This window comes from Lipotes vexillifer, unplaced genomic scaffold (genome assembly GCF_000442215.2).
Source record: "Lipotes vexillifer unplaced genomic scaffold, Lipotes_vexillifer_v1.1 scaffold1112, whole genome shotgun sequence".
Taxonomy (NCBI): domain Eukaryota; kingdom Metazoa; phylum Chordata; class Mammalia; order Artiodactyla; family Lipotidae; genus Lipotes; species Lipotes vexillifer.
The window spans coordinates 865,413-937,501 of record NW_006789373.1 but is presented as its reverse complement, the minus strand read 5'-3'; the positions used below and the strand labels follow the sequence as shown (position 1 = coordinate 937,501).

Here is a 72,089-nt window from a genome sequence, read left to right as displayed (position 1 = left end):
TGCTGTCTTGATTACTGTAGCTTTGTAGTATAGTATGAAGTCCAGGAGCCTGATTCCTCCAGCTCTGTTCTTCTTTCTCAAGATTGCTTTGGCTGTTCGGGGTGTTCTGTGTTTCCATACAAACTGTGAAATTTTTGTTCTAGTTCTTGAAAAATGCCATTGGTAGCTTGATAGAGATTGCATTGAATCTGTAGATTGCTTTGGGTAGTATAGTCATTTTCACAATGTTGATTCTTCCAATCCAAAAACATGGTATATCTCTCCATCTATTTGTATCATCTTTAATTTCTTTCATCAGTGTCTTATAGTTTTCTGCATACAGGTCTTTTGTCTCCTTAGGTAGGTTTATTCCTAGGTAATTTATTCTTTTTGTTGAATGGTAAATGGTAGTGTTTCCTTAATTTTTCTTTCAGATTTTTGATCATTAGTGTATAGGAATGTAAGAGATTTCTGTGCATTAATTTTGTATCCTGCTACTTTACCAAATTCATTGATTACCTCTAGTAGTTTTCTGGTAGCAACTTTAGGATTCTTTATGTATAGTATCATGTCATCTGCAAACAGTGACAGTTTTACTTCTTCTTTTCTAATTTGGATTCCTTTTATTTCTTTTTCTTGTTTGATTGCTGTGCCTAAAACTTCCAAAACTATGTTCAATAATAGTGGAGAGAGTGGGCATCCTTCTCTTGTGCCTGGTATTAGAGGAAATGGTTTCAGTGTTTCACCATTGAGAATGATGTTGGCTGTGGGTTTGTCATATATGGCCTTTATTATGTTGAGGTAAGTTCCCTCTATGCCTACTTTCTGGACAGTTTTTATCATAAATGGGTGTTAAATTTTGTTGAAAGCTTTTTCTGCATCTATTGAGATTATCATACGGTTTTTATCCTTCAGCTTGTTAATTTAGTGTATCACATTGATTGATTTGTGTATATTGAAGAATCCTTGAATTCCTGGGATAAACCCCCCTTTATCATGGTGTATGATCCTTTTAATGTGCTGTTGGATTTTGTTTGCTAGTATTTTGTTGAGGATTTTTGCATCTATGTTCAACAGTGATATTGGTCTGTAGGTGTCTTTTCTTTTTACATCTTTGTCTGGTTTAGTATCAGGGTGATGGTGGCTTTGTGGAGTGAGTTTGGGAGTGTTCATTCCTCCCTCTGCTATATTTTGGAAGAGTTTGTGAGGGATAGATGTTAGCTCTCTCTAAATATTTGATAGAATTCACATGTAAAGCCATCTGGTCCTGGGCTTTTGTTTGTGGGAAGATTTCTAATCCCAGTTTCAATTTCAGTGCTTGTGATTGGTCTGTTCATATTTTCTATGTCTTCCTGGTTCAGTCTCAGAAGGTTGTGCTTTTCTAAGAATTTGTCCATTTCTTCCAGGTTGTCCATTTTATTGGCATAGAGTTGCTTGTAGTAATCTCTCATGATCCTTTGTATTTCTGCAGTGTCAGACGTTACTTCTCCTTTTTCATTTCTGATTCTGTTGATTTGAGTCTTCTCCTTTTTTATCTTGATCAGCCTGGCTAGTGGTTTATCAATTTTGTTTATCTTCTCAAAAAATCATCCTTTTAAAAAATTTTTTTAATTTATTTTTATTTCTTTATTTTTATTTCTTATATTCTTTTATTCTACATTGCATCCAAACATTGTGTTACTTTGATCATTATGTCCACAAAATTCTAATTGCTAAATAAAGCCTATTCCCTAGATATCAGTACTCCATACCTAACGAAAATGGCATTTTATAGAGCTCTTAGATACTATATCCCAGGAAGCATATGCAGCATGAAGGTGGCCAATATTCAGAAGCTAGATTTTCTTGTACTGCCCAAGTGATCAGGAAAAACCAAAACATTTTAAATGAATGAAAATTATTTATGGTCTAAAAAACACTTGAGGATAAATCTGAGGAATACAAAATATAGGAGAAAAAAATAAGCATGGAATGCATTCTGTATCATCCAGTAATTTTGCTACAGTGAGTCCGTTTTCAAGGCAGGTTCCTAGGTTTTTATGGCTTATAATGGAAACCTTTATGAGAAGACTCTGACTTTGAGAAATGACGTGTGGAATTATGCTGGTTTGTAAAATGAGTGTAATCCAAATCCTCGGCCTCTGTCATGGTAGGTGGTAGTGGCCGTGCTGGCCTGTCATTCTTAGAATGGTGAGGTTCATCACTGTCTTTTGACTTTGAGTGTGCTGATTTAGCTGTCTTGGGCTTCCACTCGGGGTCATGCTTTCTTTTGGCCAAACATGATTTCTCCTGTTCCCTGGCTTTCTTGTAAGCTTTCTTTTCTTCAGCCATTAGAAGTCTAGCAATTTCCTCATCCTGAGGTACCTGAGCTGCTCTCATGTCCACGTGGGTAGCCAAAATTTCTTCTTCTTGCAGTTTTCTGGCAATTTTAGCATCATACCATTCCTGACCCCTGTTGGTCATTCATGATGGAGTAGAGACCGCTTCCTTCATCACTCTGGGCTTCATTCCTCCATCTTCATAATAGTAACTATCACCATAAGCATTGGCTCCAGGGGACTCTGGAAAGTGTTTTTTTCGCTTTTTCTCTTCCTGTAACTCTTTTTCTTGCAAGAATCGAGCTATGTCCTCATCCTTCTCCTGAATGCGTCGTCTCTCGGCCTCAATAGCCAGCTTCTCCTGAATCTCCTGAGCAATTTCACAGTCTTGTTGTTCACTGAGCTTTTTGGAGACTGAGTAATGAACTTGCATGATTTTCCCATGCAATTCCACTTTACCTCTCCATTGCGCTAATTCGGGCTCCAAAGGCTCCGCTGCGCTCCCCTCCCTGCCCTCTCCTCCTGGTGGCCCTGGTGAGACACGCCAAAGCCCCCTGGGGGCCGCTTCCGCGAGAGCCGGGTCCCCGCCTACTTCTGGTCACCTTGGCCTCGCCGCCGCCCCGCCCCCACCCCGTGTGCCGGTGGGGAAGGGGCTCTGGCCGGGCCGAGGCTGGGCGGGGGGGTGGGGTGCAGGCTCATGGCCTGGGGGCGAGCGTGGCTCCCAAGAATCATCTTTCAGTTTTATTGATCTTTGCTATTGGTTCCTTCTTTTCTTTCTCATTTATTTCTGATGTGATATTTATGATTTCTTTCCTTCTGCTAACTTTGGGGGTGTTTTGTTTTTCTTTCTCTAACTGCTTTAGGTGTAGGGTTAGGTTGTTTATTTGTGATTTTTCTTCTTTCTTGAGATAAGATTGAATTGCTATAAACATCCCCCCCAGAACTGCTTTTGCTGCAACCCATAGGTTTTGGGTCATCATGTTTTCATTGTCATTTGTTTCTAGGTATTTTTTGATTTCCTCTTTGATTTCTTCGGTGATCTCTTGGTTATTTAGTAGTGTATAGTTTAGCCTCCATGTGTTTGTATATTTTACAATTTTTTCCTGTAACTGATATCTAGTCTCATAGCTCTATGGTCACAAAAGATACTTGATACGATTTCAATTTTCTTAAAATTTACCAAGGCATGATTTGTGACCCAAGATGTGATCTATCTTGGAGAATGTTCCATGAGCACTTGAGAAGAAAGTGTATTCTGTTGTTTTTGGATGGAATGTCCTATAAATATCAATTAAGTCCATCTTGTCTAATGTGTCATTTAAAGCTTGTGTTTCCTTATTTATTTTCATTTTGGATGATCTGTCTATTAGTGAAAGTGGGGTGTTAAAGTTCCCTACTATGTTTGTCGATTTCCCCTTTTATGGCTGTTAGCATTTGCCTTATGTATTGAGGTGCTCCTATGTTGGGTGCATAAATATTTACAATTGTTATATCTTCTTCTTGGATTGATCCCTAGGTCATTATGTAGTGTCCTTCACTGTCTCTTGTATTCATTTTAAAGTCTATTTTGTCTGATATGAGAATTGCTACTCCAGCTTTTTTTTGGTTTCCATTTGAATGGAATAGGTTTTTCCATCCCCTTACTTTCAGTCTGTATGTGTCCCTAGGTCTGAAGTGGGTCTCTTGTAGACAGCATATATATGGGTCTTGTTTTTGTATGCATTCAGCCAGTCTATGTCTTTTGGTTGGGGCATTTAATCCATTTACATTTAAGGCAGTTATTGATATATATGTTCCTATAACCATTTTGTTAATTGTTTTGGGGTTTTTTTGTAGGTCTTTTCCTTCTCTCGTGTTTCCTGCCTAGAGAAGTTCCTTTAGCATTTGTTGTAAAGCTGGTTTGGTAGTGTTGAATTCTCTTAACTTTTGCTTATCTGTAAATGTTTCAATTTCTCTCTCGAATCTGAATGAAATCCTTTTTCAGTAGAGTAATCTTGGTTGTAGGTTTTTCCCTTTCATCACTTTAAATATGTCCTATCACTACTTTCTGGCCTGCAGAGTTTCTGCTGAAAGTTCAGCTGTTAACCCTATGGGGATTCCCTTCTATGTTAATTTTTGCTTTTCCCTTGCTGCTTTTAATATTTTTTCTTTCTATTTAATTTTTGATAGTTTGATTAATATGTGTCTTGGTGTTTTTCTCCTTGGATTTATCCTGTATGGGACTCTCTGTGCTTCCTCGACTTGATTGACTATTTCCTTTCCTGTATTAGGGAAGTTTTCAACTATAATCTCTTCCAATATTTTCTCAGACCCTTCCTTTTTCTCTTCCTCTTCTTGGACCCCTATAATTTGAATGTTGGTGTGTTTAATGTTGTCCCAGAGGTCTCTGAGACTGTCCTCAGTTCTTTTCATTCTTTTTTCTTTATTCTGCTGTGCAGTAGTTATTTCCACTATTTTATCTTCCAGGTCTCTTATCCGTTTTCTGCCTCAGTTATTCTGCTATTGATTCCTTCTAGAGGATTTTTAGTTTCATTTATTGTGTTGTTCATCATTGTTTGTTTGCTCTTTAGTTCTTCTAGGTCCTTGTTAAACGTTTCTTGTATTTTCTCCATTCTTTTTCCAAGATTTTGGATATCTTTATTATTATTACTCTGAATTCTTTTTCAGGTAGACTGCCTATTTCATCTTCATTTGTTTGGTGTGGTGGGTTTTTACCTTGTTCCTTCATCTGCTGCATATTGCTCTATCTTCTCATTTTGCTTAACTTACTTACTGTGTTTGGGGTCTCCTTTTCGCAAGCTGCAGGTTTGTACTTCCTGTTGTTTTTGGTGTCTGCCCCCAGTGGGCAAGGTTGGTTCAGTGGCTTGTGCAGGCTTCTTGGTGGAGAGGACTGCTGCCTGTGTTCTGGTGGGTGGGGCTATATTTTGTCTTTCTGGTGGGCAGGGCTGCGTCCATTGGTGTGTTTTTGGGTGTCTGTGAACTTAGTATAATTTTAAGCAGCCTCTCTGCTAATGGGTGGGGTTGTGCTCCTGTCTTGCTAGTTGTTTGGCATAGGGCATTCAGCACTAGAGCTTGCTGGCCGTTAGGTGGAGCTGGGTCTTAGCATTGAGACAGAGATCTCTGGGAGAGCTCTCGCCGACTGATATTACATGGGGCCAGGAGGTCTCTGGTGGTCCAGTGTCCTGAACTCAGCTCTCCCACCTCAGAGGCTCAGGCCTGACACCAGGCCGGAGCACCAAGAACCTGTCAGTCACACAGCTGCCTTGAGTCATGTGTACTGTGTTTCGATGGTTTCAACACCACAGTGCTCTCTCAGGCCTGCCTACTTGAAGTAGCTCCCACTGTGGAAACTCCCTTCATAGAATTTTAATGGAGCAATTTGTGTAATTGTTTAAAAATTTGCTCTCCCACCAACCTGTATCCCATCTTCTTGCAAAATACTCTGTACAAAATGCCCTCAGTAGGGCTTCCCTGGTGGCACAGTGGTTAAGAATCCGCCTGCCAGTGCAGGGGACATGGGTTCGAGCCCTGGCCCAGGAAGATCCCACATGCCGTGGAGCAACTGAGCCTGTGCTTCACAAGTATTGAGCCTTTGTGCCACAACTACTGAAGCGTGTGCACCTAGAGCCCATGCTCTGCAACAAGCACTGTAATGCGAAGCCCAGGCACCACAGTGAAGAGTAGCCCCCGCTCACCACAGCTAGAGAAAGCCCACATGCAGCAACGAAGACCCAATGCAGCCAAAATAAATAAATAAATAAATAAATAAATTTATTTAAAGAAAAAAAAAAGCCCTCAATAAATATCTGTTGTATGGAAGAATGATTGTCAGTTCCCCTCCCTTTCTCTTGCAAGGCACTCAGTAAATGTTTAGTAAATGAATGAAATAATTTTAGAAAATAAAAATTGTAACATATCATTAATAATAATTATATGGCTGGCTCACCTGAGGAAAAAAGGAAACTCTATTGCAAAACAAAGTGGTATTAATGTAATTTAGAGATAGCACGCCTAGCCCACTGCCTGATTTTCTCTATAGAAGTATAAGCTCTCCCCACTGGAGACATATTTATTTTGAAAAGAAAAACTCAGAAAATTCTCTTTGAAATATTGCTTGTGGAAACTAGAATTCAAACTTAAGTTTAAAATCATGAACGTCCCAAGAAAAATAGGTCATCATCAATCTCCCAAATGTGAGTGTTACATTACTGTTTATTATAAAGTCAGGTTTATTCTAATTTAAGAGATCTTTAAAAACTAATAGATTTTTAAATAGACTTTATTTCTGTAGTTTAGTTTTAGGTTCACAGCAAGAGGAAGATGCAGAGATTTCCTGTATGCTCCCTCCCCACACACATGCACAGCCTCCCTCATTTAGCAACATTCCCCACGAGAGTGGTACATTTGTTACAGTTGGTGAACCTACATTGACATATCATTGTCACCCGAAAACCATAGTTTACATTAGGGTTTGCTTTTGGTGATACCCATTTTATGGGTTTGGACAAATGTATAATGACATGTGTCCACTATTATAGCATCATACAGAGTATTTTCATAGCCTTAAATATCCTTTGTGCTCCACCTATTCATCCCTCCCTCTAACCCCTGGCAACCACTGATCTTTTTACTGAACAAACTTATTTTTTAAAACAATTTAAAATGTACAGGAAAATTGGGTCAGTAGTATGAAGAGTGCCCATTTGTCCAACTGCTGCAGTTTCCCCTGTTATTAACATCTTATATTAGTATGGTATATTTATTACATTTAAAAAACCAGTAATGATATGTTATTATTAATTAAATTCCGTAGTTTTATTTTTATCTAATGTCCTTTTTCTGTTCCATGATCTTATCCAGGATACCTTATTACATTTAGTTATTATTTCTCCTTAGGCTCCCTTTGGCTGTGATAATTTCTCATATTTTCCTTGGTTTTGATGACCTTAAGAGTTTTGAGGAGTACTGGTCAGGTTTATTGAAGGATGCCCTTCTACTGAAATTTGTCAGATGTTTTTTCTCATGATTAGACTAAGGTTTTGGGTTCGGAGGAGGAAGATCACGGAGGTAAAGTACCATTTTCCTCACATCATATCAATGGTACATGCTATCATCCTGACTTCCACTGTTGATGTTGACCTAGATCACCTGACGGAAGTATTGTCAGGTTTCTTTAATGTAAAGTGTTTTGTTTTGTTTTGTTTTTGGCTTTTCCATACCATACTCTTTGGAGGGAAATCACTGTGTGCAGTGATTATTAGCTGATTGCATTTATTATAAAAGCTGTACATTTACTTCCAGTACTTTAGACATGGTATCTGTTTTAGTTTCATTACTTGTGAATGAGAAGGTTGAAATTCCAACTGTGTTGCAATAGTAACAGGAGAATGCTTACCAATTGAATCCTAATGAGACACGAATGGCAAGGAACTGAAGTTAGCAGTTAGAAAATTAAGAACCAAAAGAAGTGATCAAGAGAGAGACCAGCAGTTCTCAAAGCTCTTTGTCTGAGGATCGAAATTATTGAGGACCCCCAAAGAGCTTTTGCTAATTTATTACATTATTAAAAATTAAACCTGAGGAAACTACAAAATCCGGATGAAAGAAATCAACTATATAAATAAGTGGAGAGATATTTCATGTTCATCGAATGGAGCATTCAATTTTTTAAAGATGTTAGTTCTTCCCAACTTGATCTATAGAGTGAACACAATACAAATCAAAATTCCAGGAAGCTGTTTTGTAGGTATCAACACACTGATTCTAAAATTTATGTGGAGGGACTTCCCTGGTGGTCGAGTAGTTAAGATTCCGAGCTTCCATTGCAGGGGGCGTGTTCAATCCGTGGTCGGGGAACTAAGAACCCGCATGCCGTGCAGTTTGGCCAGATAAATAAATAATAAAAAAATTAAAGTTTATGTGGAAAGGCAAAAGATCCAGAATAGACAACACAACACTGAAAAAGAATAAAGTTGCTACACCTGATTTCAAAACTCACTATACAGCTATAGTAATCAAGAGAGTGTGGTACTGGTGAAAGAATAGACACAGCAATCAATGGAACAGAATATGGAGCCCAGAAATAGACCACACAAATATAGTCAACTGGCATTTGACAAAGAAGCAAAGGCAATTCAATGGAGAAAAGATAATCTTTTCAACAAATGTGCTGAAACAAGTGACACCCACATGCAAAAAAATAAGCCTAGACACAGACCTTACACCTTTCACAAAAGTTAACTCAAAACGGAGGATACATAAAAGTAAAGTGCAAAACTGTAAAACTACTAAAAGAAAACAGAAAATCTAGGTGAGCTTTCATTTGGTGTTGAGGTTTTAGGTATAGCACCAAAAGCATAACCCATGACAGAAAAAAATTGATGTTAGATTTTATTAAAATTAAAGTTTCTGCTGTGGGAAAGACACAGTTAAGGGAATCACAAGATAAGCCATAGACTTGCAGAAAATCTTTGCAAAACACATATCTGAAAAAGGACTTGTTTAAAACATGTTGGGTTGGCCAAAAGTTTTGTTCGTATTTTTCTGCAAGATGGCTCTAGTAGCACTTAGTTGTCTTGAACTTCATTAGAAACAATTTTGTTAGATTGTATTGTGACAGCTGTTATATCAGTGTGCATTTAAAAGAAAACTTATCAAAGTTGGTGAATTTTTGTGTAGTCATTTTAATATTGAAGATGGAAGAAAAAAGCAACATTTTTGGCATATTATGCCTTTTGAAAAAGGTAAAAAAGCAACTGAAACACAAAAAAGATTTGTTCAGTGTATGGATAAGGTGCTGTAACTGATCGAACATGTCAAAAGTGGTTTGTGAAGTTTCATGCTGGAGATTTCTCGCTGGACGATGCTCCAGGCTCGGTTAGAACAGTTGAAGTTGATAGTGATCAAATTGAGACATTCACTGAGAACAATCAATGTTATACCATGCGGGAGATAGCCGTTATACCCAAAATATCGAAATCAAGTGTAAAAAATCATTTGCACCAGCTTGGTTATGTTCATTGCTTTGATGTTTGGGTTCCACATAAGTTAAGAAAAAAACCTTCTTGACCATATTTCCACATGCAAGTCTCTACTGAAACATAACGAAAACGTTCCGTTTTTAAAACAAAATGCGACGGATGATGAAAAGTGGATACTGTACAATAATGTGGAATGGAAAAGATCGTGGGGCAAGCGAAATGAACCACCACCAACCACACCAAAAGCCGGTCTTCATCCAAAGAAGGTGATGTTGTGTATATGGTGGGATTGGAAGGGAGTCCTCTATTATGAGCTCCTTCCGGAAAACCAAATGATTAATTCCAATAAGTACTGCTCCCAGTTAGACCAACTGAAAGCAGCCCTTGACAAAAAGCCTCCAGAATTAGTCAACAGAAAATGCATAATCTTCCATCAGGATAATGGAAGACAGCATATTTCTTTGATGACCAGGCAAAAATTGTTACAGCTTGGCTGGGAAGTTCTGATTCATCTTCTGTATTAACCAGACATTGCACCTTTGGATTTCCATTTATTTAGGTCTTTACAAAATTCTCTTAATGCAAAAAAGTTCAATTCCCTGGAAGACTGTAAAAGGTACCTGGAACAGTTCTTTGCTCAAAAAGATAAAAAATTTTGGGAAGATGGAATTATGAAGTTGCCAGAAAAATGGCAGAAGGTAGTGGAACAAAAGGGTGACTATTGTTGTTCAATAAAGTTCTTGGTGAAAATGATAAATGTGTCTTTTGTTTTTACCTAAAAACCGAAGGAACATTTTGGCCAAGCCAATACAGCGAACTCTCAAGAAAACAAGTGACCCAATTAAAAAATGGGCAAAAGACTGGATAGACACCTTACCAAAGAAGATATACAGATGGCAAATAAACATATGAAAAGATCCTCAATATCATTTATCATTAGGGAATCACAAATTAAAACAACAGTAAGATACTATTGCACACATATTAGAATGACAAAAATTCAAAACAAATGCTGCATCAAATGCTGGTGGGAATGCAGAGCACAGGAACTCTTATTCATTGCTTGTGGGACTGTAAAACGGTACAGCCTGCTTTGGAAGACAGATTGACAGTTTCTTATAAAGTTAAACATATTCTTACAAGATGATCCAGCAATTACACTCCAAGATATTTACCCAATTGATTTGAAAATATGACCTCACCAAAATTTGCACACAAATATTTGTATTATCTTTATTCATAACTACAAAAATTGGAAGAACCAAGATGTCCTTCAATAGGTGAGTGAATAAAAAAACTGTGTTACACCCATACAATGGGATACTATTCATCAACGAAAAAAAATCAAGCCATGAAAACACAGGAATGAATCTTAAGTGCTTATTACTAAGTGAAAGAAGCCAGTCTGAAAAGGTCACATACTTTATGATTTTAATTATATGACATTCTGGAAAAGACAGTATTATAGCAACAGTAAAAATCAGTGGTTGCCAGAGGCTTGGAGAAGAGGAAAGAGGGGTGAATAGGTGAAGCATTGGGGATTTTTTAGAATGGTGAAATAATTCTATATGATATTGTAATTGTGGATACTTGACTCTGTGCATTTATCAGTACTCGTAGAACCTTATAGAACGTAGAATGAACCGTAATGTATGCAAATTTAAAAAATCAATTAGAAGGTCAGAGGACACCAGGTTGGAACACAGAATGTGACAAAGTAACTGTATTACAATGTATGCAACAGCTTCACTGAGGAAGGTAGGGAAAACATACTCATTTGAAAATGAGAGGAACCTGTAAGACTGAAGACTAAAGAAAATGTACATAGACACTGTACTCTAGTTGACTAAGTTTTTACCCCCATTGGGGGTATGGCTTAAGAGTTTTGATACTGGTATACATGTATATTGGAATTAAATAATTATGTAAGTGGATGGCCGATGGCAGGACTCAAGCTTCTTCTTGTTGGAGTGGGAATTTTTCAGATAAGCCCAGGGAGGAGGGTAGAATCATCCATGTGGCAGTGGATGTGAGTTGGAGACATCATCAGAACTCATGTTTAGCTTAATATAGATAGTTACATATAGAAATATTTATAGACAGGAATATAGATGGATTAGTAAACGCATTTATATTTCCTTGCTCATCAGCTGAGAGGGCTTAGAAGCAATGACACCCTAGTAGCAGCAAGCACACCTAACACCCAGATGCTGGTTTTTTTTAGTACCATTTTCCAATTAAAAAAAAAGAAAAAACAAGGCTCTTTGGAATAATGTATGGTTCTAGGCCTGGAGCAGATTCTAGGTCTCATATACAAGATGAGCCTGGAACATTTTGTAGTGACAGAAATAAGGAAATGCTACACACACACACATACACACACACACACACACGCACAAATTATAGGAGTACATCAACTGAAAGAGCACCTAATGGTCAAAGTTGAGATAATGTGAACAACAAAATAAATAAAGTAGTATTAGATTATAACACAAAATATAAAATAAACTTCCATGAGTCCATACTGATATAAATAATGACTGAATAAAAAATAAATGAGGGAGAAGAGACAAATCTCCCATGCAAAAAGAATTCCAAAGAATTTATGTAGATACCCAAGGAGATGGAGAATAACTCCCTACTTCTTAGGTGTGGTCTGCACATAACGAGTTTCTTCCAAAGAGTACAGTATGGAAGGGGCAGGGGGAGTAACTTTACAGTGGAGAAAGGGGAATTTTTTTTAAAAACTCTATTGCACTCTTATTCATTTATTTATTTATTTGGCTGCCCAGGGTCTTATTTGCGGCACGCGGGATCTTCATTGTGGCACATGGGATGTTTTTAATTGCAGCATGCAGGATCCTTTTTCTTTTTTTTAGTCGCGGCATGCGGGATCTAGTTCCTGGACCAGCGATCAAACCTGGGCCCCCTGCATCGGGAGTGCGGAGTCTTAACCGCTGGACCACCAGGGAAGTCCCAAAATGGGGAATATTTTAATATTTTTTTTTCAGATAATTGTGGTCACTATGCTAAAGCTAACCTAAACTAAAACTCAACGATTGGTACTTTCTTAAAGATTAGTTGTAATGTGGATTATGAAAGCATATCGGTAAACTTTTTGTATTCTTTCCATTAAAATCTTGCACTTTAAATGGATCTTTTACCCATGTATAATTTTGTAACATTATACATTTGCCATTTGGAAAATAATTGTTCACTGATATACAGATATTCCAAATGTTAATACATTTCATTAAACAATATGAGTATTTAAAAAAGCATATACATCAGAAAATCCTTTAAGTATTAAAAGGTTGTCATGATCACTATGGTAAATAAAAGTTTTCCAAATTCCTAATTATCATTTGGAAGCTTGAATTTTATCTTTCATAACAAATACTGTCACTTGTTTTACTAAAAGTGACAGGCTCACTTTGTTTATTTGATTTTTTGTGAAAATATTTGCCAGATAACCAAGTCTGAATAACTAGTTTGTCAGCTCTTTCAAGTAAAAATGCCATTCCTTGAATCAAATTGCTAGGTTAGCTCACAACTCAATCGCACAAGTGCTTTTCCTGAAGACCACCATTGTACTTCAGTATGTAGGTTTTGCCACAGAAAATATTAAAAAGATGTACTCAGTGCCTGGGATCTCATAAAGAGTAATTTTTCCTGCTTCATCAAGGACATTCATAAGTGAAACTGGCAATGAAGAATACAATGAATATTAGTATGGTTTGGTACCACTGCCTTCATGCTATTGTGCCAACCATTTTACCTATCATTGCTTTTGCATCATCGGTTCCAATGTCAAAACATTTTGTAATTTCTTTCTGTTTAATTTCACAGATTATGATTGAATTTTTAGAGAAAACAGGTAACATTCACATACAAGTCAAGAAGCATTAGAAGAACTAGGAATGTAATACACAACGTGATAAATATAATTAACCCTGCTGTATGTTATGTATGAAAGTTGAGTGTAAATTCTAAAGAGTTCTCATCGCAAGGAAAAATATATTTTTCTATTTCTTTAATTTTCTACCTATATGAGATGATGGATGTTCCCTAAACTTATTGTGATAATCACTTCTTGTAAATCAAATCATTATGATGTATACCTTAAACTTTTGCAGTGTTGTCAAGTATATCTCAATGAAACTGAAGAAAAAAAGAAGGCCTGGAAGAAATTTTGTGATTGGTTAAGGACAGAGAGCACTGAAAATAATACACAGCGAGTATAGAACTTCTTAAGTGAAATATATTTTTCGTGAGATTTGTTGACGCAAAGGCTGCTGACATTTATTAGCATAAGGAAATAAATCGAATTCAAAGAGAAGGGAGATAAATAAACTATGTTGTATATCCTCTTTCTCATGCCCCATATTTAATCCATTATTAAGTTTTGTTGATTTTTATCTCCCACTATCTCAAATTTGTCCATTTCTTTTCTCCACACAGCCTCTACTCCTGTCTAAGCCACCATTATCTTACCTCAACATCTGATTGACTTATTCCTTTCCCTTGTTCCTATCCAGTCCATTTTCCAAAGAGCAACCAGTGATCTGATCTTAAATTAATGTAATCTTACCACTAGTCTAATCGTATAATCCCTTCTTACAAACTTTTTTTTCTAAAGATCTGATCTTAAATTAATGTAATCTTACCACTACTCTAATCGTATAATCCCGTCCTATAAACTTCCTAAGGGCAACCCACTGCATTTAGGATCAAAAATAAATAAAAATCATATATCCTTACTGTAATCTACCAGGCCCTGTGAGATGTGGCCTTTCCCTAACTTACCAACCTCACCTTGTACCCCTTTCACCCTTATATGCTGACTGTCCATAGTGATCTCTTAATTCCTCAAACATGAACACGAGAAAGCTCTTTTCTACATCAGGACTTTTACATATGCTGTTCCCTCAGTTTATAATATTCCTCCTTCCCTCCCTTCTAGATGGGCTAATTCCAACCTATCTCTCAGGTATTAGCTGAAATATTACTACTTTGGAGAGGTCTTACCTGACACCCACTCCTACAGGTCTCTGTGTTATACTCTCATAACACCAGCAGAGAGCACACCTTAATTTGTATAGTTAACTTTTTAATATTTATCTTTTTACTTTTCTCTAAGCTCTGTAAAAGCAGAGGCTGTATCTGTTTTGTTCATTGATGAGTCTCTTGAAACCACAGTACCTGACATATAATATACATTCAATAAATATTATAATTAATATATAAGTGAATATGAGAGGGGACTTTTGACAAGAATAGATAAGAAATTATGATGGGACATTTAAAAATATTTTATTCACTGCTTCCTTTTAAAAAACACACACATTTTAAAGACAATAAAATTAACTGTCTGTTGTAGTCAGAACTCTTTCAACCAAAAGTAACAAATAACCAATCAAAACCTCTTCAATAAGAAGAGGAATTCAGGGACTTCCCTGGAGGTCCAATGGTTAAGACTCAACAAAGAAAAGGAATTCATTGGTTCATGTAGCTGAAAGTCTAAGGATTGACATTGAACACACGTGGATGCAGGTGCTTAAATAATGTCATCAGGAATCTTCTATTTTAGCTTTGTTTTTCCTTTCTGTTGGTTCCCATGCCTGCCTCCCTGTTTCCCCCAGTCATATATGGAGGGCGAAATGGCCCTAGTAAAGTAAATGGCCCTATAGGCTCATAGTCTTAACGGAACTTTTAATTTCAAAAGATGGAAACTTCTTCCTGATAGAGCCAATAAAAGTTCTGGCAATGCCCATCATGGCCTAGGTTGGACCACATCTCCATCCCTGAACCAGGAGAATATAATATTCTTATTGGTCACCTGAACCATATGGGATGAATGGAGCAGAGGGGGCTCTCGAAGGGAAAATCAGGGAGCTATTGCTTCAAAAAGGGGATAGATACTGAGGAGGATAAAAGATACCCACTTTAACTATACAGAAAAATTATCTAAAGAGGAAAAATACACATTAAAAATAAAACTGCATATAAAATACTTGTCCTTGAGGAAAATCTTAAAAGGAAAATTTCTCTACTAAAAAACAAAAAATGAGGGCTTCCCTGGTGGTGCAGTGGTTGAGAGTCCGCCTGCTGATGCAGGGGACAAGGGTTCGTGCCCCGGTCCAGGAAGATCCCACATGCCGCGGAGTGGCTGGGCCCGTGGGCCATGGCCGCTGAGTCTGCGCGTCCGGAGCACAGGCTCTGCAACGGGGGAGGCCACAACAGTGAGAGGCCCGCGTACCGGAAAAAAAAAAAAAAAAAAAAAGATATTGACTACAGAAAAGCACATGATAATTTGAGCTATGAGATAGTGGAATAATAATAATAATATAAATATGCTAATAGGAATGTTATCAAATTTATAGTTGAACTAATCCAAGAACTAATTTCTGCAAAGAGACAATTAATACAAGGTTGGGCCCTGTACCAGTCAACAGGCTATTTCAAGCACCTTTAGATGGTTTCGTTCTTAAGCAATTGAAATCATGGTCTCATATCATTGATAATAAATTGGTCTCATTTACTTGTCAATGTAGATCTCTAAAGACCTAGATTTAGTTTGAATGATTAAAATGTTTACGCTGATTTGAATATTAGCCATTAGTCGCTGCCTCTGGTCTCCTGCGTTTGTTTTTCAAGTTATCAGCATCTGGCCTGGGTCAATCAGCAGCAAGGTTTGTGGCTGTATAGCTGATGTCTCAGCTCCACCACGTGGTAGTGGTTGAAATTAAGTTTGCTTCCCTTTAGGGGCAGGATCTGCTGACTAAAAACAAGTAAGCACAAGGAATATAATGAGTGTAAATCAGAGTAAAAAATGGGCATATAGCTTCCTTCCTACATCTACTTTATTCCAGACAAAGATGAAATTGAAAATTATATACACAGAAATTTTAATCTTTTCTTCCTCTCCCCTAGGATATACTCCCTGGATTCACATGCCCCACTTTGGAAACCACTGACCTAGAGAAATCCTCACACACATGCCCCAAAAGATAAATACAAGAATATTCATTGAGGCAACTGTTTTTAATAATGAAAAAATTGGAAGCAACCTAACTGTCCATTAACAGGTAAGTGAGTAAAGTTTTTAATATTCATTCAATGGAATATATGTACTCAAGGGACTACCTTAGAGTTGGGTAAAATAACTGGATTTAGAGGTACCTGTATCATAATAGATACATCTCAAAAACATTGCTGAGGGACTGGTGGTCCAGTAGTTAAGACTCCACGCTCCCAACGCAGGGGGCCCGGATTCGACCCCTGGTCAGGGAACTAGATACTGCATGCCGCAACTAAAGATCCTGCATGCTGCAACTAAGACCCAGTGCAGCCAAATAAATAAATAAATACATATTAAAAAATTGTTGAGGAAAAAGGAAGTTGTAGCATGATATGTAGTGTATGAGACTACTTTAAAACATGTCAGACAATCCTTTCTATTATTTATGGATACATAATATACAAAAATGGTATGTACACATGCACGGCAATCAAAAACACTGAAGTCAAAATAATGGTTACTCTGGAGAGGGAAGGAGAAAACTGGGACTGAAGAGGGGTCTGGAGCAAATGTGGTAAAATTCTAAGATTTGACAAAGCTTAGAGAGCAATACTGTGTTATATATATATAATATTCTGAATACCTTTCTATGTGTTTAAATTATCATGTAATATTAAAATATTTAATAAGACAGATTGAAAAAAAGTTACCCCAAAGAAGGTATGGCAGGAAAACTAGAAAGAAAAAGCCAGAATTATTTTATGTCTACTCTGTACCAGAGCAAACTGAGTAGGAAATGGAGTGGTATAGGATTATTTACATGAATAATAAAATGACCAAGGATTATGATAGGCATACCATGGGAGAGAATGAACCAAGAGCTAAAATCTTCAAAAAATGAGGGGGAATGAGTCTGGGCAGTATGTACATGACAGCCACAAGTAGAGATACTATGTGGTATATGCTGATGACAAGCTGGGGTATTTTTTGGGGGGAATGATCATCTAGAAGGAACAAGGGGGACATGGAACATACCTACCCCATGACAAGGCTCAGTGGGAGTAGGGGTGCAAAGGAAGCAGAGTCCTAGGGCAGAGCAATGTTTCCTTTAGAACAAGAAAGTTAAGGGAACATTTCAGAGAAGAGGTGATGATATAGTAGATTTTGCTGATGACCGACCATGAGTTTTAGAAGGCTTTCAATAAATGAGTGTGTATGAATGTATTAATGAAAAGTGAGATTTAAAATGTATCTAATGATTGTGTAAGCCCTACATGAAATATAAAGTGCTACATAAATGGAAGGCATCATTCCTATCTATTAATATGACTCGATTGAGGAAACTTCATTCTGTGTTCATGGTTTTCTTCACATTAATTTGTACTTTCTAAATTGACAATATTCTTTTCCAGCCTTATTCATTTTTTTCCCCTTATGGTTCCTCTTACACTCCCTAGGCATCTTTTCTAAAATCTATTTGGGGAGAGGAGAGAGAAATTACCCTTTTAAGCAAAACACCATCATGCAACTCTAATTGTATAATCTCCCATTATTTTGTCTGCCTTAAACATAAATATAATGATGACAGGAATTTTAGAGCTGGAAGATAACTTATTATTTTATTTATTTATTTATTTATATATTTATGGCTGCATTGGGTCTTCGTTGCTGCATGTGGGCTTTCTTTAGTTGAGGCGAGTGGGGGTTACTCTTTGTTGCGGTACGCGGGCTTCTCATTGCGGTGGCTTCCCTTGCTGTGGAGCACGGGCTCTAGGCATGCGGGCTTCAGTAGTTGTGGCTTGCAGTCTCAGTAGTTGCAGCATGCAGGCCCTAGAGCAGGTGGGCTTCAGTAGTTGTGGCGTGTGGGCTCAGTATTTGTGGCGCACAGGCTTAGTTGCTCCAAGGCATGTGGGATCTTCCCAGACCAGGGCTAGAACCTGTGTCCCCTGAATTGGCAGGCGGATTCTTAACCACTGCGCCACCAGAGAAGCCCCAGAAGAGAACTTAAAGATAACGTTAATACAAACTTCTCATTTTACAAGTGACCAGAGATCGTGTGATTTGCCAAATTGAATTGTCTGATTACTAGCAGAACCAGGGCTAGAATCTATGCCTCCTCTCCAACTTCCTTCTGTTTTCCTTTAAACAGCAGAAACATAGAAAGCACCTGTTACAGGGGCACTGTATACTGGTAGTTGAGTACAGGCTCTGATGTCAGACTACTCAAATTCAAATCTTAAATCTGCTATTTATTAGCTGTGTGGCCTTGGCCAAGTAACCTAACTGCTCTGAGCTTCAGTTTCCACATCTACAAAATAGAAGGCATAATTTTATATCTACTTCATAGAGTTGTTATAAGGATTAAATGAATTAATGTACTTAAAGCATGTAACAGTGCTTGGCACATAGTGACCAGAAATCTAAGCGATTGTTACTATTTAGCACATACTCTGCTAGCTGCTGATAAAACAGAGATTAACAGAGGCCAGGGATTTTATCCACAGCTGTTTTTGTTTGGTCTGGAGTTTAATAAACCAAACCAAACCAAAACAACAGCCAAAAAAAATGCACTTGAGATAATGTTTACAAATCTGGTTATTTCACATAGAGATCTAAATTTCCAGTTTCTCTTGAAAACTGGAAGATCTGACATCTAGGCCAGAATTCTGATGTAGCAACGATTGGCTGGAGCTAAAAGCAGCTGCCCTGCTTTAGTCCACACCACTCACATAATGTACATGCATGTACTCACATGCTTGCCTCCGAAATTGCATCCCAGACAAGACAGTCCCTGTTCTCAAGGAATTCACAATCCAATAGGTGAGATGCATCTGCTAAACAATTCACAATACAGTCTGACAGAAACAAGTACAAAGTTGCAAAGTACAAAGTATAGTAGCAGCCTGAAGGAACAGCAGTGTGTACTGAATGGTGGAGGTGCTGCTGGTGATGAACGTTGTCAGGAAAGTGGCTTTGTAAAAAAGGAGTGGAAGAGGGTTGCAGAGAGAATAGGATATGCAAAAACATTGAAATGGGAAACAATTTGTGTGTTTATCAATTGAGGAGTTCAGTTTTGGAGACTACAGTAAGAAGAGTAGGCTGACAAGTAGGCTGACACTAGATAATAAAAGCCCCATAATTTGGACCTAAGCCAAGAGATGGATAGCCCTTGAAATGTTTTCTGTCATTAAATTCCAAATCTAACTTTAATGCCTTTATGCTTGGATACTCTTATCATTCTCTGTCAAATGTCTTTGGGCCTTGTGTTTGAGAAATGCTGTACAACCCACAATATTCTATGAAATCTCTGTCAATAGCAAATTGCCACTTCAGGAAGAAGCCCTGTCTTTATAATTGATAAAATACCGTTTTTAGGTTTGTTTGAAAGTAAAGTTTCCTCATCTGTAAAATGGGTATAATAATAGCAACTACCTCAGGGCTATTAAATTGAGAATGTAACTCAATATAACTCATTTAAAGAACTTACCAGGGTACCTGATATAGAGCAAAAGTGGTCAATTAGTATGTTATTATGATTATATTTAATGAGTTTTCCTTGTCTATCATCCCTACCATTGATAAAATATAACATTTCATTAAGTCAAATATGTATATTTCTTTGAAAACTGAAGTTAAGATAGGTAGCATTTTCAGGCTGCAAATGGTAAAAAATAATGCAAAACATACTAGAGAAAAGTGCCAAGATAAAACTTCTTTTCCTTCCATATTATGGATTGCAAAAGTTTCAAGAACAATTTAAAGACCTTTGTGCAACATAGAAAGTGCAAGTTGCCTGCAGAAATTAATTAAATAATAGTTTATTAGTAGTAAATAAAAGTGCTTAGGTAAAGAGACATTTCTCCAGTTCCCGTATCCTCAAAGAGGAGGAAAAAACCTCAGGCAAAAGACCTTTTCGTCTGACAGAAACATCTTGGATGGCCTGGGAGCTCAATCACTTGGCGGGAAAAGAATAAATACAGACCAAATTCTCACAATCTGTTTCTGTTTAGTTTATAAACTGTGATCGACTCTGGCAGCTTTCGTGCCTTGTGGGACTTGAAGTCCAGAGGGGAGAAGTGATCGGGACTGTTGAAGCTTGGAAGCTGGCGGCCCCTGCAGGTCTGAGCAGTAAGGACTACAACTCCCGACACATACCGCGAGGCCGCGCCGTAATTACCGGCAACCAACCGGACCCGAGCAGGACAAGCTCCAGGCTCGGAGGACTGCCTCCACCAATGGCAGAGCTCCCAGCGCAAAGCCTGTGGGTTAGGTTGTGAGGCTCCGGCGGGGGCGGGGAGGAGCCGAGGGGGTTCAGAAAAAGCTCGGCCGCTGGGTGGGTCGGGGCGTTCGGCGCGCCCTTCTCTGAAGCGGCGGTGGCCGGGCTGGGCGCCGCGAGTGGGAAGCGACGGCGCGGCTGGAAAATGCCAGTCCATTCCCGAGGGGATAAGAAGGAGACGAACCATCACGATGAGATGGAGGTGGACTACGCCGAAAACGAGGGGAGCAGCTCCGAGGACGAGGACACCGAGAGCTCGTCGGTCTCCGAGGATGGAGATAGCTCAGGTACGCGACCCAGCGGGCTGGGACCCCGAGTCCTTGCGCCAGGCTAGCGACAGGCCGCTCTCCGCACGCCGGGCAGCTGCGTCCTGCTGGGAGAACGGGGAGGGGAGAGAGGGAAGGGGCGGAGACTGGCTCCCAGCTCTCCGTGGCACCCGGACTGTTCGCTGGGTGCTGCCCTGCTCCTGGCGGGTCCCGGTTGGCGGGGCGGGGCAGGGCCCGGGCCTGGACTCGCCCAGCTCCCGTACGCTGCGCGGTCCTGCTCGCGGTCCGCCCCGCCCTTGGGACCTCTGGGTAGTGCCCGGGGCTATCCGGAGGGAGGAATGTGCTGCATCTTGTCTGGGAGACCCTGCAAATGCCTCCTCTCCTCAGACCACCGACTTCTTATTTTGCACCTTTGCAACCCTTACTTGTCAACGTGGGTGGGTTGTCGGAGCCGAGGGTAGATTTGTATTGGCTCTTGGCTGGCTTAGAATTTTTTAATCTCAGCTTCCAAGTCAGCGTGTCAGCACTTGATATTAGTGCTCTTTCGAGGGGCTGACGTGGGAGCTGGACCGTTTAGAGCATCTCTCTGCACTTGTCAAGACTAAGAAGAGCCTGACATCAGTGGTGATTGGGGATCTTCATATGCTTATAAATTGGCTGATTTTTGGCAACTTTGAAATTCTCCAAATCTTTTCTTTCCTGCAATCTTTTCTAACTTTGGGCTATTTTAGTTTTGTTTTTTGTTTTTTCGGAGGGGAGGTGGGGTGGGGTAGAGGAGGGCAGGTTAACACCACAAGTGAATTTTTGCAAACTTTTTGTAATGGTTATTTTAAAAAAAATGGAATTTGTGATTACCTGGATTCTTTTCCTTCTCTCCATATGATGAAGATGAGACTTATTTCTTTGTCTTGTCCTGATTTTGGCCATGTGAAGCAAGGATTGGTGACAGGTTGCTGACAGTCTGTCAGCACCCTGACACCCTCTTTTCAGGTTTCCCTTTCAAAGGAAACCTCCATGGAAGTATGTAATTTCAGTCATTAAATCAACCACCCCAAAATAAGTATTTCTGAGTGACTTCCTGCAGTGCAGTACTGGGTTCTACTCATTGTGAGCTATAAATAGTTATAATCTGACTGCAATTAAAGAGCTGTCATAGATCACCACTTGATTAAATTGCCAAACAAATGCTTAGCTATAAACAATACTGTAGGAATTGAGGCAGAGGAAATCTTTTCAGTATAGGGTGGTCAGCAAAGGCTAGATGAAGAAGGTGAGGTTACCTAAATTACCTCGAAGAATGGGTGGAACTTGGATTGGAGTTGGTAATGTTCAGGTGTTTCTGTAGAACAGTGGTCCCCAACCTTTTTGGAACCAGGGACTGGTTTCGTGGAAGATAATTTTTTTTTTTTTTTTTCCTATATCCTCTTCTGGTCTTTTATAGCGTTGTGGTTTGCTTGTTTCCAATCCATCTTGGGTTTAGTTTTTTTTTTTTTTTTGTGGCACGCGGGCCTCTCACCGCTGCGGCCTCTCCTGCCGCGGAGCACAGGCTCCGGACGCGCAGGCCCAGCGGCCACGGCCCACGGGCCCAGCCGCTCCGCGGCATGCGGGATCCTCCCGGACCGGGGCACAAACCCGCGTCCCCCGCATCGGCAGGCGGACTCGCAACCACTGCGCCACCAGGGAAGCCCCGTGGAAGATAATTTTTCCACGGACTGGGGAGGGGGGGATGGTTTAGGGATGATTCAAGCCCATTACATTTATTGTGCACTTTATTTCTATTATTATTACATTGTAATATATAATGAAATAATTATACAACTCACCATAATGCAGAATCAGTGGGAGCCCTGAGCTTGTTTTCCTGCAACTATATAGTCCCATCTGGGAGTGATGGGAGACAGTGACACCTGTAGTGTGTTGCTTATGTCCAGTCTACTCCGTGATCTCGTTTTGGCTGCTATCACTGCAGAAAACCCTGCTTCATGAAGATAAGAGTTGGAAATGGAAGCAGGCTTTTCAGTGCTTTTGTGACAGTTTCAGGATATTCCGCCTTGACTTTAATCCAGAACGTATGGAGATTTGAAGTTGTCTCAAACATACTTTTAATGCCACCGTCATTTGTGATCTCAAGCAGTTGATCCTCTTCTACCATTGACAAAGTCGATTTCACCTGGCTTATTCACAAATGGGTCGCGGATCCATTTCTTCCCAGGTTTGGGGCCTTTTGTGGTTGGGAAGTAATGTTCAACTCTTTAGAAAGCTGAGATAGGTGATCGTGCACCAGCTGGGAGAAAGAAGGCCCTGGTTCAGTCTCTTTCAAAATCTCTGCCAATGTTTGAAACATGTCAGAAATCCCATTGTTCACTCGTCGCCCCCATAATTCCAGTTTGGCTCTGAATGCAGCCACTTTATCTGCCGACTTGACCACAGTTGTCGTTCTCCCCTGACGTGACAGGTTGAGTTCGTTGAGCAGGTTGAATGTGTCACACAAGTAAGTTTTGTGACACATTCTGTGTCACTGAAATGTGCTGCCATTGGTGAATATTTTCCTAAAAGAAATCTCTGGAGAGGCTCTCATAACTCAAAAACTCTGGCCAGTGATCTACCTTTAGAAAGCCATCTCACTTCTGTGTATAAGAGAAGATGTGTGTCCATCTCCTCACAGAGCTGTGTGAACAGACATGAGTTAAGGACATGTACTTTAATGTGGTTGATAATTTTAATCATATCCTGAAAAATGTTAAGTTCAGGTGACATTTTTTGGCTAGCCAGCATTTCTCTATGGATGACACAGTGCGTAGACTCACATTCAAAAGCAACCTCTTTGACCTGAGTAGTGAAACCAGAAAGCCGTCCAGTCATGGCAGCCGCTCCATCTATGCATATACTGACACAAAATGACCAATTCAGTTTTCCTGTTATCATTCAAAGACTTGAATAGTTCTGCAGCTGTGGTGTTGGTTGGCAACAAAAGTGCACATAACATATCCTCATGCACATCCTCCTGAAAAATATATCGCACCAAAACAAGCATTGTTGCCTTGTTGTTAATATTGGTAGATTCATCAACCTGGATTGTGTACCACGGTGACTCATTAATCTTCTCTAACAATTGTGCCTTGATATCCTGTGCTGTTTCATCAATTCATCTAGTTACCGTGCTAGCCGGAAGAGGAACACGTGCCACCTTTTGAACTGCATTCTCTCCTAAAAGTTCACGACAAACGTCCTTAGCAGCAGGCAGGATCAACTCTTCACCAATAGTAAAAGGCCTCTTAGTTTTAGCAATACGTTTAGCCACTAAGAATGATGCTCTCAGTGCAGGCACATTAGGTGAAGTGGTGGCCTTCAGTAATTGCTTCTGTTCTTCGTGTTCACGTTATTTTCTTTTGAAAAGCTCCAAAGCCTTGTCTTTTAATGCAGGGCGCTTGGTCTCCTTGTGGTGAAGCAGTTTGGAAGGTTTCATGGCTCCGTTGGATAGCCGGTCGCCGCATGTTATACAAAGTGGGCTTGGAAAATGTAAATCACCTGTTGCAACGAACCTGTAATTTAAGTTGGACTCTTGGTATTTTCTTTTAAACCCAGCTTTCTTTTTGTTGGTAGTCTTAGAGTCTTCTGCTGTCTCATCATTGGGTCTTTCCCCATTTTCAAAGAAGCTCTTCAGCGATATTTGTTTTTTACTCATTTTGGCTAGGGTTAGCTTGTGGGCTTACCAAAACTGTGACTGAGACAAGTGCACAGTGCGGGAAAGAGGCACGGACGGAAGTGTTAAATAAAATAATGGGTGGGCCATGCGCGGACTAAAATAAATGTTGGATTCTGACTTAAAGCCTGCCACAAGATGCAGCTGTACAATTGAAGTACATCAACTCACTTGCCTCCATAAAGCCTGCCATCAGATGCAGCTTAATTGTCACTTGCCACTCACTGATAGGGTTTTTTAAAAAATAATTTAAAATTTTACTTATTTTTTGGCTGTGTTGGGTCTTCGTTGCTGCACGCAGGCTTTCTCTAGTTGCGGCAAGTGGGGTCTATTCTTTATTGCAGTGCACGGGCTTCTCATTGCAGTGGCTTCTCTTGTTGCTGAGCACGGGCTCCAGGCGTGTGGGCTTCAATAGTTGCAGCACTTGGGCTCAGTAGTTGTGGCATGTGGGACCTAGAGCATGCGGGCTTCAGTAGTTGTGGTGTGTGGGCTCAGTAGCTGTGGTGTGCAGGCTCATTAGTTGTGGTACATGGGCTTAGTTGCTCTGCAGCATGTGGGATCTTCCTGGACCAGGGATAGAACCCATGTCCCCTGCATTGGCAGGTGGGTTCTTAACCACTGTGCCACCAGGGAAGTCCCACTGACAGGGTTTTGATATGAGTCTGCAAGCAATTGATTTATTATGGTCTCTGTGCAAACTTATCTGCTAATGATAATCTGTATTTGCACCCGCTCCCCAGTGCTAGCATCACTGCCTCAGCTCCACCTCAGATCATCAGGCATCAGATTCTCATAAGGAGTGGGCAACCTAGATCCCTTGCATGTGCAGTTCACAGTAGGGTTTGTGGTCCTATGAGAATCTAATGCCGCTGCTGATCTGACAGGAGGTGGTAATGCGAGCGATGGGGAGCAGCTATAAATACAGATGAAGTTCTGCTTGCTCGCCTGCTGCTCACCTCCTGCTGTGGGGACCGGTTCCTAATGTGGTACCAGTCCATGGCCCGGGGGTTGGGGACCCCTGCTATAGAAGGAGGAATATAAGAAAAAGTGCAAAGGCCAGATCTTCAGGCTTATTCAAAAAAGTGAGAAAACCAGTTTGGTTGGGAGAAGGATTTGAGCTAGAAAAGGAAAAGATATAGATGTGAAAGATTTCAAAAAAAGCAGAAAGTGGGATTGATGACTGCAAGTTTAAGAGTCAAGGTAAGAAGAAAAACCCAGATACAAGGAGAATGGTGGTAGCATGAACAGAAATAGTAAAGTAAAAGATTTGAGGTGAAGGTGGAATATAGAGTATTACAGACATGTTGTTTTTGAGGTCCTGTTGGTATATGTAAGTCAGAGTGCCCAACTGACAGGTGGAAATGTGGCGTTGGGACCTGCCTGGTATGGGAAGCATGATTTGGAAGTCGTCTTCCTAGTCATGAAAATAGGTGAGATTTCAAAAGTGAGGAATACAGAGAAAGAACGTCTATACTATATGTGAATACATTTCCTAGATCTGTAAAACATTTTATCTTCAAGTGTTCTTTGTTTTTTTTTGTAATTTTAATTTTTATGGGAGCTAGGATCTTGCAATATGATGTCTGTTTACTAAAATTCTGCCTCTCTAATTTTTATGTTCACCCTTGTGATTTTTCACTGTTTTTATTCTACCCCAGAAAATAATAAACAACTTAATTTGTGAAAATGTAATAATAATTTGAACTACAAGTCAGTTTTTTTAAGTGCAAAGAAATTATTTAAATAAATTTTGCAGTTTTGCATGTTGTGAAAGCATTTCTTTTCGACCACATGTCTTGCATGTTAAACTTCCACAGTTTTATTCTTCTCCAGCCTTGGTACTGGGCCGGTCCTAAGGCTACAGAAAAACTATCCAGAGATATTGGGGAGTGAGTCATCTTGAGGGACCACGTTTTAAATAGCCAAGGAATAAGCTATTAGGAACCAGAAGTAATTTTAATCTGTTTCAGAAAAGTTTAAAAAAAATTGTATACTTCCTCACTATTCGAAGATAACTGAACTTAAATAACTCTTTCTCATAGTTTGACCTTTATTTGATGATGATCAATACGCACATCATTTTGAGCTTTAGTTATTCTGATATTGTCAACTGTACGTGATGTAAAAATAGAAGATATGAAATATAGGACAGAGCTGGTAACTAACAGTTGCTTTCCTTGAAAAGTTTGCTTGTTTTCTCCTCATTTTCCTCTTTTGCACTGACTGACAGTAATTTGGGGAGAGGGATCAATGGGAATATGAGAGTAGGAGACCAAGATATTCTGTGGTAAACATAATGAGATTAGTCTTCTTTTTTATTTGAATGGCAAGTCATCTTTGTGAGCAGTGCTGAAAGAAGAATTCCATAAGTGTTTTTGAGCAATATTAACCTTAAAGGACATAATCATCTTGGTGCTTAAGTTCTCGTGATTTGGTGGAAAACAGACCAAAAGTGGGTTAATTACTTCATAGTCACAGTTTAATGTCGGCCCTTTAAAATGATTTAAAAATGAATAAAAATAAGAAGGTCTAGAGACTGTTATAGTTTTAATTCATCTGTATTTTAGGTTAAAATCTATAGTGGAAATTATTTTTGGTAAATATGTATTTTAAGGCTGAATGTAGACCTTGCATATCTAACTTCATATTTCAGTTTTTTTCTTTTTTTTTTACCATTTGAATTAACATTCAGATATATTTGGAACATAAAATTAATTTTATCTTTGATATTTGTCTTTTACTAACAGAAATGGATGATGAAGACTGTGAAAGAAGAAGAATGGAATGTTTAGATGAAATGTCCAATCTTGAAAAACAGTTTACCGATCTCAAGGATCAGTAAGTAGTGACTTCAGAAGGTCATTGTCACCGAATCTTAACCTTGTCACGTGTACAGTAGCATGAGAGAAATTATATTCACTCTAAACTATTTTCCTTTTCGTATTTTATGGGACCGACTGATCTGAAAAAGGCTTCGACTATTGTTTGCCTGCTGAAGACCTCATTAACTAATCAAGGGTTTTGAGGCTGTTTTCTGGGGGGATATAATAAGATTTTTATGTGGGGTTGGTAAAGAAAATGTTTTCCTGGGTTGTTGCACCCTTGATTCTAATCTGCTTCATTTATTCCTTTGTTAAATAATTGGATAATGATAGCATTTTAAAATTGTGAGAATAAGAGAGATATTTCCCAAAGATGGCATAGTGATTTTTGCTTATATCTTAACATTGGGTAATATATACATTATGTGTTTTCACATGCATTATTTAGTTTGCTTCTCTGTAAGGTTGGGAGATAGATAGTCTTATCTCTAATTTACCCGTGAGAAGATTGATGCTCAGAGAGGTTAAGTGATTTGTTCATAGTTCTTCAGAAAGTGATAAATTAAGCCAGGCGTTCTGCCTCCTAGTGCAGAAAGTGCTATGGTGTCCCTTCCACTAAGGCACATTACTTTGGAGGAACTGTAGTGGAATAGAAAGAGCATAGGCTCTGAATCCAGGCTTCTTGGACAGATTTCAAAGGTATAATAAGAGATTCTTTATTATCTACTGTAAAGATTGAATGAGCAGTATGTAAAATTCTCAGCCATTTGTCTGGCATGTAGTGCGTGTTTATTAGATACTATTTTTTCCCCCTGCTTATAATGCCAGAACTCTTACGTAAAGTTGGTAACGCAAGAATGGACCCCAGTGATCTGAGAGAACAGAATAGATGCAGATGCAGATTAAAAAAAATCTTAAAGGTGAGCTTTCAGTTTGGAACTTGCTGGCAAGGTTATGGGGCAAGCTACATTTTAGAAATTGTAAATGAAAGAGAGAAAGACACCTTAACTTATTCAGAAGCTGGCTCTTCAGTTTATGAATCCTTCATGATTTTGCTGCTTATTCCTTTTCTCCTACTTCTTCCCTGGAGAGGCCCAAAGAAGAGATGAAAGCCCATTTAATATCTGAAATTGCCAGACTAAAATAAGACAGATTTGGTTACCATATGAATCCTGCTGGATTTATGCCATTTCTGGTCTTAACTTTCATTGGTATTAGAGATGAATATATAGATAATGTTCCATGCTAGTGCAACAAATTAATATAAGCAATCCAAAATAATCCAAAGTTTAAAATTGTGGCTTTAAAAAACATGATATTTTCTTATTCTAAAGATTTGCATTATTAATTTGAAATTAAAAGTAGTTTGGATCCCCAGGAATCCATTATTTGGGCAACATGGAGAGTTCATTCAGTTCATTTGGGATCATTCTGGAAAAGAGGAAGCAAATTTGTATTTTTGTATTTTAGCACAAGTAATCCGTGAATGAATAATTCTTAAACAATTATTTAAGATATACCTATTGAGCTTCTAAAGTGCCTTTTATGGTTATCCAAGAAATGAAAATTGCTGTAAAGCTCTAGTATAATATATTACGTAGGAGAACTTTGCATCTAGTGAGTCATTTGGTCTAATCTTGTTCACCTTGGGGCAGGCAATTGTCTTGATTATTACTTTCTCATGGCTCACTATGACCACCAGCCAGTTCCCCTTACCAGCTTTATTCATTTCTGAAAGTGTTAAAAGTAGACCCATTACCACTATTTAATAGGATTCTTTCTCAAGGAATTGGAATCTAGAAATATGTTTTAGAAAAGAAAAATCTTGGCACCAGGTTTATAATTATTTTTTTGTCTTGCCCCATTGCTTTGTTTTTTATTTTTATTTTGTCATACTGTGTATCTCTGTAAGCTGTCTCAAATCCTCTTTGGCAGAGGTGGGAAATATAATAATAATAGTAATAAATATCCTGCTTTGCCTGTTCTGCTACTACAGGGCACAGTAACACTCCATTCCTAAGGCAGAAAATCCACTATTTGCAGTTTGTAAAGTGGTGGAAGGTGAGTTCTTCCACCTCCTTAAAAAGATAGAGGAACTTGTGCCATCCAAGTTTCCATTCATTTCAGTGTTCAACACCCAACAGACATTAATTGAGCTTCTATTCTGCGAATAGTATTGTGGTTGCTGCTGAGGGACTCATGATCCTTGCCTTTGATGAGTTTATACTTGGATTCCAAGGCTGTAGAAATTATACTGATTTTGAGGAGTCTATTCTTTTAAAAGTGAGCTAATTGAATAATGTTCATTCACATATCCTCTTCATTCAAGATGTTCACCTATTCAGGATACCTTATCAATATTTTGTATGAGTTTGATGTTTTTCAGGGACAGTCATCTTTTTTATCAGATTTTTAGCATTTTGCCTAAAGTTGTATTTATAACTTCAAAAACTATAAGTATCATGTTGTACTTTTCTGACTTTACACATTGTATGTTGCGTTTTAGAAAAATTTAACCCAGATGTGATAATGTATTATTTTGGCAGTTAATTCAGATAATTTTTCCCTTTTTGTTTAAAAAAAAGAATAGTTATTAACACTCAAATTTGCTTTATTCCTTTAGAATCATTGTATAAATCTCTATGCTAATTATAATGACCAATAGTAGACAATTATTATTAGCCTTAATTGCTTAATTGTATTGGTTTATATTTTCAAGAGGAAAGAGTGGAATTTTATATGAAAGCCAGGTATCATCATGTTTTCAGTAGCCAACTGCTATTTATACGAACACCTACAATTATAAGCAGTGGTTTCTTTTGGAAGTTACTAGATGCCATCCTTGTGATGTATATGACATATTCTTCACCTATGATGAAGTAATAAATGGCAAAAAAATTTTGCAAAATGATCTTAAATTGTTTGTCTGCTTTGAAATTTTAGGATGCCCTTGAAATGCCACAAAACCAGGGTTAGAAGTGCCTTTCATAAAGAATGGCAATTTAAACATTTTCCTGTTAAAAAAGAGTTAGTTCTGTCCTGCAGGATTATTGCTAAAAATAAACATTGAGTTGTCTCACATACTGTCTTTGATAATCAAGCTAAAGATATTGGGATGACAGCTGGTAAATTAGGAGTATTTGTATGTGGACTCATAAATAGAGCAACAGGGATTCCTTGCCCCACTTTTCACTTCCCCATCTATTGAGCAACTCATATTGTTATAGCTTCTTCATTTGCAGTCTAGAAGAGCTGAGTATATGCCAGATCACAAGTTCTCTAGCCATTGGTTTTACCTTCATCCCTCTACTTCCTCTTTGTTCTTTTAAAAATCAAGTAGTCTGAATATTGTAATACTGACTGCTTTTCAGGAAACTTGGAGAGGAGACAGGGAATTATTTATTTTTGACAGCTAGTAATGCCTGTATCTAAATTATTCAAAATGATTTTTTTTTTAATTCAGTGTTTATTTGACCTTTTCTCTTAGAATTGATTTATTCTGCAGTTAAAACAAAAACATCTAGAGTGACCAAAAGTGGTTATTTCAGTTGTGTTTTTTGTATTGTAAGTTAACTATTAAAGAGTGATATATCTAAAAAATAGAAAGACATTTCTTTGTGATTATGTGCATAAAGTCAAATAATGTAACTGCATTCTTCTCTTCACTTGAGAGCAAGGCAAAAATACATTTGGTAGGTTATTAGAATATGAATGATATTAAGAAGAGAATGTATAGAAATGGTAAATTGTTAGCCTTTGTTGGGCTTTTAAAATTAATATCTTAATTTTTGCTTTGTTAAGACTTTATAAAGAACGATTAAGTCAGGTGGATGCAAAACTACAAGAAGTCATAGCTGGAAAAGCACCAGAATATTTGGAACCACTGGCAACTTTACAAGAAAATATGCAAATTCGTACAAAGGTAGCAGGTAGGAAAGTGAAACATCTTTTCCATATAGTAGAATATGAACTCTTCAATAGACTTAAAAGGTGTTTATCAAGTGAGCGGTTGTTGTTAATGGAAGTACAACTGTATTTACGTTGACCAGAGTATTTCACTGTCAGTCAGCCCACAGTTATTTATTAAATGCCTCATGCTTTTCTCTGCTACTGTAGGGGCTTGAAAAAAGAAAAAAAGCCCTCCAATTGCTCACAGTGTTGTTGAGAGGGTACTTCCACATGTGAAACAATTAGAAACCATGATACTTTCATTAAGAGATACTGTTACTATCGCAGTTTAATTTCCTATTAAGGTTCAATTTAAGTCCTCAGTATTTTTCATCTGTAAGAGTGATAAGGATTTTTTATTTGTAAAAACATTTTTAAAATGTTTGATCAGGTTAGTAAAGAACAGAGAATTTGCCTTCAAACCTACAGTTTAGACATGAGTTTTTATTTTGATAAGTTTGATGACTCATTTGTGGCTGTGAATAAATGAAGATGTACTGTATTTGTGTGGTTAAATTTCAGTCTTCTGTTTGTAACTGGGATCTGGCCTCAGAATTGTGTCCTACCATGCATAACAAGGGATATATCTGTTTGAAGGTCACTTAATGATTTTTCATAGTCAAACAAAAAACTGAAATTTAATTAATGGAGATGCCGATTGTTTTCTTTTTGAGGGACACTAATTGATCCTCATGTACCTGTTATATAATACCTAAGGCATTGTTGATAATAGGTTCTCTTTGTACTAAATCCACCTTAAACCAAATTTTATTCTTGAGTGCTTAGTATTGAGTATGTAGATGATGTGATGCTTAATCTGCTGTCTTTGCATATTGGCTTAGCACACCCTTAAAAGTAAACATGTCCTTAATTTTCCTGGACATTCTAAAAGCACTAGGTGAGACTTAGTGGATGTTTAGGAAATATTACTTCAGTCAATTATTCACTTTTCTGTTAGGCAGCCTCCTTTACTTTTTGACTGTACAAAAAGTAGTGTGTGCGAATGTGTTGCTGATGGCATAGTTCCAGATATCTGTCCCTTGCCTTTTCTATACAAGAAACAGAATTACATTTCTAGGGGCAACTATGGCATGGAGTTAAGCATATACATCTAGACCTCTTTGTTTGCCATTTTTGTGATGGCATGTTTGCATGACCATGGTGCCTATTTTATGCTGTTGTCTTGGTACCTCTAAGTTAAACTCACTTGAGCATCCATTCTCTAGGTAAAGCCCTGTTAGGAGCACTCAAACCTCGTATCAGTTTATAAATTTTGTTAAATTAGTTTCTACATTTAATCCTCTTGGAAGCTTTGGACTCTGAAGATAAATAATAGTTAAAAACTAGTGGTTTTGATGGTTATGGTATCCAGTTGTTACTTTGAGTATATATGATTAAGAAACCAGAGCTTATTGACTCTGTTTCCCTTATGAATCCCAAGAGATTGTTTTTCATAGGTGAAGAGTTTTATTTTCATTTTAACCATTCTCTATCAAACATTTAGGAGTATTCTTTAGAAAAATGGGTAACAACTAAAAATTGCAGTGTAGTTTTTTTCTAGCACTTAAACTCTTATTAGTTTTCTAGTCTTCTTTGATATATATTTTAACTGAGCCTTTTATTTTTAGTTTTTAAAGGTAAAGTTAGACTCACTTGCCAATTTCTTCTTGATTCATCTTATAAAATAGTTAGGACAGAATTCCTGTAGGGAAGTGATATTGAAACTCCTTATTGCTAACATAATCAGAGTAATTGTGTTTGGTTGCAGGAATCTATAGAGAGCTCTGCTTAGAATCTGTAAAGAACAAATATGAATGTGAAATTCAAGCTTCTCGCCAGCATTGTGAGGTACTGTTATTTTGCTTAACTTTTAAGCTGATTTCAACTCTTCAAGTCTTATGAGTACAGCAGTTAAAATAGTAAATAAACTAAATGAAACAAAATTAAATAGTACTTTAGCTCAGCACTTGTACGATTTTTTTTTTTTTAATACAGTTGCACTGGAAGCTGTATTGGAAATAGGACACAAACAAGGGACCATAGAAAAGAACTAAGTGATATAATTTTAGAAGTTTTGCAACTGTTACCTTAAAAATACTTTAATGATTATGTCATCTGGCATCACTGAAAATAGTATAATTAGTATAATATTCAAGGCTCAAAAAATGTATATCCAGTAGTACAGTTAGAATGTTGGGCTATATTAACTTCTCAATCTCTAGATCTGTTTCCACATCTTAGGGCAAAATTCTCTATGGGGAAAAAATAAATTCTGTATGTTGTCTTTATTTTGAATAGTGTTTGAAAACATAGTGCTGATTTTGCAGATAACTTTTTATAAAACCTAGACAAGATCATAAATATACTAGTGAAAATAAGAGGACGCGTTCTATGATGATTCTTATCTTACTTTAATGTACCATATCTTTATAAATCATTAAAATACTAAGAATATATAGGTATAAAAATGATGGGGCTTGTTATTTCATTTTCTTGGTTATAATTGAGGTGAAACATCTTTTGGTGTGTCCTGGCTGCTTGGATTTTCTTTCCTAAGAAGTGCCTGTTCATATCTTTTGCCTTTACTTTGGGCTTTTAGTCTTTTCCTCATTGACTGTAGAAGTTCTTTATATATTCTGGATACATATGCATTGCTGGTTATTTGCTGGGTAAAATATTTTTACCCAGGCAATGGAATATCTTTTCACTTTTTCTGATGACCTTATGAACAAAATTTTACATTTTAATGTAGTTGAATTTATCATCTTTCCTTTATGATAGATGCTTTTTGTGTCTTCCCCACTTTGAGGTAAAATGATGTATTTTCTTTTAAAAGTTGAAATTTTGCTTTTTAACAGTTAGATTGCTAAACTGCCTTTAATTAATTTTTATGTGTGGTTAAAGTATGGCTCTAATTTTACTTTTTTGCGTATGGATAGGTAATTCTCGACACTATTTATTATATTCTTCATTGTTTTCCCACTAATCAGCAATCCCATCTCTTTTTTTTTTTTTTTTTTTTTTTTTGCGGTACGTGGGCCTCTCACTGTTGTGGCCTCTCCCGTTGCGGAGCACAGGCTCCGGACACGCAGGCTCAGCGGCCATGGCTCACGGGCCCAGCCTCTCCGCGGCATGTGGGATCTTCCCGGACCGGGGCACCAACCCGCGTCCCTTGCATTGGCAGGCAGACTCTCAACCACTGCGCCACCAGGGAAGCACCCCCCCCCATCTTTTTTATATCAGATATCCACATATGTGCTGGCTTGTTTTTAGCTTTTTTTCATTTGTTCCATTGGTCTGTTTGGCTCTTTCTGCACCAGTGTCACAGCATCATTTTTTACAGCTTTCCGTCTAGTAAGTCTTAGCAACTCAATACCCTAATAATTTTATCTTGCTCTTTTCCTTCTTACAGTTGTTATTGTTAATTTTTTTTTGTTTTTTGTTTTCTTTTGCGGTACGTGGGCCTCTCACTGTTGTGGCCTCTCCCGTTGCAGAGCACAGGCTCCGGATGTGCAGGCTCAGCGGCCATGGCTCACGGGCCTAGCCGCTCCGCAGCATGTGGCATCTTCCCGGACCAGGGCACGAACCCGTGTCCCCTGTATTGGCAGGCGGACTCTCAACCACTGTGCCACCAGGGAAGCCCTTTTTGGTTTTTTTTAGTAACAACTTTTAAAAAATTGCTTTTTGTTTTCTGCTGCTGCGTAGAAAAGTAATTTGTATATTGATATTATATCCAATCTTATATACCTCTCTTAATTCTAATAATTTAATTACAGATTCTTAGATTGTCCATGTAGATAATAATGTCATTTGTGAATAATAGCAACTTTTTTCTTCCTTTCTGATCTCTCTTTTTTTTTAAATTTTATTTATTTTTGGCTGTGTTGGGTCTATGTTGTTGCGCGTGGGCTTTCTCTAGTTGCGGCAAGTGGGGGCTACTCTTTGTTGCGGTGTGCGGGCTTCTCATTGTGGTGGCCTCTCTTGTGGAGCACGGGCTATAGGCACGCAGGCTTCAGTAGTTGCAGCACGGTGGGCTCAGTAGTTGCGTCGTGCGGGCTCTAGGGCGCACAGGCTGTGGTAGTTGTGGCTCTCGGGCTCTAGAGTGCAGGGTCAGTAGTTGTGGCACACAGGCTTAGTTGCTCTGGGTCTGGGATCTTCCCGGACCAGGGATCAAACCCATGTCTCCTGCAATGGCAGGTGGATTCTTAACCATTGCACCACCAGGGAAGTCCTCTGATCTCTTCTTATTTGTTTTACTTGTCTTAATGGCACTGATAGAACCTCTAGTACGTGTTGGAATAGAGGCAGTGAAAGCCGGTCATTACTGTGTTCTTGATTTTAAGGGAATGCTTCTAATGGTTTTACAATTAGTATGATACTTGCTGTTTGGTTTTAATAAATACTCTTTTTATCAAGTTAAGGAAATTTATTTCTTTTTTTCTAAGAATTTTCCCATAAATATTGTTTGAGTTTATTAAATACTTTGTCTGCATCTGTTGAATTAGTCATTTTTTTTGCACTTAAATTATTAATGTATTTTCTAATGTTAAGCTGTCCTTGGATTCCTGGAATGATTATTTTTCTTGTGTATTACAAGATTCAGTTTGCTGATATTTTGTTTAGAAGCTTCATTTCTATGTTAATAAGTGAGATTTAATTTTTAATTCTTATATTATCTTTGTTTGATTCCAAGATTCATAAAATAAGTTAGGAATATTCCATATTTTTCTCTTCTATAGAAGCATATATTTAACATTGCAATCTTCAGTTCCATGAGTGCTTAGTACATCTTGTCTTTATGATGCATTTTTGAAAACAATCTCATAGTAGGGTTGCAAGAAGGTACAAAAGAACTTTTTTGGTGAACATGAGAATGAGTTGGCAACATGATGCTCCATAACCCCTGAATACTGTAATGAATATTTCAAACAAATGAGGGATGTTCTCTTACATAACCACACTAAAATCATCAAAATCAGGAAATGTACATTGGTATTGTTACTACCATCTAATCTTCTGACTCCATTTAAATTTTAGCAGTTTTCACTATAGCAGTCTTTATAGCAAAGAGATGCAGTTCAGAATCACATGTTATCTTTGTCATTGCATTTAATTGTCTTGTCTTTTTAGTCTCCTTCAGTGTGGAACAATACCTCAGTCTTCCCTTGGTTTTTTAATGATCTTTACATTTTTGAAAATTTCAGGCCAGTTATATTATAGAATGTTCCTCAATTTTGAGTTGGTCTGCTGTTTCTTCATGATTAGAACCAGGTTTTGTGTCTTTGGTAGGAGTATCACAGCAATGATGCTGTGTTCTTCTCATTGAATTCTAACAGGCAGTGCACAATTTTGATATGTACCATGATAGGTTATGTACACTCTGATCACTTGGTTTAAGTGATGTCTTCTAGGTTTTTCTAAGTATACTTAACTTTTTCCTCATTGTGATTAGTAAGTATTTAGTGGAGAAGTACTTTGAAACTGCAAATATCTCATTCCTCATAACACTTTCAGTTTATTCATTTATTTATTTATTTAAGTATATGCATTGTTTCCTCACTCTTTTTTTTTGTCTGCTTCATCTTTCAGTTACTGAGGGAGGTAAGCAGAATTTCTCTCTGTGATGGTGGATTTGTTAATACCTCCTTGTATTTATTTCTTTTATTTTCTTTTTGATATTAGTTTTCTTTCATTTCCTAAGAAAATTCACATACTGTTCTTTTCAGTATAGTAAAGTCATTCATAATTTGAGATCTGGAGGCCAAAGGTGCTAATGATGAGATGCCTCACAATGCATGTCCACTGTCTCAGGTTCCTTTGGTCAAAAAGGATTGTACAGTCCCAGAGACACTATAATGCTCATGATTCCAGAGCACCCAGTTGAAACTTATCTCCCATGGAATTTCTTTCATCTTTTTCTTTGTTTTGTTTTATTTTTTTCCTTTTCCCCTCTGTCTTCCTTCCTCCCTTCCTTCTTTCCTTCCTTCTTCCCTTCCTTCCTTCCTTCCTTCCTTCCTTCCTCCCCCCAACCCTCTCTCTCTCTTTCTTTCTTTCTCTCTTTTTAAAATTAGCGTAAGAACACTTAACATGAGATCTACCTTCTTAACAAATTTTAATGTGTAATATAGTATTGTTAGCTCTAGGCACATTGTTGTACAACAGAACTCTAGAACTTAACCATCACAGATAACTGAAACTTTATACCCATTGAACAGCAACTCCCTGTTTCCCCTTCCCCATAGCCCCTGGCAACCACCATTCTACTCTCTGCTTCTATATGTTTGACTAGTTTATATATCTCATATAATTGGTATCATGCAATCTTTGTCCTTAAGTGACTGGCTTATTTCACCTAGCATAATGTCCTCAAGGTTCTTCCATGTTGTAGCATATGGCAGGGTTTCCTTCTTTTTTTTAAAGAATGAATAATACTTCATTGTGTGTATATATCACATTTTCTTTATCCATTCATCCTTCAGTGAACATTTAGGTTGTTTTTCACATTTTGGTTATTGTGAATAGCGCTGCAGTGAACACAGGAGTGCAAATATCTTTTCAAGACCCTGATTTCAGTTCTTTTAGGTATATACTCAGAAGTAGGATTGCTGGACCATATGGTAGTTCTATTTTTAGTGTTTTGGGGGAACCTCCATACTGTTTTTCACAGTGACCACACCATTTTACATTTCCATGAACTGTGCACAAAGGTTCCAATTTTTCTATATCCTCACCAACACTTATTATCTTCTGTGTTTTGAATATAGGCATCCTAACAGGTATTAAGTGATACCTCATTGTCATTTTGATTTGCATTTTCTTATGATTAGTAATGTTGAGCATCTTTTCTCGTACCTATCAGCCACTTGTATGTTTTTTTTGCAGAAATGTCTATTCAAATCCTTTGCCCATTTTTTAAATCGAGTTCCTTACATATTTTGGATATTAACTCCCTATTAGATACATGATTTGCAAATATTTTCTCCCATTCTGTTAGGTTGCTTTTTCACTCTAGTTGTTCCTTTGCTGTGCAGAAGCTTTTTTATTTTTTGATATAGTCCCACTTATCTTTTTGTTTTTGTTGTCTTGTTTGTGCTTTTGGTGTCATATCCAATAAATCATTGCCAAGACCAATGTCATAAAGCTTATCCTCCTTATTTTCTTCTATTGGTTTTACAGTTTCAGGTCCTACATTTAAATCTTTAATCCATTTTGAGTTGATTTTTGTGTATGGTGTAAGATAAGGGTCAAGTTTTATTCTTTTGCATGTGGCTTTCCAGTTTTCCCAACACCATTTGTTGAAGGTCTATCCTTTCCCCATTATGTAGTCTTGGTACCGTTATTGAAGTTCAGTTGACCATATATGCATAGGTTTATTTCAGGGTTCTTTATTCTGTTCCATTCGTCTAAATGTTTATGCCAGTACCATATTTTTAAAATGACAATAGCTTTGTAATATATTTTAAAATTAGGAAATGTGAGGCCTCCAGCTTTGTTCTTTCTCAAGATTGTTTTGGCTCTTTGGGGTCCTTTGTGTTTCCATGTGAATTTTAAGATTGTTTTTTCTATTTCTGTAAAATAAAAAGTCATTGGAATTTTGATAGAGGTTACATTGAATTTGTAAATTGCTTTGGGTAGTATGGACATTTTAACAATATTAAGTCTTAATAACAATATTATATCTTAATAACAATATTAAGTCTTAATAACAATATTAAGTCTTTCAATCCATGGACATGGGCTTTCCACTTATTTGTGTTTTCTTTAATTTCTTTCATCAACATTTTACGTTGTCAGTATACAAGTCTTTCACTTTAGTTTATTCCTAATTATTCTATTATTTTTGATACTCGTGTAAATGGGATTTTTAATTTTCCATATCTCTTTCATTCTATCAGTTTTTGCTTTATAAATATATATATATATAGAGAGAGAGAGAGGGGGGGGGAGAGAGAGAGTGTATTAGCAGACTCACATATTTTAGAATTTTGATTTTTTAATAAATAACATTTTATCCTTTTTTTTATACCCTTCTATCTTTGTAACAGTGATTTTTGCCTTAAAGTCTATTTTGTCTGATAGTTAAAACAGCTACCCTAGTTTTATTTGGCTTGGAATTTTCCTGATAAAAGGTTTTTTCATCCTTTTTTTTCCTCTCACTTTTTTTTTTTTTTTTTTTTTTTTGCGGTCCGCGGGCCTCTCACTGTTGTGGCCTCCGCTCTTGCGGAGCACAGGCTCCGGACGCGCAGGCCCAGTGGCCATGGCTCACGGGCCCAGCCACTCCACGGCATGTGGGATCTTCCCGGACTGGGGCATGAACCCATGTCCCCTGCATCGGCAGGCGGACTCCCAACCACTGCGCCATCAGGGAAGCCCCCCTCTCACTTTTTTCTGACCTTGTATTTTGGGTGTATTACTCATAAATAGCATAAGCCTTGATTTAAAATAAAATCTATTTTAACAATCTCTTTTAACTGATAAATTTAGTCCAATTATATTGATGGTGATTATTTTGATATTTAATTCCAACCTGTTTTGTGTTTTCAGTTTGTTCTGCTTTATCCTTTTTTTATTCTTTCCTGACCTTTTTTGGGAGGTATGTGTGATTTATTGAGTTTTAAAATTACATCATAAAGTTATACCCTCTATTTCTATTTTAATGATTACCTCCATACCTTCCATTTCTATATTTTAATGATTACCTTAAATTTTTAGCATGCATACCTACATTAGTAGAATCTAAATATTAATTAATAACTCTGTCCTCCTCCTTAGAACTCCTATAAAGGACCTTAGAACTCTAACTCCAGTTACTCCCTCTCAAATTACAAGGTATAGTTGTTTATTATTTTAGTTCCATCTTGTTTTTCATACTTTAGATGAGACGTTATTTTGATCTCGTAAGTTTAGTTCTAAAATTTTAGGTTTATCCACATTTTACTAGTTTCTTGTTCACTGTTTTTGAGTTGCAACCCTTCCTTGCATGTCTGTTTTCTGCTTCTTGAAGAACATCCTAGGCATTCCTTCACTGAGAGTCTGTTAGTGGTAAGCTCAGTTTTTATTTGTTCAAAAATAGCTTGATTTGTAAAAATTATGAAAGGACAGTTTAGGGGGTTATAACATTCCAGGATGACAGTTATTTCCTGTTAATGTTTTTAGGATCTTACTTTCCATAGTCTGTGCTAGAAGGCTACAGTCATTTGTAGATAACTTTTTTCCTTCCCTTCACTGGCTGCAAAAACTCTTCTCTTTGTTGTTCTTCAGTTTCTCTACTGTGTGTCTCCATAGAGATTATTTTTCTCTCCTGACTTGGATTTGTTGTGCTTTCTAAATCTCAGAATTTGTTCACTGTTAATTCTGGAAATTTCTCAGCTGTTAACTTTTCTGGTATTATCTGTCTTCCATTTTCTTTCCTTCTGTCTTCTGGAACTGTGATTAGTCATCTGTAAGGCCTTATTTGGTTTTTCATATTGCAATAATTAATTCATACTTTTATTCAATAAGTCATTATCTGACATTCTTCAGAGCCTAATTCTGCTGTTTTTTATTTCTGCCAAACCTCACACCTTATTTCATTATTTCATGATTCTGGAGGTTTTATTGGTAAAAATTCTGTGAGCCTTGGACACAGGCTGTAGCTCTTCAGATAGTGTCTGCTTTTATTTCTGCTGAGTTGTTTCAGCCAGGCATCCTGGTATGCCAGCACCGCATGACTGCTTTCTGGCTTTGGATTTTCTGGAAGATGCAGGGTCTATATTTGAATCCCAAAGATGTAGAAATCAGGCCCAAGATGACATATTTTCAGGGAAAACATCTTTCCCCACTTATTGCCTAGGCTGAGACAGATAGATTTCCCTCAGGTGGATTTTTTCAGTCGCCCTTTTCACTAAAGGTGAAAAGGTCCCTTCAGGACCATGCAGGGATCCCAGTTCCCCCCAAGATCTTTCTCTTTTAACCAAATAGCCATGAAAAGTGATTCCTCTCCATTCAATAACCAGCAAATACCCTCAAGGAAACCCCAGCTTTATTTTTATTTATTTATTTATTTATTAAACATCTTCATTGGAGTATAATTTCTTTACAATGGTGTGTTTGTTTCTGCTTTATAACAAAGTGAACCAGTTATATATATACATATGTTTCCATATCTCTTCCCTCTTGCATCTCCCTCCCTCCCACCCTCCCTATCCCACCCCTCTAGGTGGTCACAGAGCACCAAGCTGATCTCCCTGTGCTATGCGGCTGCTTCCCACTAGCGATCTATTTTACATTTGGTAGTGTATATATGTCCATGCCACTCTCTCACTTTGTCACAGCTTACCCTTCCTCCTCCCCATATCCTCAAGTCCATTCTCTAGTAGGTCTGTGTCTTTATTCCCATCTTGCCCCTAGGTTCTTCATGACCTTTTTTTTTTTTTAGATTCCATATATATGTGTTAGCATACGGTATTTGTTTTTCTCTTTCTGACTTACTTTACTCTGTATGATAGACTGTAGGTCCATCCACCCCACTACAAATAACTTAATTTCGTTTCTTTTTATGGCTGAGTAATATTCCATTGTATATATGTGCCACATCTTTTTTTTTTAAATTAATTAACATTTTGGTACATGACTCTTTCTGAATTCTGGTTTCCTCAGGGTATATACCTAGTAGTGGGATTGCTGGGTCATATGGTAGTTCTATTTGTAGTTTTTTAAGGAACCTCCATACTGTTCTCCATAGTGGCTGAACCAATTCACATTCCCACCAGCAGTGCAAGAGTGTTCCCTTTTCTCCACACCCTCTCCAGCATTTATTGTTTCTAGATTTTTTGATGATGGCCATTCTGACTGGTGTGAGATGATATCTCATTGTAGTTTTGATTTGCATTTCTCTAATGATTAATGATGTTGAGCATTCTTTCATGTGTTTGTTGGCAGTCTGTATATCTTCTTTGGAGAAATGTCTATTTAGGTCTTCTGCCCATTTTTGGATTGGGTTGTTTATTTTTTTGTTATTGAGCTGCATGAGCTGCCTGTAAATTTTAGAGATTAATCCTTTGTCAGTTGATTCATTTGCAAATATTTTCTCCCATTCTGAGGGCTGTCTTTTGGTCTTGTTTATGGTTTCCTTTGCTGTGCAAAAGCTTTGAAGTTTCATTAGGTCCCATTTGTTTATTTTTGTTTTTATCTCCATTACTCTAGGAGATGGGTCAAGAAGGATCTTGCTGTGATTTATGTCATAGAGTGTTCTGCCTATGTTTTCCTCTAAGAGTTTGATAGTTTCTGGCCTTACATTTAGGTCTTTAATCCATTTTGAGCTTATTTTTGTGTATGGTGTTAGGGAGTGATCTAATCTCATACTTTTACATGTACCTGTCCAATTTTCCCAGCACCACTTATTGAAGAGGCTGTCCTTTCTCCACTGTATATTCCTGCCACCTTTATCAAAGATAAGGTGACCATATGTGCATGGGTTTATCTCTGGGCTTTCTATCCTATTCCATTGATCTATCTTTCTGTTTTTGTGCCAGTACCATACTGTCTTGATTACTGTAGCTTTGTAGTATAGTCTGAAGTCAGGCAGCCTGATTCCTCCAGCTCCATTTTTTGTTCTCAAGATTGCTTTGGCTATTCGGGGTCTTTTGTGTTTCCATACAAATTGTGAAATTTTTTGTTCTAGTTCTGTGAAAAATGCCAGTGGTAGTTTGATAGGGATTGCATTGAATCTATAGATTGCTTTGGGTAGTAGAGTCCTTTTCACAATGTTGATTCTTCCCATCGAAGAACATGGTATATCTTTCCATCTGTTTGTATCATCTTTAATTTCTTTCATCAGTGTCTTATAATTTTCTGCATACAGGTCTTTTGTCTCCTTAGGTAGGTTTATTCCTAGATATTTTACTCTTTTTGTTGCAGTGGTAAATGGGAGTGTTTTCTTGATTTCTCTTTCAAATTTTTCATCATTAGTGTATAGGAATGCCAGAGGTTTCTATGCATTAATTTTGTATCCTGCTACTTTACCAAATTCATTGATTAGCTCTAGTAGTTTTCTGGTAGCATCTTTAGGATTCTCTATGTATAGTATCATGTCATCTGCAAACAGTGACAGCTTTACTTCTTCTTTTCCGATTTGGATTCCTTTTATTTCTTTTTCTTCTCTGATTGCTGTGGCTAGGATTTCCAAAACTATGTTGAATAAGAGTGGTGAGAGTGGGCAACCTTGTCTTGTTCCTGATCTTAGTGGAAATGGTTTCAGTTTTTCACCATTGAGGACGATGATGGCTGTGAGTTTGTCGTATATGGCCTTTATTATGTTGAGGTAGGTTCCCTCTGTGCCCATTTTCTGGAGAGTTTTTATCATAAATGGGTGTTGAATTTTGTCAAAAGCTTTTTCTGCATCTATTGAGATGATCATATGGCTTTTCTTCCTCAATTTGTTAATATGATGTATCACATTGATGATTTGCGTATATTGAAGAATCCTTGCATCCCTCGGATAAATCCCACTTGATCATGGTGTATGATCCTTTTAATGTGTTGTTGGATTCTGTTTGCTAGTATTTTGTTGAGGATTTTTGCATCTATGTTCATCAGTGATATTGGCCTGTAGTTTTGTTTCTTTGTGACATCCTTGTCTGGTTTTGGTATCAGGGTGATGGTGGCTTCGTAGAATGAGTTTGGGAGTGTTCCTCCCTCTGCTGTATTTTGGAAAACCCCAGCTTTAGTATCAGGTTAGCATGCTGGTTTCTAGCTCCTTGTTTATATTTGGTCCCTGGGGGTAATCTCTTACTTTCTTAAGGGATTAGCTATACCTTTAAAAAAGGGTTTTGTGGTATTTTATCTAGAATGTCTGTCTAGGTGTGGTGGAAGTTTTGTTTTGTTTTTTGTGGATATCTAGTCTACTATATTGCCATAAATAAAAGTCAATAAGATATCTTCAAGTAATGTTTTTTAATTAGACAATTATATTGATATTCTTTCTCTTCCATCATTTTTCAGCTTTGACAGTCCTCCCTCCTCCATAGAGATGCTAAATATTTACCTAAATTTCTTGTGGTTTAGTTATGGCTTGCTGTTTTGTATGTTTAATACATAATTAATATTATAATTACTCTGTTTAATTATATAATTAATCTGAAAATACTCACTAGTAGTTCACGGGCATTTTAGATAGGAAATAAAGGGTGAATGGGAACTTACATTTAGAGTGTTATGTGTTTTATATTCATTCTCTCATTTTAATACTTACAACAACTTTATAGCATAGGAATTATCTTGACTTTTATGAATGGGTTAACTAAGGCTCAGAGAGGTTAAATAGTTTGCTTGGGGGTCACACAATTAATAAGCAGCAGACCAGGATTGAAATCCTTTGATCTTTCTAGTCATTCATGCAGTTTACCATTAAATCTGAACTTGTTGTTCAGGGCTTTGTATCTGCTTGTTCCTTAGTTCTACATTTGACTCATATAGAAATAACCTGAGAGGCAAGGGAAGTGGGAAGAAGGAAGACACACTGACAGTTGTCAGAATAAAAGTTTGATTAACAGCAGATAGAAAGGAGGGGCCGGGACCAGAGACTAGACAGGTTCACACAGGTATGCACATAGAGAGTGTGCCAAAAACCACAGAGACAATCAGGCAGCAGATGGTTTTGTCAAATTAAGGGAGAAAATCACATTTATAGAATACTACAGTGTGCCAGGCACTAAGATGGGTGGACATGCTTTATTTAGGTTATCTCATTTAAGCCTCCCCACAGAGCTGCAAATGAGTTTTCAGATGTGACAGCAGGTGGTAGCAAGGTCTCAGCCAGGCCCTTAGGGTTCAGGGTTAGGATTTCAGTTCTTGAGAAGATTGGTGAGAGCTCTTCAGAGCTCTGATTTTTTGGTTGTCTATTCATTTAATTATTTTTTGTTTTCTGATTGTAACATTAATAACTGTCTATTGAGAAAACTTGAGAAGTAAGTCTAAAGAAGACAATAGAAGCAACCATAATCTACCAAGCATAAGTAATTACTGTTAATAAGTATGTGTGTTTGTATAATTGTTTTTCACATAGCTGATATGACTCTATGTATACTATTTTGTATCCTAACTTTTTTATAAGCAGCATTTCATGAGCATTTCCTTATGGCTCTAAATACTTTTTTTGGGAGGGTCATTTTGTGTTTTATGTTTTATTTTGAAAAATTAAAAATTTTTCTTCTAGTTTTATTGAGATATAATTGACATAGCACTGTGTAAGTTTAAAGTGTACAGCATAATGATTTAATTTACATACATTGTGAAATGATCATCATAATAAGTTTAATGGGCATTCATCATCTCATATAGATACAAAATTAAAGAAAGAGAAAAAAATATTTTTCCTCGAGATGAGAACTCTTAGGATTTGCTCTCTTAACAGCTTTCATATATAACATACAGCAGTGTTCGTTATATTAATCATGTTGTATATCACATCCCTAGTACTTGTTTATCTTATAACTGGAAGTTTGTACCTTTTGATTGTCTTCATCCAATTGCCCCTCCCTAAATACCCTTTTAAAAATCAGTTTTTACTGGGTAATGTGTGTACATATTTCTGAAGGCACAGGCTTGTGATGAAAAACAGCAGCCCCTCTCCCATCTCCATATTTTACATCCCAGCAGCAATTGTCTATCAGAATCTTTTATCTACTGCTTCTGGAGTTTACCCTCATATTTCTAAATAATATCAGTTTTAGATATTACCTTTCAGTTTCCTATTATGAAAGCTGAGGATTCCATAATAGTTCCCCTCATCTCATTCTTCTAGTATTGTTGTGTCACAATTTTTGTGCTTATTGTAAATATTGTTTACTGATCCAAGAGTTCTACTTTGCTTAAACTTCCCTTTTTTGTACAACTATTTTTTTAACCTTGAGATGAATTGCTTCATTTATTGTTTGTTAGTTTTCTCTTATTTACCAGTTCTTCCCAGAGACTCCAGCAGATTTATGAAAACCCCCAATGCCATTTTCCACGTGATCAAATGCATCAGGTAATCCATGAGACCCATTTCCTTCTGGAGTCCTCCCTCCTGGGCTCAACTTCTTCACACCTGGACCCCTTGTTCACCTGTTCCTTCCTGCTACATCCTTCAGATGCTTTCTAGGCCAGCTGCATCTCTGTCTTCAGGGGTATCTCTTCACCATCACCCTGGAAATTCCCTTTACATCTTTCCTGCTAGATCTTGTTTTCTTTTTTCAGTTTCATAGAGTAGCTTCTTGGGAAAAAGTGTACAGAAGTTAGTTGTTTGAGACCTCTTGTATTGGTTATCTATTGCTTTGTAATAAATTACTCCAAAATTTAGTCGCTTAAAACAATAATCAACATTTATTATTTCGCAGTCTCTGTTGTCAGGAATTTGGGAGCAACTTAGCTGGGTGGTTCCGACTCAGGGAATCACATGAAGTTGCAGTGAAGAGGTCAGCCAGGGAAGCAGTTGTCTGAAGGCTTGAGGGGGGGCTTGAGGATCTGCTTCCCAAGTGACTGACTTCCAAGGCTGGCAAGCTGTTGCTGGTTGTTGGTTGGAAGCCTTAGTCCCATGGGCCTCTCCACAGGCTCACTGAGGGCCCCCATGACCTGGTGACTGGCTTCTCCTAGAGTGAACGGGTCATGAGAGCAAGACAGAAGTGACAGGGTTTTTAATAACTTAGATTTCTGCCACATTCTGTTCATTAGAAATGAGTCACTAAGTCCTACCCACATTCAAGGGGAGAGGAATTAGACTCTACCTTTTGAAGGGAGGCATGTCAAACATTTATTGGACATGTTTTAAGACCCCTACATCTTTCATGTCAAAAAACATCTTAACTCACAATTCAGAGTATGGAATTCTAGATGGTAAGTAATCATGTTTCCTCAGAATTTTGAAGGCATTTTTCCATTGTCTTCCATAGCTCCCAGTATTGCTTATGAGAAGCCTCTTATTTTGATTCCTGATCCTTTGTACGTGACCTGTTTTCTTCCTGAATACCTATTTTTCTTTATCCTTGGTGCTGTGGAACAGCAAGATGATGTGCCTTGGTGTGTGTCTCTTTTCATTCATTATGAATACTCAAAGGAACCTTTAAATCAGGAAACTCATATCTTTAGTTCTGGGTATTTCCTTATATTGTTCTCCATTATTTTCTGTTTTCTCTTTTTGAAACTCTTATTGGTTGGCTGCTGGACCTCCAAGATTGATCTTTGAATTTTCTTATATTTCATATAATTATTACATATTATATAGATCTTATATATTTTTATTGTACCTCCCTCCACCCCTCTTCCTTCATTTTTTAAACATTTATTTATTTTTGGCTGCATTGGATCTTCATTGCTGTGCGCGGGCTTTCTCTAGTTGCGGCGAGCGGGGGCTACTCTTCGTTGCAGCACGTGGGCTGCTCATTGCAGTGGCTTATCTTGTTGCAGAGCACGGGCTTTAGGTGCGTGGGCTTCAGTGGTTGTGGCACATGAGCTCAGTTGTGGCACATGGGCTTAGTTGCTTCACGGCATGTGGGATCTTCCCAGACCAGGGCTTGAACCCGTGTCCCCTGCATTGGCAGGCGGATTCCTAACCACTGCGCCACCAGGGAAGTCCCTACCCCTCCCTCCCTTCATTCTTATTTTATTCTTTTTTAGAGCATATTCAATTGTCTCATCCACTCGTTTTACAAAATATTTTATTTTGTTATGTATTTAATTTCCAAGAGCACTTATGCCCTCTGATTACTCATTTTTTAATATTTTTTCTAACTCCTGTTCTTTCCTGATGGGTGTAATTGCTTTCTTCTGTGGGTATTAAATGTAGTTGTTTTGAAATTTTTTTCTGTGTCTTGACTTGTGTCTGTTTCTTTATACTTCTTTTTTGTTTGTTTGTCTCTATGTCTTTCATTTCGATGCTTTTCACAAATAACTAGTCACCTTTGGCCATCATTCATATTTAAGAGTGAGTCAATACAATCTGCCTATGTGCATAGCTTGTCAGCTGCTGAGCTGTGGAAGTTTTCTTCTCACTGGTGAGCCTACCATGATGAAGAGGGCTTTCTATCTCTGGGGCTTTTCATGTATTTTCCCCCATCCAGACCCTCCTTCATTTCTTTCTAGATTTGGAAGTGTAACTCAGACTTTTCAGAATATTCCCCCTTCTCTCATATTCTTTCTTTATGAAGTGCACGCATGTGTGTAGTGTATATAATGCAGGTCTTGGGGTTCTGTCTCAGTTTAGTCACCACGTTCAGAGATTATGGCATGACATTGTGCCCCTTCCTTTGTCTGATAACTACAAGTGTGGTTTGTTGATTTATTTTGTACATATTTTTGTTTATTTCATTATGTCTTAGTGGAAGAGAGAGTTTATGATCTGGGTTCATTTGTAATCTTACTCTAGCAGTTTCTCCCTACTTTTTGAATTCTGAATTTTTGGTGTCTGCAGAGTAGTAGTATGGATGTCCAATAATTTATGTAGCCAATACTCTATTATTGGATTTTACTTTGTTCCTAGTTTTTGGCATTACGAGTATTGCTGTTGTGAGCCTCCTTTTCCGTACAGCATTGGTCGAGGTTGTTATTTCCTTAGGATGGAATCTTCAGTGTAATTACTAGATCAAAGGATACAATCAGTAAAGTCCTCAATACTTGTTTGTAAATTACTTTCCAAATTGTTGAGTTGGTTTATATTCTCAATATTGGTTGGCATTGTTTATTATACTTGAAAAGAATGAAACAACTTTGTCAAGTGAAAAATAATATCACATAATGCACATTTCAGTTTGCAGTTGTGTTTTCTGTCTCTTTTTTGGCCGATTTTGGCAGTGAGTATGGATAGTATTTAGATTTTTCTTACTGATTTATCCATGCTTGTTTAATTCCATCTTATGGTTATTAGGCCTTTGTCATGTTGTAAATATTTTTTTATTGCCTTCCTCTTACTTTTGTTTGCTTTTTAATGTGTTTTTAATTTCTGTGTGCATAGTTTTAAAAAAATAACTTGTCCTTCTAATTTTTGTGCTTTGAAAGACTTCTTTCACCCCATCATCAAATAGAGTCACTATCTTTCCTTTAGTTCTTTGAAGTTGATTTTCTTTCTTTCCTTTTTGGCTGCGTCAGATCTTAGTTGCGGCACATGGGATCTTCATTGAGGCATGCAGGATCTTTTGCTGTGCTGCGCGGGCTCTTCGTTGCAGTGTACGGGCTTCTCTCTCGTTGTGGCGGCAGGGTCTTCTCTCTCTAGTTGTGGTACGTGGGTTCCAGAGTGCGTGGGCTCTGTAGTTTGTGGCATGTGGGCTCTCTCGTCGAGGCACGGGAGCTCAGTTGTTGTGGCCCGTGGGCTTAGTTGCCCCATGACATGTGGGATCTTAGTTCCCTGACCAGGGATTGAACCCGCGTCCCCTGCATTAGAAGACGGATTCTTTACCCTTGGGCTACCAGGGAAGTCCCTTTCCTTTAGTTCTTTTGGATTTCATTTCGTAAATTTAACTCTTTAGTCCATTAATTTTTTTGTATAACATGAGGCAAAGAACCTGAGTTTTTCTCTATATAGTTAAACTTATTTTTTGTTGTCATTTATTGTCATCAGGTTTCCAAATGCTTTGAAAAGTCACCTTTTTCATAAAATTTCCTGTAACCAATGCATCTATTTCTTGGCTTTTAAATTCTTTTCTGCTTATCTTTTCATTCCAGTGCATCCCACTTTAAAAAAAAAATGATTGTAGCTTTTTAATATGGTTTGCTCTCTGGTAATGCTAGTCTTTGAAAATCTCCGAGGACTCCATTCCAGGTTGGGAACTGTGAGGTGCCTAAGTCAGGGAACTGCCGAAAGGGAGTTGGTTCTGAACCCAGGCCAGGGGGAGACGAGTACAAACACGGAACCTTGAAGCCACTTTCCTGGGGCTCCCTGGCATTGCCCTGATGAGAAGGAGCATAGGTGTCAGCCTGCGAAAGGGCTCAGTGAGCAGGTTCACTAAGTATAGGTATGGAGATTGGAGGGTTGTGGGATTTTGAAGCCAAACATGTAATTATAATTAGTAATACTTTAAAAAAGCTAAGTTACCTATTGACTATAGAGGCCTCTACAGGTACCAAAGCAAGGGAGTTTGGATGCCTCTTCCTTTTCTAGGTGTCTTTTAGCTGCTTCATTATGACTTTCCTTCTCAGGGAAAGTTGTTGAGGGGTTGGGGATAAGGGAGAGATCAAAGAAATAACAGTGAGGATAGATTCAAGATACTTCTATTTGTATACTTTAAAATATACCTATTATATTTTTAGAGATAGTTTCAAAGCTTCAAACATTTTAGTCCCACTGTGGCTTTTTTTTTTTAAATTGTAAAGAATGATTGGTAGATTTATTTTAGAATTTCTGCTTGGCCTAGGGTAAATTTATCAATGGAAAGCAAAGAGAATGCAGCAGTTAAACTTCCATATTCTTTTTTTTTAATGTTAATTTTTATTTTTACTTAAAAGTTTTTTTTTAATTGAAATATTCTTAAAAGCAAAAGCTTTATCACTCCTGCTTAGCATTCAGAGTCATCTTTGGTTGGAGAATCTGGCTCTATTTATAGCGGTCACACGATCTTGACTGTGGCCACAGCCTGCTCTCCCTTTTTCTCTGCTACATAACATTTCCCAATTCTTTTAATACAATGTAGATAAGGCTAGAATATCTGTTAGACTTTACCAAAGGCAGAGGGGTAAGTAAAAGGAAGGAAGCATAGAGAGTAGCATGTAATGAGGTAATTTTTCATATGAGATCTAATTTTAGTCTTCAGCTTTGCTTTCTCTCTAGCTCCTAGATTGCTTCAACCTGACAAAAGCCATCTTTTCTCTACCACTCAGGAGAACCTTCAAGCATCTGTAGACTCTAAATTTCAAACCCAAAGAGAGGACTTCATAACTGACACTGGGAATGCTGAAAATGAGCATGGCCAGTGCCATCCACAAGAAATCATAACTAACTGCATTCCAGTGGCCTCTATGAGACAGTCATATCTAGCTATACATCTGGCCCAACAGGCTAATATCCTTACTAGAGATAAGGGTGCGGTGGGTGGGTGGGAATCTGTCATAGCTTTTTATATAATAAATCTGTATATTATACTGATGTGCATTCTATGGCTTTTAAAATAAGGGATACAGTGGGCTAGAACTAGTAGACCTGGATTCTAGTCTGATTTACTAGTGAACAGTCTTGTCTCTTAGCAAGTGACTCAATCTTTCTGTAGTTTTGTTGAAAGATTTGGATATAATTATTCTGTAATTTTAGGGTTTTGACTATAATTGAATTGTTTAAAATAATTGTAAAGTTTAGATTTGAATTTTTCTCCTGGTGATATATTAGTCTATTTTAATATGATTCTGCGATATTAACGAGGAATTGTTCTGATGAGAAAAAGTGATCCATTTTATAATGATATACTTTATAGGACAAGGTCTCCATTGTGGTACAGGTGGGACCTGCTTATATTTAAAAGGGGCCATGGGAGCTTACTATGAGTTTTTTTGTAAAGTAAATATTTGCCTCTTTATTTATCACATATAAATTTAGATGTTCTTAAACAATTTAATTGTATATAGTTCTCCCTATATTTAGATTCTATATTTTCTAGTGTTTATTCATATATTTGACATTTTATCATTAAAATTTTTAAGTTGAAATTAAACAAAAGCGCCATATGTTAAAATACTTTAAGAGTGAGTTATTTGGTACTTCTAGTTAAGATAGACCGATTTGTTCTTTCTACTTATGTGTGATCTGCTTTTTTTTCAGAGTGAAAAGCTTTTGTTATATGATACAGTGCAGAGTGAACTAGAAGAGAAGATAAGAAGGCTTGAAGAGGACAGGCATAGCATTGATATTACCTCAGGTGAGGGGAATGCTGTGACTGTCATGTTTAAGTGACACTAAACCTTTGGTTTACTGAGGTGTCTCGCTGTATGTAGTCTCCTTTACATATGTTATGTAAATGAAGTGTCCTAATGAGAGAGGAAAGGGCAAGACTGCTAAAGAATTTGATATGATTGTGATCGTTGCTTTGATTTGGACTCACACTTCAGAAAGACGTAGAAAATGGAGCACATGAAAGGGAACAAAACAGAAGTGAGACAGGAACTATAGGCATAAGATAGTATACTACAGGAATAGTAAGAATATTATTATAACATAAGAATAGTATTGGAAGACAGCTGTAGTATATGTTCTTTCCTCTAAGCCTTGAAAGATTGTCATGTGGAAGAAGGAATAAAACCCTTTTCTCTTTGGTCCCACACAAACTAGGACAAATGGGTGGACTTTCCAGGGAGGCAGATTTTTGTCTCAGGAAAAGGAAATACTACTAATTAGATCAGTCCAAAGTGAAATGGCTTTTTCAGAGGTACTATGGAAAAGCTTTCTACACTGGATGGAAGATTTACTGGGTTATCCTATTGTTCTTGCATATGTATTATTTTACTTGTTATAAATTCTATTTCTCTGATATGGAGTAGACAGAGTGGACAAGCTGAGCTCTAATGCTGCATTACTTGTAGTCGGGTGACCATGGGTGACAGTTACTTTAGCTTTTCTAAATCAGTCTCCTCCTATAATTGAAGTAATGAGACTATTACCTCTGCCTCAGAGGTAGCTTTGAGGATTAGTTGAGACCATTCATGCGATGTATATTTAACAAAGTGCCTGACATATGTTTATCAGTTATTAGTCACTAAGTGCCAAGTTGAATTTTGCTCTAGTAAAAGCAGAGGAAAATTCAAAATATATAACTGCTCATGAAATTATATATAGTCATATATATGTATAGTATACACATATATACAGTATATAAACATAGACACCAATGAAATTTTGCTACTATGAAATTATATAGTCTTTTTTTCCTCCTTTGATCTCTAGAAATCAGCTAATACTTAATTTTTATTTACTTGCCAGAGCTGTGGAACGATGAGCTTCAGTCGAGAAAAAAGAGGAAGGACCCTTTCAGTCCTGACAAAAAGAAGCCAGTTGTGGTTTCAGATATCCTTTTTCAAATTTTCTGGGGGTTTTTGTTTTGTTTTGTTTTAATGTACATTTTTGCATTGTGCATATCTTTGTAACTTGTTAGTATACATTGTCTTTATTTGCATGATTCTGTAATAAGCAAAAGATGATTTATAAAACCGATTGAAGGCAGAAGGGTATAGTTTAGATTAAGAGGAGTAGGGAAGGAGTAGAAATTTAGTCACGATCCCAACTTTGAAATTAACATGGCTTTGTAGGTAACAAGGGCTTTGATGTGAAGCAGCTGTGTAGTATGTAGCATGATTGCTTAATTCTCATGTGTACCTTTTTTTTTTTTTTTTTTGTGGTACGCGGGCCTCTCACTGTTGCGGCCTCTTCCATTGCGGAGCACAGGCTCTGGACGTGCAGGCTCAGCGGCCATGGCTCACGGGCCCAGCCGCTCCACGGCATGTGGGATCTTTCCAGACCGGGGCACGAACCTGCGTCCCCTGCATCGGCAGGTGGACTCTCAACCACTGTGCCACCAGGGAAGCCCTCATGTGTACTTTTTAACATTTTTAATGTCTCTGAAAGTGGAGTGTCTTTAAATTAAATTAGTATGTGCATTCAGTCTTGGCATTCCCTTTGGTACCCTCCCCTCGCTCCTGCCTTTTTCCCCCCACCTCAAACCAGTGATTAGGTTGGTGGTGTATCTTGCTATCCTTGATACCATAGGACTAAGGGAATATGGTTATAACATCTGAAGTACTGGAACATATTTATCCTGGTACTGAGTTTTTTGAAGAATAATTTGAAGTCAGAATTCAGCATGCTGAAGGTTTTTGTCCAGAGGTCTTTGTTCCATTCTCTGAAAAACAGAAGTTTGGAAGTATAATTCAAAATGTGAAATTCTTACAGCTAAATTGACCTTGACTTTTCAACGTCCGTATATAGTTTATATGCTACAAGATCTTGATATTCTTGAAGACTGGACAACAATAAGGAAGGTATGATTAAAGAGCAATGGAATCCAAGTATATTTTTTATAGTCTACTTTTTAAGAGTCTATGATTTTTCACTAATACATCAAAATATTATTGTAAATATGCTTTACTTTGCAACAGTCTCTCTAAGACAGTTAATACTAATACAGATAATAGTGGATTGCAAGAGTTTTTTAAATAAATTTATTTATTTATTTGTTTGTTTATATTTATTTTTGGCTGCGTTAGGTGCTCGTTGCTGCACGTGGGCTTTCCCTAGTTATGGCGAGCAGGGGGCTACTCTTTGTTGCGGTGCACAAGCTTCTCACTGCATTGGCTTCTCTTGTTGCGGAGCATGGGCTCTAGGCGCACGGGCTTCAGTAGTTGTGGCATGCAGGCTCAGTAGTTGTGGTGCACGGGCTTAGTTGCTCCGTGGCATGTGGGATCTTCCCGGACCAGGGCTCAAACCTGTGTCCCCTGCATTGGCAGGAGGATTCTTAACCACTGAGCCACCAGGGAAGTCCCTGCAAGAGTATTTTAAGAGATGCATGTCAGCTGTTTGACTGTATTTTCCCGTGATAATGTAATTAATAATTCATGCAAAAGTGCAGAAAAGCGTTTATTTAGGTTACCCCAAAATAATAATAAATTACCATTCTGTGCCTAGTTCTTAGCCTGATAATGGCTCATGGAGTACACTCAATAAATATTTGTTGAATGAACGAAAGTGAATATTTGAACCCTTATCATATGTCTTGCATCCTGTCTTTAAACATTCAAGCATTATAGGATTTTCTGTGCTTGTTTGAAAGTGGAGACTTGTTTTCTTATTAAATTTTTCTATTTTCAGAAGCTTCTTAGTTGAGAATTTGAGATTATTTCGGATATTGATAACACCTTTAGGAGAAATTGTTATTCTTTTTATATATTCCTATGATCTTAGATACTACCAATTTATTGAAGCAGCTAAAGATTGTATTTCACTGTTTGTTATTGAGCTTATCGGTAGTGTTGTATATATTAAATAGAAACTAAAATATACTTTGCCTATGAACTCAGACATCTTTCTTCTTCTTTTTTTTTTTTTTAATTAAGGCAATGGCTACACTGGGTCCACACAGAGTGAAAACAGAACGTAAGTCATTTAGTCTGAGTTCAGAAATCTTCGCTATGGAGACTTTTTAAGTCAGTCCCCTATCACTGGTTTCATTTCATCAGTGAACACTATCCCCAGAATTATGAGGAATTCTTCTGGAGTCTTTGTCTCACGTAAAAGTTTCAAGATTTCTGAATGGAATGTATTTCTTCTTTTAGTGTTTCAACTACATTTCAATTGCTGATAATGGATCAGTAATTTTAAAAGTATGTACTTAGTGTTTTTTATGGGTTCAGTAATTCTGTAGGGGAGGTTTTAGGAGTCCGTGGATGGCCTTCAGGGAGCCTGTGAATCCTCTGGAATTGTGGGCAAAATTTCTTCTGTGCTTGTGTTTTCTAGGCGAGAGATTAGAGTGCTGGCAGTGGGATTCATCAAGAAAATTTACACACCACTAAGATTTACACATTCTGATATGCCTTAGTAAAATTTATATCAAATTATACTTTCACAGTTTTTTGGAAGGTCTGAAATCACTGCCAAAGTAATGATGGGCATTATTGTCTAGGGTAACTTTCTCTGTTTCTGCCTACTTTCACTGTATGAGGTTTCCTAATCCTAAGAGCAATTGAAGCAAGAATTTTAAATAAAACATGTTTTAAATACGAAGAGACGTATCCCAACAGATAATCTATAAGAGATCAATTTCTATTTTATATTTAACCCAAGGATTCTTTTAAACGTTATATGATGTCAGGAAATTGTTAGCAATATTGTACTAAACTGCTTCCCTTGGGAATTAGGTGGAAGGGTAACTACCTATATTCTGAACATTTTTGAGTCATGGATTCCTTTAAGAGTCTCACTACACTGTTGAGTGGGTCTCCTCCCCGACCCCTGTTATGTTATCTTTAGCATGTGTACTATTTGTTTTCTTCATGGCACTTAACACAATTTGTAATTTTTTATTGATTGTTTACATGTTTACCTGTCTCCTGAGAGAATCGTAAGCTCCACAAAGATCAGAAACATCTCTCTTTTAGTCGCAGTGCTCAGAAAACATTTGTTGAACGAATGAATGAGTGAATACTTATTGAACACCTTCTATATAGGAGGCACTATTTGAGGTTCTGGGAATACAATGGTGCAACAGATGGACCTCCTAGAACTTCCTTGGGGGGAAGCAGAATAATAATGTATATGTAAATAGATAACTAACAGATACTGACAAATTGTAATAATTGCTATGAAGGAAATATAAAGCTGTGATGAAGATTAACTGAGGAGTGGGTAGAGTGGTTGGGGAAGACCTTTCTGAGGTGGTGACATTTGAATGATGCAGAGGTGTGTATTTCATGGTATGCTTTTGACAGTGTGTTTCTATAAAGAACATTCTTTTTCTCTGCATGAGTTTATCTGGCAAATCTCAAACCATTTCTAGGATTTCAAAATGGAAGTTCTACTTCAGGACATTTCCTTTTTAGAATCAAAGTCCTGGGGAACTCTTGGAATATATATTAAACTTTGCTTTTTTGGAAGTGTCAGCTGCAGGGGAGAAAATATGAAAAATGTAATTTTCAGTAGAAATACGACAATTCAGATTTTAAATCTCACTTAAAGTTGGCACTAGTAATTGATAATATATCTGCTTCTCCTTCTTACACTTGTCTAGTTAATTGATTTATTATATATTGTTTAGCTTTATTAAATAGCTATATTAAAAACTGAATGAATTATATAAAAATGTAAGAAATGAGATTCTCTTGTTTTTATTAGATTTAGGTTTGTTAGCTAAGAAATATTTTTAGTGTTTTTTCACATATATGCATGGGTTGGTGTTAATACTTAGTGTTCTGCACTTTTCTTCTGACAATGTCTTATTAGTATAACAGTTTTTGAACTGATCCCTTTAGCACCTGTGAAACTGGAAAAACACCTGCACAGTGCTAGATCCGAAGAGGGAAGATTGTATTATGATGGTGAATGGTATATACGTGGACAGACAATATGTATTGACAAGAAAGATGAATGTCCTACAAGGTAAAAAGCCTTTATCATTTCAGTGCTACTCAGTATTAGAGTTTACCACATTGTTGTCAGTAAATATTTGCTGCTTCCATAGTGCATTCATAATACATTATTAATTCCCTATGGATTCTTTTTTTCTCTTGACATATGATTTGATTAGCATGTTTACACACCAGTATTAATTTTATACACCAGAGTTACATATTAAGTTCATGGACACAAGCATTAACACAAATGGAAATGTTGGAATTATTTAGCCAGGTAAGAAATCCCATTTATTAATTCTTATAATAGATGACTTGCTATGATCCTAATATTATGACCTTTAAACCAGACTGTTATGAATTTGACAGTATGCTGCCACAGTGTGGCTCTATTAATCCTTAAATTTTTGGGGTATATTACAGTATTTTAGATTAAAAATTTGCTTCAATTAGAATGGGAAAGGAATTGAAAATTAACAAAAACTTAGAGTAGTGGGAATTAAAGTATAACTTGAAAACTGAAAAATTGCCTTTTAAAAAGCTCAATCTGTTTAGGCTTAAATAAAGTTTATATAATTATTTATAGAGCCTTATAAGTTTTATCTGGTGTGGCCTTTGGAAAATATTATTGCCCATTGCTGCTTTAATTCCTTTAGTAGTTTAGGGTTTAATTCTCAGAGTAGTAACCTTCTACAGTAAGAAACTATCTTTTTCTAGGCATCAGTAGTAAATAAAGTGTTTGCTTTTAGTATAGAATACTCATTTCAGGATCAGTGTGTATAGTAACTTTTCTCATAGAAGCTCATTGAGCTAATTAATTGCTAGGTTATACATGATACCCACGGATTCTTTGCTTTATCTTATTGCTTTTGAGACATTTAACTACTACTACTTAGCATAAATGTGGTTAAAAAGGAGATGAAATAGCATAAAAGAGGATTAAACACATATATTTTTAGAAAGATTTCTATGTAAAGATTAGTAGTGTTAAAAAAAATCTGTACAAGTACCACAGATGCTTGACACTGGAAATTAAGTTTGGCATTTGAAAAATTTCCTACTGCCAAGGCTGATATGAGTTGGAGGTGTAATACTACATAAGGAGTGGTGTTAGCTCCACTTTTTCTTCTTTTGGAGGTGGGGTGGGAATGGAGTTAGGGACAGTGTGCTTTTAATAGTTCTAGTAGTAAGTTTTACCAACTCTATTAAGAAAAGAAAGGAGATTATCTATTAAGTGTTGCTTAATGTGATATTTTTGACGGCATGCCCTGCTGATAGCATTCCGGTAAATGACAATTACATACCTGAATCTACTGTTATAGTCCAGCTATTTTGGTTTTATAGTTTGTGCTCTAAAATGAGTGGAGAAGGCATATTGTAATTCATTCATTCGTATTTTTTTTCTTTTTAGTGCTATAATTACAACAATTAACCATGATGAAGTTTGGTTTAAGAGGCCTGATGGAAGCAAATCTAAGCTTTACATTTCACAGCTACAGAAAGGAAAATATTCAATTAAACATTCATAATCATGATTTAAGTGTTATCTAAATCTACGTTATTAGTGTTACCAAGTATGATGTGCCATGGGAATAAAAAAATATATTCAGTAACTTAATATTCTCATCGAATCATGAGAGACTGTGCATTTGTAGGTAGTACTCTAAATAGACCTCATGTTGATATGTTATTGAAAGAGACAGTGATAAAAGTTTAATCATGATCATTACATTTATTTGCCTTTTTGGCCCAGTGACCAATAGGTATATATATGGTAGGGGTTTCTTACTAAACTTTTTTCTTTGGTTTTTATGTAAATCTGTCTTACCTTTAGTGAACTATGTTAGCAATGGCTACATTTATCACAGTTTTCTTGATTTTCAGTGTCTTTGTCACTGATCATATATTTGTAAATAAGCCCTATAAAATGTTTCCTATAAATGGTTTGTAATAGTACATTTGTGTTAAATCAGAATTGAAATTTAAACATATATACGTGAGTATGTATAGATGGCATCATCAGCTTATTTAGAACTGATGGCCTTACGTTGCAATCTTGTTTTACCCGAAATTCAAGCTATTGGGTTTGAAAGCTAAAAGGAGCACTTTTGTAGACTAGCAGCTTTCCTTCTTTTCCTTGATTGTATGGAGGTGACCTATTTTTTACAAATTATACTTCATGTTGATTAGAAAAATTAGTGTCAAGTAATAACATGCTTCTACCTTTATTTCTTGTGAACCTTTAGAGGGCAGGTATATATGCCTGGTATTTATGATGCAGTATGTAAGTGGTGGACAGTAACTGACAGTATTGTGGTGCTTGCTGTACATGTCTGATCTTTTGAAACAGATTTTTAGTAAGCATTTTCCAGAGGTAAAACTAGGTTTGTATCCTAATTTTATTCCTAGGGCAAAATAGACAGGGATGATCTCCTTGAATCTATTCCCAAATTAATATTTTTATCTTTGGTGTTTCTACACTTTAAGGCCACTTGGTGCAATTTAGAAAGTATTGGCCTCTCTTCCCCTAGTCACATTCAAAATTAACTTCTAAAACCTCAGGAACAGTACAGGGAATTGAAACCCTCAATATGGCAGCACAATTGGCTGTAGTATATATTAGGGTACAACCAAATCAGGTATTCCTGGTGGTCTTGTGCACTTTAATTTCTGTTATATTGAGACTTAAGAGGATGAGGAAGAGATCTACTTATTAACACTTAGGGCAGGAATATCTGCATTTTTCCATTTGTTTTCTCGCTATTTTACCTCTGCAAACATCTTCCTGTACAGATCACTACTTCAGAGTTGCCAAATGTTAAAATGTTTGACTTCTGAAATTCATTATCAGCAGTTATGTACGTTGTTCTGTTTCTAATTAACCTTAGCAAATGTACATAATGTCATAATCTGATAGTATTTGACAGTACTTATGTATACAGTGTTTCATAAGCATTTTTAATAATATTTGGATTTTTAAATTTAGTATATAATAAAAAGATGTGTTTGCGTGTCATTCGTAGTGTCTTGAATGACTTGTGCACTTTTATTATTTATAACCTGTCTACTTCTAAGAAGGATTTAAGGCAACTTACATTAATAGATATGGAGTGTTGGAGTGTTGAACAAATGTTTCTGCGTCCCTAAACCACAATTCAACCTCTTTTGGGGTATATTTAGATATTTAAGGCAGCTAAGTTATATTTAATTTAAATATATGTTCTACTTTAATAAAAATGTACTGTGTAAGTTCTGAAATTTTAAGTAGAAAGTCTTTATTTTAAAAACTGACTATGATTTAGTAGATTTACTTTCAGAACTTCAATGTTTATATCATATGTAACTTTTCCATAGTATTGATACTGATTCAGGTAAGTGTATGCTTGTCTATGATTGAAATACTATAAAATATATTTCGTTGTTGGCAGTTTGCCATTTGACTTCTGGTCAAAAACGGTCTAGTTTGGGGGAACTGTTAGAATCTGCAAAATGTGATCTAGCAGGTGCTGGTACTTTGTTTACGATCAGACTCTGTCTTAGTATCAATATATGGACCTTAACTGTCACAGCTTCCAGGATTTCATCTTTGGTCTATCCCTTCTCGACATTTCCCATTAAAAGAATCGAATCATCAGTAATCCAATTCATCACTAATAATTATTAGCAAACACTAATGTACATTCCTCATTCTGTCCCTTCTTCTCACTGGACACTGAGTACTTTTCATTGCAAACTTCTTCACGTAAAAGTTGTTTTGAGGGGCTTCCCTGGTGGCGCAGTGGTTGAGAGTCCGCCTGCCGATGCAGGGACACGGGTTTGTGCCCCGGTCCGGGAAGATCCCACATGCCGCGGAGTGGCTGGGCCCGTGAGCCATGGCCGCTGAGCCTGCGTGTCCGGAGCCTGTGCTCCGCAACGGGAGAGGCCACAGCAGTGAGAGGCCTGCGTACCGCAAAAAAAAAAAAAAAGTTGTTTTGATATGTGTGTTGTTACTCAGAACTCAAACACCACTGACAGAACCATGTACAATCTTAAATACTTGATAATTATTTAAAAAGAAGAACAAGGACATTGGTTATTTCTGATTTTGTTTTTGGATCCAGTAAGTCCAGTACACTAAAACTGAACTAAAATGAATTGATAAGGAAAATGGTTGTAGGATGAATGAATACACTAGTTAGGATTTATGTAGTCTCTTGCCAAGTTGGAATATAAATGATTTTAATTGCTAAATGTAAAATATTTTTCAAAGCACAAAAGCTCAGAATGGGGTTAGGGAAAATGTATGTTCCTTATATTGTCTTCATGGATGAACTACAGGAAGTGTGCCTGATATGTCAGGTGGGATTAATTGAGGCGGTTTCCCTCATTGGTCACTGTGGCTCAGAGTCTTGCCCCTTACTTCATAGGCCCAGAAACTTAAACTTTATTCATATGCCCTGTTGTGGGCTGAATTGTATCTCCCCCCCGCTCCTCCAATGCATATTTTGAAGCCATCACACCCATTACCTCAGAATGTGACTGTATTTGGAGATGGGGCATTTAAAGAGGTGATTAAGTTAAAGTGGGTGTTAGGTTGGGCCCTCATCCAGTCTGACTGATGTCCTTATAAAAGGAAATTTGGACACAGAGAAATTTGGACGGCAGATACATGAACACAGAGGAAGGACCGTGTGAAGACAGTGAGAAGTCCACCACCTGCAAGCCAAGGAGAGAGGTTTCAGGAGAAACCGAACCTGCCAACACCTCAATCTTGGACTTTTAACCTCCAGAACTGTGAGAAAATACATTTCTGTTGTTTAAGCCACCCAGTCTGTGGTATTTTGTTATGGCAGCTCTATCAAACTAATAACATGCCTGAGTTGACAGCTCTGGGGGAGTTAGACCAACCCATTCACAGTGGATTGAAGTGACAGCCGAGTGTCAGTTTAATAATTTTCACTGAGAAGGAGACCAGACTCCTCAAGTCAACTACTTGACATATTTTTTCCTTCTAGGAAAATCTGTGTGAAAGCAAACTTGGAATCAAAAGATGGTTTTATCGAAACTTGAAGGGGTCACCTGTCCTCTTGTGAGATAGCCCCTTCCTGGTATTGTGCTGGGCACATTGTTATAATCTTATTTTAAAAAAAATTTTATTGAAGTGTAGTTGATTTACAGTGTCATGTTAATTTCTGATGTACAGCAAAATGATTGTTATACATATATATATTCTTATTCTTTTCCATTATGGGTTCTCACAGGATATTGTATATAGTTCCCTGTACTATACAGTAGGACCTTGTTGTTTATCCATTCTATATATAATAGTTTGCATCTGCTAGTCCCAAACTTTGAACCCATGCTTCCCCAGCCCCACTTCCCCCTTGGCAACCACAAGTCTGTTTTCTGTGTCTGTGAGTCTGTTTCTGGTTTGTAGATGTTCATTTGTGTCATATTTTAGATTTCACGTATAAGTGATATCATATGGTATCTGTCTTTCTCTCTCTGACTTACTTCGCTTAGTATGTTAATCTCTAGGTCCATCCACGTTGCTGCAAATGGCATTATTTCATTCTTTTTTATGGTTAATACTCCATTGTATACATATGCCACATCTTTATCCATTCATCTGTCAGTGTACATTTAGGTTGTTTCCATGCCTTGGCTATTGTGAATAGTGCTGCAATGAACATAGGGGTGCATGTATCTTTTTGAATTATAGTTTTGTCTGGATATATGCCCAGGAGTGGGATTGCTGGATCATGGCAACTCTACTTTTAGTATCTTATTTTTGATTTTATTTTTTCCTGGTGCCCTGCTGACCAGGATCTCGCTGTGCAGGCCTGGTCCACAGCCCCCCTCTAAGTTCTTTCTGTATTATGTACTTTGCTACTCTGTCCAGTTTATTGGACCAGTGTGGCCCCTGGCTCATGGGCAGCCAGTGATAATAATACTTGTAATTCGAATGCCTGCCATGTGCCAGGAACTATGTTTAGTATATAAACAAAGTCATTATTTAATATTTTTCATGTTTAAAACAAAATGAATATAAATGTCAGAATTCTGATATGCTTACTTTATAAATTTACCATATATTAGGAATTTATGGGGTTTTTTTCCTCAAGGTATGCAAGGCAAAAGATTGTGGCAGAACTTATATTTTGAATGGTCTTAAACTTAGTTATCTCAAGTTGCTAATCTTTCTGAAAAATGTATATATGTTATATACGTTATCTATCATCTGTCTTCTATCTGTCATCTATCTATAACTAGAAAGCAACTATAAGTCTAAAATTTCTTTGTTCCTAAACTTGAAGTTAATATATTCTCTTTCAAAGGCACAATTTATTAAAGAAGGTCAAGGGGAAAAGTTATGTAGTAACAGTCTTTAGAGTTAATTTTTCCTTTCCTTTTCCATTTTTCTGTATCTAATAGAAGTCTGAAGTGGGTGAACTTGCCGGGAGACTGTTGCATTCTCTTGAAGAGAGAAGAGCCATAATTCTAGTCCAGAAGCAGGCCACATGGTAGCATTTCATCTCTGCTAGTAAAGATTATAATTTATGTTAAACGGCTTAGAAAACCAGATCCTCAGGCAGAGGCTAAATGATACCTGCTATTAGTGGGATGTTGAAAGAAATATATTTCACTTATTATTGAGCAAATATGAAAATGTTATTGGTAATGGCAAAGATAGTGAAGTGTTTTCACTTTGAAGATAAATTTATGATTTCAGTGTATTATGTTTAAGTACATTTATGGGTAATTGCACTTATTAAGGAAAGACGATTTAAAAAAAACTTCAGGTACTGTTTAAATTATTCATTGGCTACAGCAATATTTTTTTAGATTTATTTTTTTACTGGGGTATAGTTGTTTTGCAATGTTGTGTTAGTTTCTGCTGTACAGCGAAGTGGAGTTCCCTGTGCTATACAGCAGGTTCTCATTAGTTCTCTGTTTTATACATAGTAGTGTGTATATGTCAGTCCCAATCTCGCAGTTCTTCCCCCCCCCCACTATAGCAGATTTTGATTTGAAGCTTACCCTCCATGGTATTAACCTATACGTATTTTATCAATATACTTATATATGTATAAATAATAACAGTACCCACTATGTCAGGGCCAAATTGGTTTGGGCCTTTCCTATACACCCTTGAGCTGTACTGTCCCTCATGCCCAGGGGTCTGTTGGGAGGTTTCAGGCTTCTCATAGTCAGGGGAGCCCAAGGGTTGTGTCTGCTCATTCCCCTTCCGCTCCTGTAGAGCTCTCCCTCCTCCTGGTGTGGCTGCTCAAGGGAGTTTTTAGCACCAGTCATGGTCATGGCCCAAGTCCACTCTCTGCGAGGCTGCCGAGGTGAAGGGAGACCAACGAAGGAGAGGATGCTGGTCTGTCCACTGCCTGCAAGATGCCTCCTGTGTCCTCTCCTAGTTCTCTGGACTTCCTCTTTTTCTCTCTCCATTTTGAGCTTTAAAAGATTCCATGACTTATATTGGTTGTTTTTCTGCTAGGTAAATAAAATAGGGCAAAGCAGGACCCGTTATTTACATTAAAGGAATATTATACATACTCTTCTGTGCTTCTCTTTTTCTTTTTTTTTAATGTCAAGACTTTTTATTAATCACCTTTAAAAATTTTTTAAATATATATATATATATATATATATATATATATATATATATTCTTTTTCAGATTCTTTTCCATTACAGGTTATTACAAGATACTGAGTATTGTTCTCTGTGCTATACAGTAGGTCCTTGTTTATTTTATACATAGTAGTGTGTATCTGTTAATCCCAAACTCCTAATTTACCCCCTCCCCCCATTTTCCCCTTTGGTAACCATAATTTTGTTTTCTCTGTCTGTGAGTCTATTTCTGTTTTGTAAATGAGTTCATTTGTACCATTTTTTTTTAAGATTTCACATATAAGTGATATATGATATTTGTCTTTGTCTGACTTACTTCACTTAGTATGATACTCTCTGGGTCCATCCATGTTGCTGCAAATGGCATTATTTCGTTCTTTTTTATGGCTGAGTAATATTCCATTGTATATATGTACCATATCTTCTTTATACAGTCATCTGTTGATGGACATTTAGGTTGCTTCCATGTCTTGACTATTGTAAAGAGTACTGCCTATAGCAGGTATTTTATTTCTAAAACCCTGAACTGATTTTTTCACTCCTGGCTGAACTTCAGTTCTTTTGCCCAGCACTCCAGTTCTACTTTTTCCAGAAACTGTTTCTTCCCCAACCATGTGGTTCCAATAGGAGCATCCATCTCTCTCATGCTCTGCCCATTCTTGGTCACAGTTGTTTAGATTAGATGGGTCTGTAACTCAGGCTGCCCCAGCTGGAACCCTCCCCTGGGATCTTTCAAATTATATCTGTGGAAAGAGAGTCAGTGTCCCTTTTTAAATGTAACTGGGAAGACAATTAAGCAATAGGCAATTAAGTTTCCTGCCCTGTGGAGAAAGATGACATGGAGAGCTGAAGAGATGAGAGACTGTTCTTGGCATTTAACTTCCTGCTTCCAGCTCACCCACAGTCTACCTGCACCCAATCTTCCTCATGTTACATGAGTCTTCTAATAAATACCCTCCTTCTAATTTTTTTTTTTTTTTTAGCTTACAACATTTATCATGAACACCAGGGCTTCAAATTATATTGATTTCCATCTTAAAAAAAAATAATAAACTTCTATGATTTCACCACAAATTCAAGGAATAACACTAAAGGTATTGGTAGAATTGCAAACGTTCCCCTGAGAGAGAAAAGCAGTCCCTGACAACTGGGAACTGTCTGGCACTTGCCTTTGTGTTATGTTGAGCATAAAGAATTGCATAGAACATCAATATCAAACAAGGCCACTCTGTGCCCGCGATGAAGTGAGACGAAAAAACCAAGACCCTGCTCCCCCTCATAATCTTGTGTAAGTATAGAAAAAACCAAGGTCAGCATGCCAACCACAAAAATCTGAAAGCTTCCCCTATCCTGGCTAATATGAACAGCTGCTGCTGTTTTATCCATGATGGCTTTGGCCTTGTTTCATTCCTCCTGCCTTATAAATAAGATTTATTAAAGTGCCCAATCACAGAAGTGCCCCCACTTCCTGACAGTATCCCATCCAGAGCCAAGCCCCACTTCCATGAACACAACCCCAAATCTCCCACTATAAGTCCAAATCTTCTAAGTCCTTTCTCACACCTTCTTTCTCAGACACCCACAGCCCCCATGGTGTGTGTGTTCCCTCGTTGCAATGAGCAAGAAACCCAACTTGTTTAGCTATAGGTGTGTTCCTGGTCATCTTTGGCTGGAGGGCACTGACACATGGAACCTTTAAAACTGTTTTGCTTGAAGAGCTTTTTAAATTAGATTTAGTCTGAAGATACTTAGGTATATTCTGGACAGTGTTCTGGGAGCTCCCTGCATGTAATTATAGATATAGTGACTGATAAAATACTGTAGGCTTTGATTTTCAATTACATTGCAGAAGAATCATGAAAGACAAGGTGAAAGGGTATTTCATGAAAGACATTTGTACTGCAGTCTAACTTAGATAGCACTTTGCTTCCCAAAACAGAAAATAATGTTAATATTTTAACTACATTAACCAGGGACTGTCTCCTGGAAATGTAAAAACTGTACTACGATTGCATTTTGATTAAAACCTGAAGGTGGCAGTAAATTCTTACAAGACTTAGGTGCTTAGTTTGGAATTTGTATTTTTTCTTCTAATTATTCAAAATCGTATAGTGAGACTGCAGTCACATTTAATTCTGTTTCGTACTAATTAAGGGATATTCAGGAAGAAGATAAAGTTCGAAACAAGAATTATATTATTACTGTTTATTGACTGAAAGGAATTCACCATGTAAAAGGCTTAGGAACATTGCAACGGATTATATGCTTTAGAGTTAGTACAGAAACAGAGTGTGGAATTAAAAAAAGGAAACATTAGAACTTTTTGTACAGATCGAAGTGCTCTGAAGGGATGTGGCAGTAAATGGTTTAATTTGTCTATTAAATCAATAACCCTGTTGTAAACTTTGCTCCCCACTTCTCCAATTTTATCCTCAGCATTCTTAAAATAGTTTTGTGTGGTGTTTTACCCGATAATCTACTTATAATCAATAGAATCTCTAGACTGTTATTAATCAGGAATGGCCTAGCTTATAATTTAATAAAGAATATTTATAAATAGCCAATTAATAAATATTAATTCACACTGGAAAATGAATTACTTCACTGATCTTTTATATAAAGATCTAGAACTAGATTGTTTCATAGTTCCTTCTCTTAGGGTATAAACAATGTCATTGAAACATTGAGTTATACTCAAAGTTAGGGTGATGTTTTAGTGACCTCAGTATATAGGCATACAATTATTAGAGCTTTGAAAATTGGGAAGCATAGACTTTCTATAATCTTTCTAGATAAAAGTTAAACAGGTACTGTATGTATTAGTGGGTAAATACACAAAATAGTTAAGTTTATTGAGCAAGATAAATGATATTTTAAACATCTTCCAATACCATGCTGACACAGGAGTAATTATCAGTTTAGAAATTATTAAGATGGATGATCTGAATTTTAAGATATAATTTTATCTCTCCACTTAATTTTATTAACTCTATTTTAAACTATTCAACTCTATTTTTAAGATTGTAGTATACTAATAAATGACTTTATTAACCACAGTAAATACAACTTTAATTTTCATAATTACGTAGAATTTATTTTTATCATTTTTTATGGCCATCTCTCTTAGGCACTCAGAAATTTTACATGAAGAATGAAAGAGGTTAGTCATGGGTTGTTTATTTTTGACCAGGGAAAAATGTAAAGTTAGAAGCACAGCTTTCTGACATACACATTTATTCCTGAAATATTGATAACTGTTCATAATAGAGAATTTCAAAAATAGTCATTTTTAGCTAACAGTTATTCTCAATAATTATAAATGACTAGTTCATTTCATTTTCAAGTAGTATTTAGATTTGTTTGTAATACTTGAAAACTTGTAAAGAAAAAAATGTCTCTTTTTTGCACTTCCATTATAGAATATATCTAACTTAGATAGTGAGATACCTGTAACCTTACCCCTCATAGAGAGGCACTAATTGTGCTGTGTGTGTGTGTGTGTGTGTGTGTGTGTGTGTGTGTGTATGTGTATTGGCTTTAAGGACATTAAGGATCTGTGTCATTCAAAAAGAATGTCTTTTAACTGTAGATTCTGTATAAGTTAGAGCTATTTTAGCTTATGTGCTTGAATTCCATTTTGTCAGTTGGAGAACATCATAGTAAATATAAATATAACTCCCTATATGTGATCACGAGCTTAAAATGTAGTTATGTACAAATAAAGTCTGCATTAGTAATTATTTGTAATTATTGACTCTAGCGGTGATTAATACTGGCTGCCAGCAGAGGGCGCTTTGAGGTGTCTCTGTTAGAATTCCAAGATTTGGGCGGCCCAAGAGTTCAGACTGTTTGTCTTCAAACTGTTTTCCTAAGAGTAAAGACATTACTAACATTTCTTTATTTCCTATGATTTCCTGTCTCAATTTTAAAACTCCCAGACTGTCTGGCAAGGGCTAAGAAGGCCATCAACACCTAATGGAAAAGAGGAAGCCTGAGAGGGAACCAGTGCCAAGGTAACCTTCTGCATACCACACACACGCACCTAAAACAAAAGTATCTTGAAGCAACGTTTACCCTTATAATGTATGAAAGAGGCATTAAAATTTTTATATACTTAAATGAAATGTAGAAAATAACAGGGTTTTTCAAGGAACCTGACAAACTTGATTTGGAAATGTATGTGGAAGAACAAAGGCCAATAGCACCCACAACACTTCCAAAGAAGAATAAGCTGAGATATCTTATCACCAGATACTAGAATTTTAATAAAGATTTTGTCATTAGACAGTGAGGTATCAGCACAGGAATAGACGATGAGATCAGTGGAACAAAACGCAGAGTGCAGGAGCACACTCATCCCACTTGGACATCTATGGATGCTTAATACATGACTGAGGGAGGATTGCAGAGCCATGAAGAAAGAGTGGACTTTTCAATAGTGGCTGTGGAGAAATAGTTACCCGTATGGGAAAATATGGAAGTTGAACTTATACATTAATACAAAAATTAATTTTAGATGGAAAATTCTGGAGAGATGATGACAGCAGCATGGTTTTTCAATGTCTTTTATTCTCCACATAAAAGCAGTCAGAGGAACCAGATAGCAAAACTAAAAACTCATGGACTCCATTTAAGACAGAACTAAATGGAGAAGTTTCCTTACGGACTCCAAACTATAGGTAGGTGAGGCCAAACCACCATCAGCCACAAAACACAAAGAGCATCTGTGTAGAAGGAAGAAGGAAGCAACAGGGAAGAGGAGTCCCTTAAAGTAGCCAACAGGTATTCACTGGAAAGCAACGTGGGCCACTTTGAGGAGAGCAGCTGACACTTGCTGAGGTTTTGCTCTCTCCAATACCAAGGGCCCTGAAGGAAGATGGACTGAAGGAGCTGGAGAAGCCCCGCCCTATGAACCCTCCAAACAGACCTGACAGGAGCCCTTTTGGGTCAGGGATCCCACTGAGGAGAAACTTCTGGGAATATAATCAAAGCTGAGCAGCATGGAAACGATAGAGATGAAGGAAAGAGAAGGTTCAGACCGAAGTGGTGTGTGGTAACAAAACCAAGAAATTCTCAGAAAACAAGCCACCATATTTTTGAGCATCACATGGAAACAACTTGAGAGGGAACTCTGTAAAATTTTATATTAAGGAGTAAGACAAATGTGAAACAATGAAGATGTGTATCATGAGTTCACTCATTTGTCAATGATGCAAGTGACCTCTTCGATGAACTGGATAATAGTTTTCAAGTATTTTCTCATTTTTGGGGTGCTATTCAAAAACATAATGGCTATAGACGCAATACACTTTTAAGTTTAATTTGCATTATTACCATTTCCTCCTTCAGTTTCTTAAGTCTAGACAATTGTAAAAAGCAATAAAGCCCTAGTTTATAGGATTTGTCAATTTCTGTGACGTACATACTCCCACCATGGTCGACTTCAAGCTACCAAATGTGATGTCACTGAAGGCGGGGTTGAGAAGAGTTGTGCAGCCTCTCACCATGATAGAGTAATATGGTGTTTCCACCATGCAGATGTAATCCATGTAAATAACCTTAAAAGCATAGGTAGTAATGACATGTAGTAAAATAATTAGGAGATGATGAGTTTTGTTTATTTTCTACCTTTTCTTTCAGTATGATTTAATTGTAAGTTTATATAGTTTAATTTTTAATAATGGATGTGTTTAACAACCAGCTTACAAAGTTCCTGAAAATTTAACAACTGGCTCTCCTGAGCTGATATGAGGTGGCCCCAGCACTGGATAAGAGGGAGAGAGTGCGTGTAGTATGTAATGGCCTGACAAAGTAGAGTATAACTGTTTTAAGAATAGGAAGAGTATATGAATTTTTAAAATGTTTTCAGTAGTTATATTGGTGGTAATATTAATATTATTATTCTGAGACTGTTGTGTGTGTAGTATGAGATAAACTGAGTAATTGTGGAATATATTAATTCTATCATCCTCTGCATTCTTGAGAACCAGAATTCTCATCTGGAAGAAAGGAGATACAATAGGAAAGAGGTTACATAAAACCTTGAGGTGGAATTGGAATTATCAATATGGATGCAACAAATATTTCACATATATTTCCTAGTTCTGTCCACCGAACAGCCTAAAAACAATGATCAACCCAGAAACAGGGTGCATCCTTTGTGCTTAGATTGTGATACAGTGTATAATTCTCATTACAGTTTCTTATTAAAAGAAACCAGGGGTTTTGGGAGAAATGGTCAAATCGAGGACTTGGGCAAGAAATAAACAAGAGAAGCCTAGAACATCCTATATTACCAGAGAGAAAGAAAACTATCAAATACTGCTAGAGTCACATCAAAAGGATTCAGGGGCTGGCTTTAAAGGGCTCCTAGTGGTAAAAATTGGGACAATTTGAGCTCAAATATGATAATAATTACAATGGATTGAAGCCCATAAAAATGTTTAAATTGAAAAGCTCATAATGATTTTGTGTGTGCATGTGTGTGTTTAACCTTTGGAGAATGATAAGGAAACAATTCATTATCTTGAAAACTGGTGAATAAAGAGAAAGACACCAACATTTACCTTGCCTTTCCTATATGAACTGCACTACTTGGTAACAACAGAGTAGATTATTATAAAGGTAATCTAACAAATAAATTAAAGTAATAGAATTTGAATATTGCTATCTGGCAATTTCTAATGAATGGCTATAAGCATTAAACATCATTGGCTGCTAAGATCACAAAATAAAGAGATAATCAGAAATTATATGCCTCTTATAGTCTTGAACCTGAGTCTGATCCAGTTTCTGGATGCAACTGACAATTTGCAGAAATTCAGAGAACAGAAGAAAATTTTGGATTGTACCAAGAATATGCAATCAGCAAAATCCAGTCTGTGGGAGACTCTCCAGCCAAATGGCCCAGTTTCTTCAACTGAAAAAGTGTAAGGAAATGAAAGGGATACAGGGAGAACTTATTGAATAAGAGATACTTAAAAGACATACAATTCTATTAAAACTAGGCAAGAATAACTGATGGTGTGTTGACAAAACTATATTTAAAAAGCAAAGAAGTGATTATTATAAAAGCTAAATGGTCGTTATTCATGTGGGATGAAGAGTGG

At 37.1% G+C, this 72,089-nt stretch overlaps 1 protein-coding gene and 1 pseudogene across 2 annotated transcripts; one reads left to right on the top strand and one right to left on the bottom strand.

Moving 5' to 3' along the window:
• Positions 1–2,016: 2,016 nt before the first annotated feature.
• On the bottom strand, positions 2,017–2,730 carry LOC103080872 (coiled-coil domain-containing protein 50 pseudogene; annotated as a pseudogene).
• Positions 2,731–20,596: 17,866 nt separating this feature from the next.
• BRMS1L (BRMS1 like transcriptional repressor) lies at positions 20,597–60,375 on the top strand. 2 transcript variants are annotated; one of them, XM_007462597.1, is made up of 11 exons: positions 20,644–20,861; positions 26,586–26,700; positions 27,291–27,381; positions 31,167–31,294; positions 33,082–33,161; positions 52,069–52,165; positions 53,224–53,307; positions 54,214–54,278; positions 55,350–55,389; positions 57,261–57,387; positions 58,771–60,373. In XM_007462597.1, the coding sequence occupies exons 3-11, from the start codon at positions 27,293–27,295 to the stop codon at positions 58,886–58,888; spliced, it is 828 nt and encodes a 275-aa protein (XP_007462659.1). In that variant the 5' UTR covers positions 20,644–20,861; positions 26,586–26,700; positions 27,291–27,292; the 3' UTR covers positions 58,889–60,373. The 2 variants fall into 2 exon arrangements, with proteins under 2 accessions (XP_007462658.1, XP_007462659.1); XM_007462596.1 differs by lacking the exon at positions 26,586–26,700 and having other exon boundaries at positions 20,597–20,861; positions 58,771–60,375.
• The last annotated feature ends 11,714 nt before the right edge of the window (positions 60,376–72,089 follow it).

Excerpts from the sequence above, each read along its gene's own strand:
- BRMS1L (XM_007462596.1), top strand. The coding sequence starts at position 20,720 with ATGCCAGTCCATTCCCGAGGGGATAAGAAGGAGACGAACCATCACGAT. Across the intron at positions 31,295-33,081 it reads AATTCGTACAAAGGTAGCAG|GAATCTATAGAGAGCTCTGC; the intron begins GTAGGAAAGTGA and ends GTTTGGTTGCAG. Across the intron at positions 54,279-55,349 it reads ACTGGACAACAATAAGGAAG|GCAATGGCTACACTGGGTCC; the intron begins GTATGATTAAAG and ends TTTTTAATTAAG.